Below are 72089 nucleotides of genomic sequence, written 5' to 3'. Positions count from 1 at the left end.
TTAGTCTTTGACTAATATGTATTGATATCGTTCAAAATGCATCGAGTGTTTGCAACGTTAGAGACAAAAATATTTATCTTGTCATATCTGTGTTAATTATCTCCTTAAACACATCAGATATGTATAAAATAATAACGGTATCTACATATATTACTCAACAGTCTATTGATTACCTCAGGGTCAAGTATGCAAGCTGCTGCACTCCACTAGGCGACCATATTTGACTCTCTAATATAAGGATTCAAGTAAACTTTTAGCGTATTTACTGGGAGATATATTCTAGGTGTGTACCCATGACCCAGGATAACATCATTTGTAACCTTGATACAAGGATTTTATTATTATAATCATAACGAAGGTGGGATTTTTTAAGAATCAATTAGAGAGGCAGATACTTAGCAAAGAATGTCAGTTTGGAGATTATATGATAATGTGGATTATCAGAGACATAATTCAGAAGGCTAAGGGGAGAGTTGTTGAGGTAATTTGGGCATTTAGAGATGATGGAACAGAACTGGGGATGACTAAAAGGGTGTTTAAAACTGAGGTGCAAAGAAAGAGAGGTAGGAGTGTTCCCAGGAAAGTTTGGAGGGAGGACATAATGGAGGGACATGAGCATCCAGCAGGCTTGTGTGACTGTGTGTGAAGTGTTTTTCATGGACTGACGTGCTCTTAGTGCAGACACTTATGAAGGAATTCAGGGAAAACCGGTTGGCCAGAATCGAGTCCTGGAGGTGGAAAATTACAGTATCTGCACTCTAAAAGGAGTGAGGATGCAGCAGTCAGAGGAGTCATCTGAATTGTGATGTCCACACTTGTGGCAAGACAGCAACTGAATGAATCATGGTCAATGAGTTGACTTCTTTTTTGGGCCACCACCATCACACATCCATCACTAAACATTCATCGTCTCAGTTAATATAATGGTTTTAAAACATAAAAAAATAATTCCATCATTCTTTTCCTTCCAAGGAAGAGCCTTCATGCTCACGAATTGCTTTTGATCCGAGGAACTGGAGCTCCCCTCCCTCACATCAAGCCAGACTAACTCCCATTCCCTCAGGCACCATACAACCCCATACATTAACACTTCTACATGTGAAAAGCAATCAAGAATTTATTTCATATCTACGGTAGCATGTATTGACATGTAAAGCATGTAACACTGATACAGTATTACAATATTACATATTGTTACAGGAAGGTTCCATGCCTGCGTGTGTGTTTTGGCGAGCGGGAAGGAACTTTGTGGTTCCGTGAAGCAACCAATAAAAATGTTGACTTTAAGGTAAGTTGAAGAACCCCAGTGAAAATAAGTCACTGACATTTTTGGGGGGTTATCTAGGTAATCTACACATATGCTGCTATGTATGATAATTTATGTAAATGTATTTATGTATACCTGTACCTGAATAAACTTAATTACTAAGGAGCAATGTGGTTCCGTGAAGTGACCAATAAAAACTGGAGGTAACTGGAAGGTAACCCTATTTTTCCTCTAAGTTCTTCACTTTAAACAAATATTTTTTATAACGCATTGATTTTCAGGAAGAATCCCGTGGCATAATGAGAGTTTACTGTATATATCGTATATAACATTTATGTTCATGGGGAAATGCTGACGCTATACAGGCCAATTTTATTACATCCTTAGGGAAGCCCTAAATACGTATGGGTCTTCAACGGGTCTTACAGTGCCTGAGGAATAGGAGGTTATCGGGATTCACCAGAGAAATTATGATAATCAAAGGGAAGAGCTAAACCTACCAGGATCATTTCATCAGAGGAAGAGTAAAGTGCAGTAAGTCCTCACTTCACGTCATCGATAGGTCCTTGGAAACTGCGACTTTAAGCGAAACGACGTATAACGGAACTAAGAGCTCTTCCAATATCCACACCTCATTGGCCAACCTCAAACCTCTTTAAAACTTCTAGTTTTGTTTCTAACCTCACACTTTTTCACTTTTTTTTTGTGGCCACAGACATCAGGGGTGCAGAGTGCACCTTTAGCACTCATTGTAACAGGGGTTAAATCAGGGAATAAATGTTTGGCAAGAGAAAATTGTAAGGAGCACCTCCCACCACCAAGCAATTCGAAAACAATAACAAATATGGCGGGTTCACTGAACGCATCGTTTATCGTCGTGCGTTTGTATTATTATCGTATACTTAACGAATTTCTATTTTACAATAATTTGTATTCATTCGATTTTTTCCTCATCAATGTTATAAGGAAACGACGTTATTCGAAGACCTGCTGTAGTGCCAATTCCCGTGAACCCAAGAAATTACTAAATTAATCTAATAAACATTCTAAGAGCTGACTTGCCTAAACTGTTATTTTAAAGTTATTTAGCATACATGGGACACAAATTAAACGTTATAATCTTAATTTACATTTCCCACAGGTGCTTCCCGAGACAGAGGTGAATGAAGTAATGGCCTGCCTTAAATCATATCAATACAATTCAGATACTGGTCCTCTGTGGTGTGCCAGGCTGGTGGCCGATACAAGCAGCGGTCAGTGTGAGCAGACCACTTCAATGGTGGACAATACAAGCACTGGTCATTCAGGCCAGGCCTCCCCACACATTCCTGATGACAACTTGGTATCCCTTCCACATTCCTATCATCTGTTCCTGGGGTTTCATCATGGTATTATTGATGGTTTTTCAGCCATTAAGATCTGTGGCTTTACTGCCACACTGCTGAATGATGTTATTACTGGAAAGCCCATTAATGATGATCAGCTTGGGGAGTTTGTATCATGTAAGGAAACCATGGAGCTGGTGCTGGCCAAAAAAGCTCTCATTAAAGGTGACCCATTATTAATGAAGAAATGGACTGATGAAGCTAACTTAAGGAAAGATAAGGAATTATTCTTTAGCAGAATATATCAAAAACCAGAAGGAACAGAGGAGAATTGTCTCGCCTTAGAGCGACAATTAGATACGACTACTACCAGGAAATTTTTAAATAAATGTCGTGCTGAGAGAGTTACAGTTCATTCTGCCTTCACTGCTCTTGCTGATGCAGCTCTAGTTGAACTCTTGGCTGAGAAAGGTGTTGTCCAGGACACTTACAACATTTATAATTATCATGCCGTCAGTACGCGACGCTACTGGAAGGGTGACGTTTCCAAGTCTCTTGGATGTCATGTATCAATTATAAGGATGTACACGGACACGCCTAGAAATATAAATGAAATATTTTGGGATTTTGCTCGCTCAGTTCACCAGGAGCTTCAGAGTAAGTTAACATCCGGCACGGCACTGGAAGAGGAAGCGTTTGATTTGTTAAAGTCAGAATTAAAAGACACTCTGAAATTTGTCGCAGACTCTCCTACATCATTTGTTTCACCTGACTACTATACCACCAACATGGGTGATGTGACCGCCCTGGTCACTGAAGAAGACAATGTTAGGGTGACCTGTATTATGAGATCTGTATCAAACCGTAATACTATGTGCACCTGCAGTCATATTTTTCACACGTTCAGAGGTCGCTTCTTACATCTTCTGGATTACAACACCAGATTTATGAGTACTGAAATAGCAGAAAATTTCTGTAATAAAATTTTCGATAATTTGTCGAAAGTTATTGAATGATTAGGGATGCAAATTATGTACCAAGGAAACACTAAACCCGCTGGGGTTACACAGCACCTGGGAAGTAGAAAGTAATCAGTTTATCTCACAAAAGAGAGAGTTGCTCCGATTTCTGGAATTGCAAATCCATCACTGCCATGTTGACAATGGTATAAAATGCTGACAAGTTGATGCTTAAGACACATGTACGGGCGTCTTTATTGTTGGAACCTGTCACCTACACAGTAGGCTTCTTCAGTCAAACAGAGGCAACAAGTGTAGTAACGAAATGATGTAATCAGTCCATCAACCTTGAAGATGAAGTATCAGAGGCAGTCAGTCTCTCAGTCTGGAGAAGAAGTTCAGCTTCATGTGTCTTAAGCATCAAGGGAAACTTCCCATGGAGTGTAAAATCATAAAATTGTATAGTATACCCTGACTACTGGAATATATTTTGTAATTCTGTTTTAAACACTAAGGACGGCTATGTTCTTATAGATTTTCACAACACAATACTGCAGGATAGAAATAAAACTACTGTTTAGCAATAATTTTATATATTTTAAGTTATTATAATCAAAACGAAGCGCTAAACCCTATATATTTTAAATACATCGTACACTGGATAATTTTAACACTTGAACGAAAAATTCTTGATAAATTGTTTGGCCAGAAAAACACTAAATTTTTTGAGTATATAATCTGTTAAGAATTAATAAAAATGTAAGTAAAAAATTAATTTTATTATTCAGAAGTTTTGTTATTTACATGTTAGAACATATGATGATACCTTAGTGGCGGGAAGCCTCAAGTTATAATGATGATACCTTAGTGGCAGGAAGCCTCAAGTTATACTGATGATACCTTAGTGGCGGGAAGCCTCAAGTTATACTGATGATACCTTAGTGGCAGGAAGCCTCAAGTTATACTGATGATACCTTAGTGGCAGGAAGCCTCAAGTTATACTGATGATACCTTAGTGGCAGGAAGCCTCAAGTTATACTGGTGATACCTTAGTGGCAGGAAGCCTCAAGTTATACTGGTGATACCTTAGTGGCAGGAAGCCTCAAGTTATACTGATGATACCTTAGTGGCGGGAAGCCTCAAGTTATACTGATGATACCTTAGTGGTAGGAAGCCTCAAGTTATACTGGTGATACCTTAGTGGCAGGAAGCCTCAAGTTATACTGGTGATACCTTAGTGGCAGGAAGCCTCAAGTTATACTGATGATACCTTAGTGGCAGGAAGCCTCAAGTTATACTGATGATACCTTAGTGGCAGGAAGCCTCAAGTTATACTGGTGATACCTTAGTGGTAGGAAGCCTCAAGTTATACTGATGATACCTTAGTGGCAGGAAGCCTCAAGTTATACTGATGATACCTTAGTGGCAGGAAGCCTCAAGTTATACTGATGATACCTTAGTGGCAGGAAGCCTCAAGTTATACTGATGATACCTTAGTGGCAGGAAGCCTCAAGTTATACTGATGATACCTTAGTGGCAGGAAGCCTCAAGTTATACTGATGATACCTTAGTGGCAGGAAGCCTCAAGTTATACTGATGATACCTTAGTGGCAGGAAGCCTCAAGTTATACTGATGATACCTTAGTGGCAGGAAGCCTCAAGTTATACTGATGATACCTTAGTGGCAGGAAGCCTCAAGTTATACTGATGATACCTTAGTGGCAGGAAGCCTCAAGTTATACTGATGATACCTTAGTGGCAGGAAGCCTCAAGTTATACTGATGATACCTTAGTGGCAGGAAGCCTCAAGTTATACTGATGATACCTTAGTGGCAGGAAGCCTCAAGTTATACTGATGATACCTTAGTGGCAGGAAGCCTCAAGTTATACTGATGATACCTTAGTGGCAGGAAGCCTCAAGTTATACTGATGATACCTTAGTGGCAGGAAGCCTCAAGTTATACTGATGATACCTTAGTGGTAGGAAGCCTCAAGTTATACTGATGATACCTTAGTTGTAGGAAGCCTCAAGTTATACTGATGATACCTTAGTGGTAGGAAGCCTCAAGTTATACTGGTGATACCTTAGTGGCAGGAAGCCTCAAGTTATACTGATGATACCTTAGTGGTAGGAAGCCTCAAGTTATAGTACCTTAGTGGCAGGAAGCCTCAAGTTATACTGGTGATACCTTAGTGGTAGGAAGCCTCAAGTTATACTGATGATACCTTAGTGGCAGGAAGCCTCAAGTTATACTGATGATACCTTAGTGGCAGGAAGCCTCAAGTTATACTGATGATACCTTAGTGGCAGGAAGCCTCAAGTTATACTGATGATACCTTAGTGGCAGGAAGCCTCAAGTTATACTGATGATACCTTAGTGGCAGGAAGCCTCAAGTTATACTGATGATACCTTAGTGGCAGGAAGCCTCAAGTTATACTGATGATACCTTAGTGGCAGGAAGCCTCAAGTTATACTGGTGATACCTTAGTGGCAGGAAGCCTCAAGTTATACTGATGATACCTTAGTGGCAGGAAGCCTCAAGTTATACTGATGATACCTTAGTGGCAGGAAGCCTCAAGTTATACTGATGATACCTTAGTGGCAGGACGCCTCAAGTTATACTGATGATGTGATGCAGTTCAGATGGGCTTGTGAGGTCTCTAGGGAGACCTAATTATATGGTCACACCTGCCTTAGCAAATGTCGGGTAGTCACGCCCACGTCTGAGGTCTTTTGTTCTTAAGGGCGTCAGACCTCGGCGTTAGGTCGTAACACGTGGTACATACACCATTGGGGAGGGGGCACTTTGACTACGATATAAGCCCAGGGAACAGCGGGGCAAAGAGGTTGTTGGTGACAGGTCCGGGGAGCGAGAGCTCTGGACAGCCGCGTGTGTAGTGGACCACGCATTGGGAATCTCGGGTCAGCTGGTCGGTGAATTAAGAGTGAGTACTCGTCCGTGTTACTGATAACATCTACCCTGAGTGGCAGGAAGCCTCAAGCCATATTGATGATATCTTAGTGGCAGGAAGCCTCAAGTTATACTGATGATACCTTAGTGGCAGGAAGCCTCAAGTTATACTGATGATACCTTAGTGGCAGGAAGCCTCAAGCCATACTGATGATATCTTAGTGGCAGGAAGCCTCAAGTTATACTGATGATACCTTAGTGGCAGGAAGCCTCAAGCCATACTGATGATACCTTAGTCACACTCCTTCACAAATTATGTTCATAGCTGCTGCTGGAATGCAGTGTTGCAGCTGGTAGCGCTGCTGCTGGAATGGAGTGTTGCAGCTGGTAGCGCTGCTGCTGGAATGCAGTGTTGCAGCTGGTAGCGCTGCTGCTGGAATGCAGTGTTGCAGCTGGTAGCGCTGCTGCTGGAATGCAGTGTTGCAGCTGGTAGCGCTGCTGCTGGAATGCAGTGTTGCAGCTGGTAGCGCTGCTGCTGGAATGCAGTGTTGCAGCTGGTAGCGCTGCTGCTGGAATGCAGTGTTGCAGCTGGTAGTGCTGCTGCTGGAATGCAGTGTTGCAGCTGGTAGCGCTGCTGCTGGAATGCAGTGTTGCAGCTGGTAGTGCTGCTGCTGGAATGCAGTGTTGCAGCTGGTAGCGCTGCTGCTGGAATGGAGTGATGGATCTCAAAGTAATTGACCTCTCAAGGGAGGTTCCTTGACGCTGGTGAGGGGCTCTTGATCTAGGAAACTGGATCTGTGTTCCAGTTCCCCGAATTAAGCCGAAATAACTTCCACCCCCCACAAAGGCGCTGTATAATCCTACGGGCTTAGCGCTTCCCCCCCTGATTATAATAATAATAACCAAAGAAACTGGAGGAAGTATCAATAAATGGGCGTCTAGCCTTTAGAATGAACTGTTCGTTATGATCTTTGACTCAAATGTTCGTGTATCTAAAGTTAACTTTCAGAAAAGAAAAAACATACACAAAATAGCATATAGAACACAAACCCGCTGATTAAAGTTAGGCCGTAAGAAAATTAAACCTGATTAAACACCGCCAGTGTGGGCTGGCCCTATCCTGCTAGTGGAAAAAAATGCCATTATTTGTGTATCTCCACGACTCGCACAGACCCCACTCGAACAATAGAGCCAGGCACCTGCCAGGGCTCACATAAGAGCAAAACAAAACCTAAACACAACCTAAGGCCTAAGCATCACCATCAAAAACACAAATCACTATACTGCTACCACCAGGGAGCCGTGTCGCCCACTCTCCCTCTAGTGACCTTAAAATGTCTACCAAAACACTGACATTATTTATACAATTATGGAGCACTTTTTTCATACTATAAACAATTTATTTTGTAGTACAACTTATCTTAGCACTATAAACACTTATAATACAAATTATTACAATAAGGCAATACCATGCTAAACAACTGTCTAAATGTTGAGGTACAGTCCTTGGGCCCATTATGTGCCTCTGTAATGTTGAGGTACAGTCCCTGGGAACATTATGTGCCTCTGTAATGTTGAGGTACAGTCCCTGGGAACATTATGTGCCTCTGTAATGTTGAGGTACAGTCCCTGGGAACATTATGTGCCTCTGTAATATTGAGGTACAGTCCCTGGGAACATTATGTGCCTCTGTAATGTTGAGGTACAGTCCCTGGGAACATTATGTGCCTCTGTAATGTTGAGGTACAGTCCCTGGACCCATTATGTGCCTCTGTAATGTTGAGGTACAGTCCCTGGGAACATTATGTGCCTCTGTAATGTTGAGGTACAGTCCCTGGGAACATTATGTGCCTCTGTAATGTTGAGGTACAGTCCCTGGACCCATTATGTGCCTCTGTAATGTTGAGGTACAGTCCCTGGGAACATTATGTGCCTCTGTAATGTTGAGGTACAGTCCCTGGACCCATTATGTGCCTCTGTAATGTTGAGGTACAGTCCCTGTACCCATTATGTGCCTCTGAAATGTTGAGGTACAGTCTCTGGGCCCATTATGTGCCTCTCTAATGTTGAGGTACAATCTTTGGACCCATTATGTGCCTCTGAAATGTTGAGGTACAGTCCCTGGACCCATTATGTGCCTCTGTAATGTTGAGGTTTAATAATAATAATAATAATAATAATAATAATAATAATAATAATGGTTATTTATACAAGTACATGTACATGGTATATGGTCCTAGCTGACATCAATGACATACTACTATACAGAAAACCGCTTGTTTTGCAAAGCATTTCGGACAAATTAGGTCAGTTTTGTCCCAGGATGCGACCCACACCAGTCCACTAACACCCAGGATGCGACCCACACCAGTCCACTAACACCCAGGTGCCCATTTTACTGATGGGTGAACATAGACAAACCAGTGTAAAGAAACAGGCCCAATGTTTCTACCCTCGCTGGGAATCGAACCAGACACTTGCCGTGTGAAGCGAGAGCTTTAGCCACCAGGGCACGGGGCACGGGTAGTTCCTGGACCCATTATGTGCCTCTGTAATCTTCTGGGTATGTGGTATATAATAAAGACGTTAAACTTAGCTTCTGGTTCTTAGGTTAGGTTAAGTAAGATTCGTCAGGAAACAGGACAAGTATTTCCTGACGTGGGTCTTAGTCATGTGATGACCCGCAGCTGGAGCTTTTGGTCATTTGACCGAGGCCTTCCGCTGGCCTACCCCCCTACCCCTTCAGGAATAACTTATAATAATTTTTAAGATCTTGTTACTGCTAGACAAAGGCTTGGCTATAAGTGTCTGGCAACACTGTTTGTACAGAGATGCCAGTGTTGTAAAATTTAAGTTGTGTGGACGGGGACAGGAGCTATACAAGGAAGAACTCTTTATCTCTGTGTCCACATCCAGCTTTTCAGAGACACCGTCATGCAAACGCTGCAAGATATGACATAAATATCGTATTGATAAGATAACAGATTAGATACGATTGATCAGGTCCTGATCCACCGCGAGGCTTGGTCACAGACCTGGCCACGGGGGCGATGATCCCTGATCCACCGCGAGGCTTGGTCACAGACCTGGCCACGGGGGCGATGATCCCTGAAACCCTGTCCAGGTATACTCTCCAGGTATACTCTCCAGGTATACTCTCCAGGTATACTCTCCATATATACTCTCCAGGTATACTCTCCTGATATACTCTCCAGATATACTCTCCAGGTATACTCTCCAGGTATACTCTCCAGGTATACTCTCCAGATATACTCTCCAGGTATACTCTCCTGATATACTCTCCAGATATACTCTCCAGGTATACTCTCCAGGTATACTCTCCAGATATACTCTCCAGGTATACTCTCCTGATATACTCTCCAGATATACTCTCCAGATATACTCTCCAGGTATACTCTCCTGATATACTCTCCAGATATACTCTCCAGATATACTCTCCAGGTATACTCTCCAGGTATACTCTCCAGATATACTCTCCAGGTATACTCTCCTGATATACTCTCCAGGTATACTCTCCTGGTATACTCTCCAGGTATACTCTCCAGGTATACTCTCCAGGTATACTCTCCAGATATACTCTCCAGGTATACTCTCCAGGTATACTCTCCAGATATACTCTCCAGGTATACTCTCCTGGTATACTCTCCAGGTATACTCTCCAGGTATACTCTCCAGGTATACTCTCCTGGTATACTCTCCAGGTATACTCTCCTGGTATACTCTCCAGGTATACTCTCCTGGTATACTCTCCAGGTATACTCTCCTGGTATACTCTCCAGATATACTCTCCAGGTATACTCTCCAGATATACTCTCCAGGTATACTCTCCTGGTATACTCTCCAGATATACTCTCCAGGTATACTCTCCTGGTATACTCTCCAGGTATACTCTCCAGGTATACTCTCCAGATATACTCTCCAGGTATACTCTCCAGATATACTCTCCAGATATACTCTCCAGGTATACTCTCCAGATATACTCTCCAGATATACTCTCCAGGTATACTCTCCAGGTATACTCTCCAGATATACTCTCCAGATATACTCTCCAGGTATACTCTCCTGGTATACTCTCCAGGTATACTCTCCAGGTATACTCTCCTGGTATACTCTCCAGGTATACTCTCCTGGTATACTCTCCAGGTATACTCTCCAGGTATACTCTCCAGGTATACTCTCCTGGTATACTCTCCAGGTATACTCTCCTGGTATACTCTCCAGATATACTCTCCAGGTATACTCTCCTGGTATACTCTCCAGGTATACTCTCCAGGTATACTCTCCTGGTATACTCTCCAGGTATACTCTCCTGGTATACTCTCCAGGTATACTCTCCTGGTATACTCTCCAGGTATACTCTCCAGGTATACTCTCCAGGTATACTCTCCTGAGACTGTCAACATTTTCTGTCGACTAGATGAATGAATCGTCTTTGAAAGTGTAGCCTAATAATGGCTATTACTGTTTTAGTGGTATTGGAACACTTAAATAGTGTTGTCGAGGTCTGAGTGAGGCTCACACCTCGACAACACTATTATCCTCAAAGACTTGTTAAGTTACACCATGAATTAAGGAGAGATCCTGGACTTCACCTTACGAAACAGACAAACCAAATGCGATAATAATTATGGACAAGGTGGATTATAGTGGAAAAATGAACATGATGTTACAAGACTGGGGTTCTTACGTGCCTCTTAAGTGGCACAAATAACTCCTTTCTTGATGGCAGGTTCAGTGATTCCCGTTCGTTTTTCTCTCCTTTCTTGCCTGAATTCCCACACACTTACTGCAGACTCGCTCGTTCTTCCTTGAACTCTTTTATGTATCCCGTCACTAATATATCACTGTGTACAATGTTAATGATGGCACAATTCAGTTTATTATAATTCATGTGTGGCGTTAAACCCATGTGAGTCATTCAGGGCAAGATGTGGTGGAGGCTTGATCCTTCGTCTGCTGAGCGCCAGATAAGAACGCTTTCTATCTGCAATCACATAGATGTCGGGCACAATTCAGAGCCACTCAAACAGTAGTGACTGGGGAGTCTGCCAACCCAGCCAGGTTACCTGAGGTAACATCATCTTGGCTGAAGTAACCGGCTTCCACAGGACTACCTGGGGTTGGACTGGACAATAAGCACAGCAGTGGGGGCCCCAGAACTGCTACACTCTGAATTGCCAGTTCGCTGGACGAGACAAATATGGAATAAAATATAACGTACTTATATAAACGTTACTTACAAACCCTAACTGATATATTTCTAAATATATATATAGTTTAGTTAAAACCCAAAAAAGTGAAGAATAAAAATCACATCCTCCCATTAAATTTTATTAAAGAATATAAACCATTATAAACCTTGGAAAACATTCAGCGGACCAACATTCACTCATAATTAACATAACATCCAGGAGATCATTGATTATGGTACAAACATAACTCGGGACCGCCATGATCAAAATAATTATCTGCTATTAAGGTCACTATATATGTTCTTTATTAGCTAAAACTGACCGATTCAAAGTCAAAACTGACGTTCATGGTCAGAATTTTATATTTCAGAATGTATTTTTCTCCAGGCATCGTTTATTTCAAAACAGAGAACAAATGCTCATTTACAATTATTTCTCTCGTAATAATAAGGTCAGGATTTTATTTTTGTGATGTGTCGAGCAGCAGCATATTGGTGACCTGTGTGTGTGTGTGTGTGTGTGTGTGTGTGTGTGTGTGTTAGTTACCATTTTGTCCTAGGCACATGTCGATTAGACACTAGGCCTGTTCTATATGCGTGCATGTGTGTGTGTGTGTGTGTGTGTGTGTGTGTGTGTGTGTGTAGTGTGGCGCAGACAACAAGCAATAACAATGCTATATACACTATATAATACTCGTCTGTTGCTCAGTGTTGTCTAGTCTAAGATACGTTTTAAGTGTCGGGATGTAAGAGATCTTTCAAAGTGCCAAGGTTCTGATAGTGGCCAAGGATGGGCACAGGGTGAGACAACCTTCCACCCTGTGTAAAGCTTTATCAACTCACGACTCAATAAAGCTCTACACAACAAAAGCTCTCCCAACAGAAGGTTTGTTCTCCAACATGCCCTCTACTCTGCTTGTGTTTACAAAAAATTAGAAATATTAGAGGAGTGGGCAAGGTGTGTCAGCAGTGCCTGGTGTTAATGACAGTTAAGGGCTCTTGATTCGAGGAATTGAAGCTCCCTTCCTCATCCTCAGATCAAACCTAATTAGCCCCCATAGATTAATAATTTTATTTTATTTTGGTACGAGAGCTGTCAAAATAATTTGCAGAACAGCTGGAGATTATCTCCCACAACAGCTGGAAAATACACAGAATTAATGTGGCAGTTCATCGGACGGAGGATCGAACCTTCAGTACTTCTGCTGCTAAATGATCCATGCTGGTTTAGCGCTTCTCATCGTATTGGAGGGAAGAGGGGGAGGGGTCTTGTTGCTGGTGAGTATTGGAGGGATCCCGGTCAGGTTGGGTCCCGGTACTGGTGAAAATTGTTCCAGCAGTGGTGGAACACCATCCAGAAGTGGTGAATACGTTCCAGCAGTGGTGGAACATGTTCCAGCACTAACAAAACACGTTCCAGCACTGGTGGAAGAATTTCCATCACTGGTGGAAGATTTTCCAGCACTGGTGGAAGACGTTCCAGCACTGGTGGAAGGTGTTCAGTTCTGTGGCAGCTTGTCAAACATGTACTCTCCCAGGCCTGGTCCAACCCTCTCCAAGTTGGTGATGTATTGACTGATAGTGAAGATCTTCTCCACCTGGCAGTAAACAAAAACTATATAAGAAAACTGAAACACACACACACACACACACACACACACACACACACATACACACACACACACACACACATACACACACTGGTTACAGAAAACAGGATGATCTTTGGAGAACAGAGAAATCGTCAGGAGTTTTTGGCAAGGAAGTTTAAGGAACAAGTGCTAAGGAAAGCAGCGTACAAAGAAGCCAGACACAGCTGAGAGAGCTTCACTAAGACCTGAGGCAGCTGAGAGAGCTTCATTAAGACCTGAGGCAGATGAGAGAGCTTCATTCAGACCTGAAGCAACTGAGAGAGCTTCACTAAGACCTGAGGCAGCTGAGAGAGCTTCATTAAGACCTGAGGCAGCTGAGAGAGCGTCATTCAGACCTGAAGCAACTGAGAGAGCTTCACTAAGACCTGAGGCAGCTGAGAGAGCTTCATTAAGACCTGAGGCAACTGAGAGAGCTTCACTAAGACCTGAGGCAACTGAGAGAGCTTCACTAAGACCTGAGGCAACTGAGAGAGCTTCACTCAGACCTGAGGCAACTGAGAGAGCTTCACTCAGACCTGAGGCAACTGAGAGAGCTTCACTCAGACCTGAAGCAACTGAGAGAGCTTCACTCAGACCTGAAGCAACTGAGAGAGCTTCACTCAGACCTGAAGCAACTGAGAGAGCTTCACTCAGACCTGAGGCAATTGAGAGAGGCTTCACTCAGATCTGAAGCAACGAGTGCAAACTCTCAGTGTTCAGTGGCAGCACCTCTGACAGACTATACATTTCGCTGAAATTGGAAGCTTTAATATGCTTACTGAAGCTCTACCCTGAGTGTAATGCTCTCCCAATTGAAGCTTTTCCCACACATTGCTTATCTAATATCCTAAAGGCCGAGATAAGAAAGATTCGCAAGTTGTGACAGCTTATCGCCAAGAACACCGTCAGGAGGGGATGACCTGTGTCCAAGGCAGTGATATGCAGTGAGTTTACTAGAAATGAGGACGTAGCAGAGGGCCTGGTGGACTGCCGAAGTGGACGGGGAGGGTGGGTGAGTGAGTAGGTTGGTGGGGTAGGAGGTATTTCGAGGGTGGAGAAGAGTGGGCAAGGCGTGAGGTGGATTTACCTGAGGGTGGATGAAGGTGGTCTGGACGTAAGTAGCGGCGTGGATGTCGTCATGTTGCAGAGAGACCATGTATAACTCCAGCAGCGCCTGTGGCAGAAACAGCCTGTTAAAACCACCACCAGCACCAGCTCCACCATCACCAACACCACTAGCACCTCCACCACAGCACTACAGCTCCGAGAGTGTCAATAATACCAATTTTAAGTCGTCAATAAAGTATATCTTTACAAACAGACGATGCTAAGTGGAATGAGCTTCAAGGACTAAGAAAAATGATTATTAAAATTTACTATAAGAAGACGGGAGACCATGAACGAAAGGTTACTCACGTCATCACAAACAAGTAATCACCCATAGCAACTAGATAATTACAAGTATGAAATAATTAAACAGTGGAAATAGGTAATTTACAAAGACCCACACACACACATTAGGTACCCCTGTAATCCTTTTGACTACCGCCCACAGGATGGGGATGGGGTGCATAATGAAGATATTAAACTAACTAAGAGATCCCTTGAGGCAGTGATATATGCAACACTCTCTGTAAACTGAACACATGACGTACACCCCCCCCCACACACACAAACAAACAAACAAACAGTAGGAGACCAAGACAAGAATATAAAGACATCAGCAAAGCAGTTACTGAGAACACAACAGAGGCAGCAATAACAAACCACAGAACCAAAAACAATTTACTGACTTACTAATTTACGACCAACGATATCTCTAATGGTTGTAATTATAGCCATAATTTTTAAAGGGGTTTAGGGGTAAGCCAGTGGAAAGCCTCGGTCAGATGACCGAAAGCTCCAGCTGCGGGTCACATGACTAAGACCCACGTCAGGAAACACTTGTCCTATTTCCTGACAAACCTTACCTAACCTAACCTAACATGGAGGGCCATGAAGGTGAAGGTGATGGAACACTTTTCCAAGGGGATGAACCTGCGAGACTGAATCTAGTATTCACCTTAAGTGCAACCAACACAGTGAAACAGAATATAAAAGGCATCTGGATGCTAACAATAATAATGGGCCGAGTTTCAAATACTGAGTAGAAGTAAACAAAGAGAGAAGAACAGCAGATAGGCAACAAGAGAAAGAAGATTTCAGAAAAGGAGACTAATCACAGTGAGAAGAGGAACTGGAAGGGAAAGTGAAATAGAAGGAAATGGATAACGTAGTCAGCAAGTGACGGGAGACTGAAAACTCTACACACAGAAGAGGCAATGGTAAGAAGCCATGATCTAGCCTAAGAAGCAGAGAGGGAAAACTAACACATACCAAGAACATGGAAAAAATGTAGAAGGCAAAGGACAGAAAAATATCTCGTTTATACACATAGGAGAGAGAAAAGCTTAGGACGACGTTTCGGTCAGACTTGGGTCATTCACAAAGTCACACTTGCGAATGGTCCATGTCTGACCGAAACGTCGTCCTAAACTTTTCTATGTGCGGGTTTTTTGTGTGTTGTTCCATTCGTGGTGTCGTGTGTTATTGATCATTCAATAACTGGCTTGTCCACCACACTCACCCGGTGTACCCACCACACTCACCCGGTGTACCCACCACACTCACCCGGTGTACCCACCACACTCACCCGGTGTACCCACCACACTCACCCGGTGTACCCACCACACTCACCCGGTGTACCCACCACACTCACCCGGTGTACCCACCACACTCACCCGGTGTACCCACCACACTCACCCGGTGTACCCACCACACTCACCCGGTGTACCCACCACACTCACCCAGTGTACCTACCACACTCACCCGGTGTACCCACCACACTCACCCGGTGTACCCACCACACTCACCCGGTGTACCCACCACACTCACCCGGTGTACCCACCACACTCACCCGGTGTACCCACCACACTCACCCAGTGTACCCACCACACTCACCCAGTGTACCCACCACACTCACCCGGTGTACCTACCACACTCACCCGGTGTACCCACCACACTCACCCGGTGTACCCACCACACTCACCCGGTGTACCCACCACACTCACCCGGTGTACCCACCACACACACCCGGTGTACCCACCACACTCACCCGGTGTACCCACCACACTCACCCGGTGTACCCACCACACTCACCCGGTGTACCCACCACACACACCCGGTGTACCCACCACACTCACCCGGTGTACCCACCACACACACCTGGTGTACCCACCACACTCACCTGGTGTACCCACCACACACACCCGGTGTACCCACCACACTCACCCGGTGTACCCACCACACTCACCCGGTGTACCCACCACACACACCTGGTGTACCCACCACACTCACCCGGTGTACCCACCACACACACCTGGTGTACCCACCACACTCACCCGGTGTACCCACCACACACACCTGGTGTACCCACCACACTCACCTGGTGTACCCACCACACTCACCCGGTGTACCCACCACACTCACCCGGTGTACCCACCACACTCACCCGGTGTACCCACCACACTCACCCGGTGTACCCACCACACTCACCCGGTGTACCCACCACACACACCTGGTGTACCCACCACACTCACCCAGTGTACCTACCACACTCACCCGGTGTACCCACCACACTCACCCGGTGTACCCACCACACTCACCCGGTGTACCCACCACACTCACCCGGTGTACCCACCACACTCACCCGGTGTACCCACCACACTCACCCGGTGTACCCACCACACTCACCCGGTGTACCCACCACACTCACCCGGTGTACCCACCACACTCACCCGGTGTACCCACCACACTCACCCGGTGTACCCACCACACTCACCCGGTGTACCCACCACACTCACCCGGTGTACCCACCACACTCACCCGGTGTACCCACCACACACACCTGGTGTACCCACCACACACACCTGGTGTACCTACCACACACACCTGGTGTACCCACCACACTCACCCGGTGTACCCACCACACTCACCCGGTGTACCCACCACACTCACCCAGTGTACCTACCACACACACCTGGTGTACCCACCACACTCACCCAGTGTACCTACCACACACACCTGGTGTACCCACCACACACACCTGGTGTACCCACCACACACACACCTGGTGTACCCACCACACTCACCCAGTGTACCCACCACACCCGGTGTACCCACCACACACACCTGGTGTACCCACCGCACTCACCCGGTGTACCCACCACACTCACCCGGCGTACCCACCACACACACCTGGTGTACCCACCACACTCACTCGGTGTACCCACCATGCACACCTGGTGTACCCACCAAACTCACCCGGTGTACCCAGCACACTCACCCGGTGTACCCACCACACTCACCTGGTGTACCCACCACACTCACCCAGTGTACCCACCACACTCACCCAGTGTACCCACCACACTCACTCGGTGTACCCACCACACACACCTGGTGTACCCACCACACTCACCCGGTGTACCCACCACACTCACCCGGTGTACCCACAACACTCACTCGGTGTACCCACCACACTTACTCGGTGTACCCACCACACACACCTGGTGTACCCACCACACTCACCCGGTGTACCCACCACACTCACCCAGTGTACCCACCACACTCACTCGGTGTACCCACCACACACACACCTGGTGTACCCACCACACTCACCCGGTGTACCCACCACACTCACCCGGTGTACCCACACTCACCCAGTGTACCCACCACACTCGGTGTACCTACCACACACACCTGGTGTACCCACCACACTCACCGTGTGTACCCACCACACTCACCCGGTGTACCCACCACACACACCTGGTGTACCCATCACACTCACCCGGTGTACCCACCACACTCAACCGGTGTACCCACCACACACACCTGGTGTACTTACCGCGCTCACCCGGTGTACCCACCACACTCACCTGGTGTACCCACCACACTCACCTGGTGTACCCACCACACTCACCTGGTGTACCCACCACACTCACCTGGTGTACCCACCACACTCACCCTGTGTACCCACCACACACACCTAGTGTACCCACCACACTCACCCAGTGTACCCACCACACCCACCCGGTGTACCCACCACACTCACCTGGTGTACCCACCACATTCACCCGGCGTACCCATCCGACTCACCTGGTTAATACTCTTCTCCAGCTCAAGTGCGTGTTCCATAGCCTCGACACCAGTTCCCCACTCAGCTCTACTGGGCGCCGTCACCTGCATCAAGTTGACACTGCCGCCCCTCAGGTTCTGATAGTTCATTAGCGTCTCTGAGTGTCCTCTCTGCACCTTTGCCATCTCTCTGAAGAACTTCTCAAAGCCGGGCAAAGCCACGTCGCACCGCCCGAAGTGCTGTGCCTTTGGGATGGAAAGGTGGCTGGTTGAGACGTGTTATGGTCAGGTAGGATGTGATTGTACAGTGTGTGTGTACATCACTCACTCACTTACACACACACACACACACACACACACACACACACACACACACACACACACACACACACACACACACACACACACACATTGTATTTACCTGGACTGTAAGAAGGCGTTTGACACAGTTCCACACAAGAGATTAGTGCAAAAACTGGAGGACCAAGCAGGGATAACAGGGAAGGCACTACAATGGATCAGGGAATACTTGTCAGGAAGACAGCAGCGAGTCATGGTACGTGGCGAGGTGTCAGAGTGGGCACCTGTGACCAGCGGGGTCCCGCAGGGGTCAGTCCTAGGACCAGTGCTATTTCTGGTATTTGTGAACGACATGACGGAAGGAATAGACTTCGAAGTGTCCCTGTTTGCAGATGATGTGAAGCTGATGAGAAGAATTCATTCGATCGAAAACCAGGCAGAACTGCAAAGGGATCTGGACAGCCTGCAGACCTGGTCCAGCAATTGGCATCTGGAGTTCAACCCCACCAAGTGCAAAGTCATGAAGATTAGGGAAGGGCAAAGAAGATCGCAGACGGAGTACAGTCTAGGGGGCCAGAGACTACAATCCTCGCTCAAGGAAAAAGATCTTGGGGTGAGTATAACACCAGGCACATCTCCTGAAGCGCACATCAACCAAATAACTGCTGCAGCATATGGGCGCCTAGCAAACCTCAGGACAGCATTCCGACATCTTAATAAGGAATCGTTCAGGACCCTGTACACCTTGTACGTTAGGCCCATATTGGAGTATGCGGCACCAGTTTGGAACCCACGCTTAGCCAAGCACGTAAAGAAACTAGAGAAAGTGCAAAGGTTTGCAACAAGACTAGTCCCAGAGCTAAGAGGTATGTCCTACGAGGAGAGGTTAAGGGAAATCAACCTGACGACACTGGAGGACAGGAGAGATAGGGGGGACATGATAACGACATACAAAATACTAAGAGGAATTGACAAGGTGGACAAACACAGGATGTTCCAGAGATGGGACACAGCAACAAGGGGACTCAGTTGGAAGTTGAAGACATAGATGAATCACAGGGATGTTAGGAAGTATTTCTTCAGCCACAGAGTAGTCAGTAAGTGGAATAGTTTGGGAAGCGATGTAGTGGAGGCAGAATCCATACATAGCTTTAAGCAGAGGTATGATAAAGCTCACGGCTCGGGGAGAGTGACCTAGTAGCGATCAGTGAAGAGGCGGGGCCAGGAGCTCGGACTCGACCCCCGCAACCTCAACTAGGTGAGTACAACTAGGTGAGTACACACACACACACACACAGTGGAGATTCACTCACAGGTTTCTAAGAAGTATATATAAATAGCGTCCACCCAGGTCCTCCACACTGCCTGTATATTCTTCCATCCACACTGCCTGTCCACTCCTTTATCCACACTGCCTATCCACTCCTTTATCCACACTGCCTGTCCACTCCTTTATCCACACTGCCTGTCCACTCCTTTATCCACACTGCCTGTCCACTCCTTTATCCACACTGCCTATCCACTCCTTTATCCACACTGCCTGTCCACTCCTTTATCCACACTGCCTGTCCACTCCTTTATCCACACTGCCTGTCCACTCCTTTATCCACACTGCCTGTCCACTCCTTTATCCACACTGCCTGTCCACTCCTTTATCCACACTGCCTGTCCACTCCTTTATCCACACTGCCTGTCCACTCCTTTATCCACACTGCCTGCCCACCCCTCCATCCATACTGCCCTCCCACCCCTCCATCCACACTGCCTGCCCACCCCTCCATCCACACTGCCTGTCCACACCTACATCCACACTGCCTGACCACCCCTCCATCCACACTGCCTGGCCACCCCTCCATCCACACTGCCTGCCCACCCCTCCATCCACACTGCCTGCCCACCCCTCCATCTACACTGCCTGTCCACCCCTCCATCTACACTGCCTGTCCACCCCTCCATCTACACTGCCTGTCCACCCCTCCATCTACACTGCCTGCCCACCCCTCCATCCACACTGCCTGTCCACCCCTCCATCTACACTGCCTGTCCACCCCTCCATCCACACTGCCTGCCCACCCCTCCATCCACACTGCCTGCCCACCCCTCCATCCACACTGCCTGCCCACCCCTCCATCCACACTGCCTGTCCACCCCTCCATCTACACTGCCTGCCCACCCCTCCATCCACACTGCCTGTCCACCCCTCCATCTACACTGCCTGTCCACCCCTCCATCCACACTGCCTGCCCACACCTAAATCCACACTGCCTGTCCACACCTAAATCCACACTGCCTGTCCACCCCTCCATCCACACTGCCTGCCCACCCCTGCATCCACACTGCCTGCCCACCCCTCCATCCACACTGCCTGTCCACCCCTCCATCCACACTGCCTGTCCACCCCTCCATCCACACTGCCTGCCCACTCCTTTATCCACACTGCCTGTCCACTCCTTTATCCACACTGCCTGTCCACTCCTTTATCCACACTGCCTGTCCACTCCTTTATCCACACTGCCTGTCCACTCCTTTATCCACACTGCCTGTCCACTCCTTCATCCACACTGCCTATCCACTCCTTTATCCACACTGCCTGTCCACTCCTTCATCCACACTGCCTGTCCACTCCTTTATCCACACTGCCTATCCACTCCTTCATCCACACTGCCTGTCCACTCCTTTATCCACACTGCCTGTCCACCCCTCCATCCACACTGCCTGCCCACCCCTCCATCCACACTGCCTGTCCACCCCTCCATCCACACTGCCTGTCCACCCCTCCATCCACACTGCCTGTCCACCCCTCCATCCACACTGCCTGCCCACCCCTCCATCCACACTGCCTGCCCACCCCTGCATCCACACTGCCTGCCCACCCCTCCATCCACACTGCCTGTCCACCCCTCCATCCACACTGCCTGTCCACCCCTCCATCTACACTGCCTGTCCACCCCTCCATCTACACTGCCTGTCCACCCCTCCATCTACACTGCCTGTCCAGCCCTCCATCCACACTGCCTGTCCATCTCTCCATCCACACTGCCTGTCCACCCCTCCATCCACACTGCCTGCCCACCCCTCCATCCACACTGCCTGTCCACCCCTCCATCCACACTGCCTGTCCACCTCTCCATCCACACTGCCTGTCCACCCCTCCATCCACACTGCCTGTCCACCCCTCCATCCACACTGCCTGTCCACCCCTCCATCCACACTGCCTGTCCATCCCTCCATCCACACTGCCTGTCCACCCCTCCATCCACACTGCCTGTCCACCCCTCCATCCACACTGCCTGTCCATCCCTCCATCCACACTGCCTGTCCACTCCTTTATCCACACTGCCTGTCCACTCCTTTATCCACACTGCCTGTCCACTCCTTTATCCACACTGCCTGTCCACTCCTTTATCCACACTGCCTGTCCACTCCTTCATCCACACTGCCTATCCACTCCTTTATCCACACTGCCTGTCCACTCCTTCATCCACACTGCCTATCCACTCCTTTATCCACACTGCCTGTCCACTCCTTCATCCACACTGCCTGTCCACTCCTTTATCCACACTGCCTGTCCACCCCTCCATCCATACTGCCTGCCCACCCCTCCATCCACACTGCCTGTCCACCCCTCCATCCACACTGCCTGTCCACCCCTCCATCCACACTGCCTGTCCACCCCTCCATCCACACTGCCTGTCCACCCCTCCATCCACACTGCCTGCCCACCCCTCCATCCACACTGCCTGCCCACCCCTACATCCACACTGCCTGCCCACCCCTCCATCCACACTGCCTGCCCACCCCTCCATCCACACTGCCTGCCCACCCCTCCATCCACACTGCCTGCCCACCCCTCCATCCACACTGCCTGCCCACCCCTCCATCCACACTGCCTGCCCACCCCTCCATCCACACTGCCTGTCCACCCCTCCATCCACACTGCCTGCCCACCCCTCCATCCACACTGCCTGTCCACCCCTCCATCCACACTGCCTGCCCACCCCTCCATCCACACTGCCTGCCCACCCCTCCATCCACACTGCCTGTCCACCCCTCCATCCACACTGCCTGCCCACCCCTGCACCTTCAATAACACAAGCACTCTTCCTCAACCTTCAATATTAAAACATCAGAAAGATTTCCTTTGAAATAACTTCGTGATCCATACTTACGATACCTTACAAAAATTGACGACAACTTTACACACGAGGTGGACGAGAAAGTTAGGTAAAGTCTCTCAGGAAACAAGGCAAGTGTTTCCTGGCGTGGCTTTACACACGAGGTGGACGAGAAAGTTAGGTAAAGTCTCTCAGGAAACAAGGCAAGTGTTTCCTGGCGTGGCTTTACACACGAGGTGGACGAGAAAGTTAGGTAAAGTCTCTCAGGAAACAAGGCAAGTGTTTCCTGGCGTGGCTTTACACACGAGGTGGACGAGAAAGTTAGGTAAAATCTCTCAGGAAACAAGGCAAGTGTTTCCTGACGTGGGTCTCAGATGCGTCAGTACTCCGCACCAAACCCAGACAGAATACGTAAGTTCGGAGATTTCTTTTAGCAACGATTCTAGTGCACTGATTCGTGGTCTTAAAAATTTGGGTCACAGCGTAGGTCAGATTAATTACCTAGGAAGACAGACCATGATGTTGGCTAGGGTAATCACCTAGTAAGACAGACCATAGTGTAAGCTAGAGTAATCACCTAGCAAAACAGACCATAGTGTAGGCTAGAGTAATCACCCAGGAAGACAGACCATAGTGTAGGCTAGAGTAATCACCCAGGAAGACAGATCATAGTATAGGCTAGAGTAATCACCCAGGAAGACAGACCATAGTGTAGGCTAAAGTAATCACCCAGGAAGACAGACCATAGTGTAGGCTAGAGTAATCACCCAGGAAGACAGACCATAGTGTAGGCTAGAGTAATCACCCAGGAAGACAGACCATAGTGTAGGCTAGAGTAATCACCCAGGAAGACAGACCATAGTGTAGGATAGAGTAATCACCCAGGAAGACAGACCATAGTGTAGGTTAGAGTAATCACCCAGGAAGACAGACCACATTGTAGGCTAGAGTAATCACCCAGGAAGACAGACCATAGTGCAGGCTAGAGTAATCACCCAGGAAGACAGACCATAGTGCAGGCTAGAGTAATCACCCAGGAATACAGACCATAGTGCAGGCTAGAGTAATCACCCAGGAAGACAGACCATAGTGTAGGCTAGAGTATGACAGACCATAGTGTAAGCTAGAGTAATCACCCAGGAAGACAGACCATAGTGTAGGCTAGAGTAATCACCCAGGAAGACAGACCATAGTGTAGGCTAGAGTAATCACCCAGGAAGACAGATCATAGTATAGGCTAGAGTAATCACCCAGGAAGACAGACCATAGTGTAAGTTAGAGTAATCACCCAGGAAGACAGACCATAGTGTAGGCTAGAGTAATCACCCAGGAAGACAGACCATAGTGTAGGCTAGAGTAATCACCCAGGAAGACAGACCATAGTGTAAGCTAGAGTAATCACCCAGGAAGACAGGCCATAGTGTAAGTTAGAGTAAGACAGACCATAGTGTAAGCTAGAGTAATCACCCAGGAAGACAGACCATAGTGTAAGCTAGAGTAATCACCCAGGAAGACAGACCATAGTGTAGGCTAGAGTAATCACCCAGGAAGACAGACCATAGTGTAAGTTAGAGTAATCACCCAAGAAGACAGACCATAGTGTAAGTTAGAGTAATCACCCAAGAAGACAGACCATAGTGTAAGTTAGAGTAATCACCTAGGAAGACAGACCATAGTGTAGGCTAGAGTAATCACCCAGGAAGACAGACCATAGTGTAAGTTAGAGTAATCACCCAGGAAAACAGACCATAGTGTAAGCTAGAGTAATCACCCAAGAAGACAGACCATAGTGTAAGTTAGAGTAATCACCTAGGAAGACAGACCATAGTGTAAGCTAGAGTAATCACCCAGGAAGACAGACCATAGTGTAAGTTAGAGTAATGACCCAGGAAGACAGACCATAGTGTAGGCTAGAGTAATCACCCAAGAAGACAGACCATAGTGTAAGTTAGAGTAATCACCCAGGAAAACAGACCATAGTGTAAGTTAGAGTAATCACCCAGGAAAACAGACCATAGTGTAAGCTAGAGTAATCACCCAAGAAGACAGACCATAGTGTAAGTTAGAGTAATCACCCAGGAAAACAGACCATAGTGTAAGTTAGAGTAATCACCCAGGAAGACAGACCATAGTGTAAGTTAGAGTAATGACCCAGGAAGACAGACCATAGTGTAGGCTAGAGTAATCACCCAGGAAGACAGACCATAATGTAGGCTAGAGTAATCACCCAGGAAGACAGACCATAGTGTAGGCTAGAGTAATCACCCAGGAAGACAGACCATAGTGTAAGTTAGAGTAATCACCCAGGAAGACAGACCATAGTGTAGGCTAGAGTAATCACCCAGGAAGACAGACCATAATGTAGGCTAGAGTAATCACCCAGGAAGACAGACCATAGTGTAAGTTAGAGTAATGACCCAGGAAGACAGACCATAGTGTAGGCTAGAGTAATCACCCAGGAAGACAGACCATAGTGTAGGCTAGAGTAATCACCCAGGAAGACAGACCATAGTGTAGGCTAGAGTAATCACCCAGGAAGACAGACCATAGTGTAGGCTAGAGTAATCACCCAGGAAGACAGACCATAGTGTAGGCTAGAGTAATCACCCAGGAAGACAGACCATAGTATAGGCTAGAGTAATCACCCAGGAAGACAGACCATAGTGTAGGCTAGAGTAATCACCCAGGAAGACAGACCATAGTGTAGGCTAGAGTAATCACCCAGGAAGACAGACGATAGTGTAGGCTAGAGTAATCACCCAGGAAGACAGACCATAGTGTAGGCTAGAGTAATCACCCAGGAAGACAGACCATAGTGTAGGCTAGAGTAATCACCCAGGAAGACAGACCATAGTGTAGGCTAGAGTAATCACCCAGGAAGACAGACCATAGTGTAGGCTAGAGTAATCACCCAGGAAGACAGTCCATAGTGTAGGCTAGAGTAATCACCCAGGAAGACAGACCATAGTGTAGGCTAGAGTAATCACCCAGGAAGACAGACCATAGTGTAAGCTAGAGTAATCACCCAGGAAGACAGACCATAGTGTAGGCTAGAGTAATCACCCAGGAAGACAGACCATAGTGTAGGCTAGAATAATCACCCAGGAAGACAGACCATAGTGTAGGCTAGAGTAATCACCCAGGAAGACAGACCATAGTGTAGGCTAGAGTAATCACCCAGGAAGACAGACCATAGTGTAGGATAGAGTAATCACCCAGGAAGACAGACCATAGTGTAGGCTAGAGTAATCACCCAGGAAGACAGACCATAGTGTAAGCTAGAGTAATCACCCAGGAAGACAGACCATAGTGTAAGCTAGAGTAATCACCCAGGAAGACAGACCATAGTGTAGGCTAGAGTAATCACCCAGGAAGACAGACCATAGTGTAAGCTAGAGTAATCACCCAGGAAGACAGACCATAGTGTAGGCTAGAGTAATCACTCAGGAAGACAGACCATAGTGTAGGCTAGAGTAATCACCCAGGAAGACAGACCATAGTGTAGGCTAGAGTAATCACCCAGGAAGACAGACCATAGTGTAGGCTAGAGTAATCACCCAGGAAGACAGACCATAGTGTAGGCTAGAGTAATCACCCAGGAAGACAGACCATAGTGTAGGCTAGAGTAATCACCCAGGAAGACAGACCATAGTGTAGGCTAGAGTAATCACCCAGGAAGACAGACCATAGTGTAGGCTAGAGTAATCACCCAGGAAGACAGACCATAGTGTAGGCTAGAGTAATCACCCAGGAAGACAGACCATAGTGTAGGCTAGAGTAATCACCCAGGAAGACAGACCATAGTGTAGGCTAGAGTAATCACCCAGGAAGACAGACCATAGTGTAGGCTAGAGTAATCACCCAGGAAGACAGACCATAGTGTAGGCTAGAGTAATCACCCAGGAAGACAGACCATAGTGTAGGCTAGAGTAATCACCCAGGAAGACAGACCATAGTGTAGGCTAGAGTAATCACCTAGGAAGACAGACCATAGTGTAAGTTAGAGTAATCACCCAGGAAGACAGACCATAGTGTAGGTTAGATTAATCACCCAGGAAGACAGACCATAGTGTAAGTTAGAGTAATCACCCAGGAAGACAGACCATAGTGTAGGCTAGAGTAATCACCCTGGAAGACAGACCATAGTGTAAGTTAGAGTAATCACCCAGGAAGACAGACCATAGTGTAGGCTAGAGTAATCACCCAGGAAGACAGACCATAGTGTAAGTTAGAGTAATGACCCAGGAAGACAGACCATAGTGTAAGTTAGAGTAATGACCCAGGAAGACAGACCATAGTGTAGGCTAGAGTAATCACCCAGGAAGACAGACCATAGTGTAAGTTAGAGTAATCACCCAGGAAGACAGACCATAGTGTAAGTTAGAGTAATCACCCAGGAAGACAGACCATAGTGTAGGCTAGAGTAATCACCCAGGAAGACAGACCATAGTGTAGGCTAGAGTAATCACCCAGGAAGACAGACCATAGTGTAGGCTAGAGTAATCACCCAGGAAGACAGACCATAGTGTAGGCTGTAATCACCCAGGAAGACAGACCTAGGCTAGTAATCACCCAGGAAGACAGACCATAGTGTAGTAGAGTAGGAAGGACCTAGAGTAATCACCCAGGAAGACAGACCATAGTGTAGGCTAGAGTAATCACCCAGGAAGACAGACCATAGTGTAGGCTAGAGTAATCACCCAGGAAGACAGACCATAGTGTAGGCTAGAGTAATCACCCAGGAAGACAGACCATAGTGTAGGCTAGAGTAATCACCCAGGAAGACAGACCATAGTGTAAGTTAGAGTAATCACCCAGGAAGACAGACCATAGTGTAAGTTAGAGTAATCACCCAGGAAGACAGACCATAGTGTAAGTTAGAGTAATCACCCAGGAAGACAGACCATAGTGTAGGCTAGAGTAATCATCCAGGAAGACAGACCATAGTATAGGCTAGAGTAATCACCCAGGAAGGCAGACCATAATGTAGGTTAGATTAATCACCTACAAAACGGTCTCCTTCAGATTACTCATCAAAATGCGACTTCCTTAATTTAATGCCTGGTTGGTTGATTGAGTTTAAAATCTATCTACTATACGATGCTCATTAAGGCTGCATATCGTCTCTTCACTGATCATGAATATTCCAGGTCCCAGCATATTCCCAGCTTATATATGCTGAGGGATACATACTTCTCAGTGTATATACTCTGCGTTTAACGTCAGATTTTTCGTTAGTCTATTTTCCAGTTCATCTGTTTATGTCAGCTGGTTTATGTCAGCTGGTTTATGTCAGTTGGTTTATGTCAACTAGTTTATGTCAGCTGATTTATGTAGCTGGTTTATGTCAGCTGGTTTATGTCAGCTAGTTTATGTCACCTGATTTATGTAGTTGGTTTATGTCAGTTGGTTTATGTCAGCTGGTTTATGTCAGCTGGTTTATGTCAGTTGGTTTATGTCAACTAGTTTATGTCAGCTGATTTATGTAGTTGGTTTATGTCAGTTGGTTTATGTCAGCTGGTTTATGTCAACTAGTTTATGTCAGCTGGTTTATGTCAACTAGTTTATGTCACCTGATTTATGTAGTTGGTTTATGTCAGTTGGTTTATGTCAGCTGGTTTATGTCAGTTGGTTTATGTCAACTAGTTTATGTCACCTGATTTATGTAGTTGGTTTATGTCAGTTGGTTTATGTCAGCTGGCTTATGTCAACTAGTTTATGTCAGCTGGTTTATGTAGCTGGTTTATGTCAGCTGGTTTATGTAGCTGGTTTATGTCAGCTGGTTTATATCAACTAGTTTATGTCACCTGATTTATGTAGTTAGTTTATGTCAGCTGGTTTTTGTCAGCTGGTTTATGTCAGCTGGTTTATGTCAACTAGTTTATGTCAGCTGGTTTATGTAGCTGGTTTATGTCAGCTGGTTTATGTCAGCTAGTTTATGTCACCTGATTTATGTAGTTGGTTTATGTCAGCTGGTTTATGTCAGCTGGTTTATGTCAACTAGTTTATGTCAGCTGGTTTATGTCAACTAGTTTATGTCACCTGATTTATGTAGTTGGTTTATGTCAGCTGGTTTATGTCAACTAGTTTATGTCAGCTGGTTTATGTCAGCTGGTTTATGTCAGCTGGTTTATGTCAACTAGTTTATGTCAACTAGTTTATGTCAGCTGGTTTATGTCAGCTGGTTAATGTCAGCTGGTTTATGTCAGCTAGTTTATGTTAACTAGTTTATGTCAGCTCATTTATGTAGCTGGTTTATGTCAGCTGGTTTATGTCAACTAGTTTATGTCAGCTGGTTTATGTCAGCTGGTTTAGGTCAACTAGTTTATGTCACCTGATTTATGTAGTTGGTTTATGTCAGCTGGTTTATGTCAACTAGTTTATGTCAGCTGGTTTATGTCAGCTGGTTTATGTCAACTAGTTTATGTCACCTGATTTATGTAGTTGGTTTATGTCAGCTGGTTTATGTCAGCTAGTTTATGTCAGCTGGTTTATGTCAGCTGGTTTATGTCAGCTGGTTTATGTCAACTAGTTTATGTCAGCTGGTTTATGTAAGCTGGTGTGTGTACTCACCTAGTTGTACTCACCTAGTTGAGGTTGCAGGGGTCGAGTCCAAGCTCCTGGCCCCGCCTCTTCACTGGTCGCTACTAGGTCACTCTCCCTGAACCATGAGCTTTATCGTACCTCTGCTTAAAGCTATGTATGGATCCTGACTCCACTACATCGCTTCCCAAACTATTCCACTTCCTGACTACTCTGTGGGTGAAGAAATACTTCCTGGTTTATGTCAGCTGGTTTATGTCAACTAGTTTATGTCAACTAGTTTATGTCAGCTGGTTTATGTCAGCTGGTTAATGTCAGCTGGTTTATGTCAGCTAGTTTATGTTAACTAGTTTATGTCAGCTCATTTATGTAGCTGGTTTATGTCAGCTGGTTTATGTCAACTAGTTTATGTCAGCTGGTTTATGTCAGCTGGTTTAGGTCAACTAGTTTATGTCACCTGATTTATGTAGTTGGTTTATGTCAGCTGGTTTATGTCAACTAGTTTATGTCAGCTGGTTTATGTCAGCTGGTTTATGTCAACTAGTTTATGTCATCTGATTTATGTAGTTGGTTTATGTCAGCTGGTTTATGTCAGCTAGTTTATGTCAGCTGGTTTATATCAGCTGGTTTATGTCAGCTGGTTTATGTCAACTAGTTTATGTCAGCTGGTTTATGTAAGCTGGTGTGTGTACTCACCTAGTTGTACTCACCTAGTTGAGGTTGCAGGGGTCGAGTCCAAGCTCCTGGCCCCGCCTCTTCACTGGTCGCTACTAGGTCACTCTCCATGAACCGTGAGCTTTATCATACCTCTGCTTAAAGCTATGTATGGATCCTGACTCCACTACATCGCTTCCCAAACTATTCCACTTCCTGACTACTCTGTGGCTGAAGAAATACTTCCTAACATCCCTTTGTGTGTGTGTGTGTGTGTGTTGCCACACAGAGTGGTAGTTCTCTCCCTCACGGTGTTTTTATAGTCGGTGGGGAGGGGGGGGGGTTGAACGTGAGGACAGGGAGAGAGCCTTCTACTTCTCCAGGCTGTCTTGATCTGTTGAAGGTGAAGCAACAAAGCCTAGACAGTAATGCACTCCGTGTTAGTCCATAAGTTATGATGTACACCATGTGTTCTGTGCTGTGTCTCTGTGTGCAACTCTGGTGTGTTGGGTTGCTCTCTCTCTCTCTCTCTCTCTCTCTCTCTCTCTCTCTCTCTCTCTGTCTGTCTGTCTGTCTGTCTGTCTCTCTCTCTCTCTGTCTCTCTCTCTCTCTGTCTGTCTGTCTGTCTGTCTCTCTCTCTCTCTGTCTCTCTCTCTCTCTCTCTGTCTGTCTGTCTGTCTCTCTCTCTCTCTCTCTCTCTCTCTCTCTCTCTCTCTCTCTCTCTGTTTCCATCATGAGGAATTTCTTTCACTTCTCTCATATTCTCACCTCTATGTGTTAATGTTATTCATGTCACTAAGAGGTTCAAAGTTCAACAAGGAACGATGAACATGTTGATGTGAACGACACATTCCAGGAGTCTCTTCATAATTATAGGGGAATGTTGGGTATGTCTTATTTAGGGTTGTAATTATAGCCCAGTGCTGGGTATGTGCTAGTTAGGGCTGCTGATAATTGTGGGTAGGAATATTGACCACGACCTTAACCTTGACTCACTCCTCTCTTTCTCCCTCGTCCCTGACATCTACCGAGCCAGGGAGACATCCTCAGGGCACTCACTGACTTAAGGGGCAGCCCCGATGCATAAGAACATAAGAAAGGAGGAACACTGCAGCCTATTGGACCATACTTGGCAAATCCAAACCCACTACAACAAAATATTCGCGCAACTCATTCAGTGTTTCCCAAGGAACAAGCTTTAATAACCTTATTAACTCAAGTACAAGTCCCACTCAAATCGAACTCCTCTCATTCATGTATCTGTCTAACCTATATTTGAAGCAACCCAAGGTTTTAGCTTCAGTAACCCTACTAGGGATACTGTTCCACTCATATATTACTCTACTCCCAAATCAATACTTTCCAATTTCCTTCAACCTTTCCAGGGAACTGGGGAGATACCTCTTCCCTTTCAAGGATCAAATCTGGTTACTTCCATCTAAGGCATATGTGATTTGGGTTAGTTACTGAGGAGTGGACCTGGGAGCCACCATCTCAGCGAGGCAATCTTCCAGGAAGTTGTGTCGGTTACGGAGACTATCAGCTCTGAGTAGAAGAGAGGTATTCTCTGTATGCTGTGTCTAGACAGTATGGTATATACTGTGGTAAGAGATACCGATAGATTGGCTTAGAAAGACACGTGATCCAACATTAAGATATATTAGAAAACGTTTCGGTCCTGGGACCTTGATTAAGGTCCCAGGACCGAAACCGACACAGCTTCCTAGAATATTGAAAATGGTATGAAATAAATAGAAACGAGAAGAGCTGAACTCTTCTCCAGGCTGAGGGACTGACCGCCTCAAATACCCTTTCTCCAAGGTTGATGGACTGATTACATATATCTCTATTTCACTACTACACCTTCGTATTTGACTGAAGAAGCCTACTGTGTAGGCGAAACGGTTCATCAATAAAGTTACCCACCTGAAGTACACGTGTCATAATCTTCAAATTCCTAGAAGACTGCCTTGCTGAGATGATCGTTCTCAAGTCCACGTATGATTTTGTCAGCAGCAAGAATAATAACACGCCAGCGACACCCACAACGTCATCCACACCGCATCCGCAACACCCACTACACCATTACAACATCCATCTCTTCTTAGCATCACCACAAACAACATAATAATCAGCTCTGAATGTTCAAAGAAACACTAGTGTTCACTGGATGTATCAGCAACATTTCTTAAGAATGTAAACTCAGACTCTGACGTGTACTCTCTTCTCCAGAGTTTCCGAGAAGGTTCACGTTTTGTGGTGTCCAGTATTGTTGATATTACAGTGTTTCTTCAGCGAACCCATGATTATCAACGGATCTTCTTGCCTACACAACATTTATGACACACTCAAGTCATATTCGTCTCATTCTCACGTCAGTAATACATATGTCTCTACCACGCTCACACGAACACAGCGTTCTGCAGGCGGAACACCACGAGCATAGCTCTATTTCTGTTAAGTACAAAAAAGCCGCAGCTACTTCCACTACCAGCATTACCACTACCATTACTTTTTTTTTCTTTCTCTCTTCGTCCCGTCCCTGACTCCCTCGCCTATATATACTGACTCTCTCACTCTTTTGTGTTAGCGTGACCTTGTAAATGGAACAAGTCAGATCGAAACGTTGTCGTAAGCTCCTCTCTCACATGTGCAAGTTATCTGTGTGTTCATTTCAGTACATACAAATAGGTAATTGCAGATAAGTTATTACCTCTCTCTCTCACACTTACCATGCTGCTGTAGACGTAGTCAGCATGCATGAAGAGGTTGATCTGTCTATTCATGCCAGCTTCCGTCCTGTCGTGGTAGTTGTGCCTGCAGCGAGGGTGAGGTATGATGCTACTGTAGTCGTGATGGTTCTCGTCATCGTCAGCAGTGGGCATGTCGTTGCGGAACCTGTAGTGGCTGCAGGGAGAACACCTCGAGTTACAAGCTGACTTAAATATATTGAGGTTGGACTAGTGTAGATGATGGAGAGGGGCTGGGGACGTGTGAGTGTGTGTCCAGCAACATTGGGATCAACTCTCGCTGTTACTTGATTTTGCGTGATAGGTACATGGTGGGTACAAAGGCTAGCGGTGCATCGGTGACATCTAAATCTGACATATTAGTTGCTGCTGTGGGTACTCACCTGAGTGTGGGGGTGAGTATGCAAATGAGTGTTGCTGTGGGTACTCACCTGTAAGAGAAGATATAACAGCATTCGTTATATCCATCACTATCTCTACCAGCATATTTCCTCAGACTTACACGGGACAAGACTTTGGAATCTCTGGTGCCTTTGTTCATCGTACTGATATATTAAAGTAAGATTCCTAAGACATTACAAAGTCATTCGTAGTTCCTTTCTATTTTGGGAGAGAGGACAAGAGTGTGTAAGAAAGGAATTGAGTGCCCTTAGTGTAATAACTGAGTACTAAGAGTGACTTGAGAGAGAAGGATTGGAACAAGTTAGATTTAAGATCCTCTGGTACACGGAACAAGTGTTTGAAAAATGACAGAGACATATAGATTGCTACCTTTGTTCACCTAACAATCAGTAGGTACCTGTGTAAAGAATTAGACATACGTGCAACACCTGGGTATCTTTACTTGTAGACGTTTCGCCATCCAGTGGCTTTATCAGTACAATACCAAGACACTGTGTGAAGTATATAGAACTGTATACAAAAGCTGAAGTAATGAGTCCTTCAGCCTTGGAGTTGGTGAAGAACATTATAGTCTTGAAGAATCTAATGCGGAGCTTCAGATTCCGGGTGGAAGGATGGGATGGAATAGGCTGAAGTTGGATAACAGCTCCTGGCCTGTAAAAGTGATCCATGTAAATTATCGTTCTTTTCGTAAGAGGAACATTAGAGTGAACATTCTCCAGATCATACATTTGGTGTCTTCGTTCGAGGCTGTTGGTTAATTTCCCTGAGGGTGTTTGCATACATGAATATAAGAGACGGTAGGAGTGGTGTAGCATGGTGTCTGGTGGTAGTGGTGGTGGTTAGCATGGTGTCTGGTGGTAGTGGTGGTGGTTAGCATGGTGTCTGGTGGTAGTGGTGGTGGTTAGCATGGTGTCTGCTGCTGCTGTGGTACTGCTGGTGGTAGTGGTGAAAGCAAATCTTGATGTCTACTGTGGTAACACCATCTCTGGAGGCTGCTTCACTGCTGCTGTGTACACTCCAGCAGTCTTAATGATTCCACCCATTACTCAGTATGTTGCCTAGTAATCATTCTCCCAATGTTTGTGTGTATCTGTGTGTGTGTGCGGACAACAACACAGGTTGTCTACACAAGTGTGATAGAGACTGTTGTCTACTGCCACACTGTGAGATTTCAAAAGCTCATCCTTCAGTCTGGTCAGAGTATGACCAGACATAAATGCACCGCCTCTCTCATGTCAGACCAAGGTAAGTATGCTTTACGAATGCAAATGAAGGAAGTTATATATCCTTGTCGGATATATATATATATATATATATATATATATATATATATATATATATATATATATATATATATATATATATATATACATATATATATATATATATATATATATATATATATATATATATATATATATATATATACATATATATATATAGGTAGTAGGTTGGTAGACAGCAACCACCCAGGGAAGTACTACCGTCCTGCCAGATGACTGTGAAACAAAAACCTGTAACTGTTTTGCATGATGGTAGGATTGCTGGTTTCTTTTTCTGTCTCATAAACACGCTAGATAACAGGGATATCTTGCTACTCCTACTTACACTTTGGTCACACTTCACAGACACGCACATGCATATATATATATACATACATCTAGGTTTTTCTCCCTTTTTCTAAATAGCTCTTGTCCTTTTTATTTCTTCTATTGTCCATGGGGAAGTGGAAAAGAATCTTTCCTCCATAAGCCATGCGTGTCGTATGAGGCGACTAAAATGCCGGGAGCAATGGGCTAGTAACCCCTTCTCCTGTATACATTTACTAAAAAAGAGAAGAAGAAAAACTTTATAAAACTGGGTTGCTTAAATGTGCGTGGATGTAGTGCGGATGACAAGAAACAGATGATTGCTGATGTTATGAATGAAAAGAAGTTGGATGTCCTGGCTCTAAGCGAAACAAAGCTGAAGGGGGTAGGAGAGTTTCAGTGGGGGGAAATAAATGGGATTAAATCTGGAGTATCTGAGAGAGTTAGAGCAAAGGAAGGGGTAGCAGTAATGTTAAATGATCAGTTATGGAAGGAGAAAAGAGAATATGAATGTGTAAATTCAAGAATTATGTGGATTAAAGTAAAGGTTGGATGCGAGAAGTGGGTCATAATAAGCGTGTATGCACCTGGAGAAGAGAGGAATGCAGAGGAGAGAGAGAGATTTTGGGAGATGTTAAGTGAATGTATAGGAGCCTTTGAACCAAGTGAGAGAGTAATTGTGGTAGGGGACCTGAATGCTAAAGTAGGAGAAACTTTTAGAGAGGGTGTGGTAGGTAAGTTTGGGGTGCCAGGTGTAAATGATAATGGGAGCCCTTTGATTGAACTTTGTGTAGAAAGGGGTTTAGTTATAGGTAATACATATTTTAAGAAAAAGAGGATAAATAAGTATACAAGATATGATGTAGGGCGAAATGACAGTAGTTTGTTGGATTATGTATTGGTAGATAAAAGACTGCTGAGTAGACTTCAGGATGTACATGTTTATAGAGGGGCCACAGATATATCAGATCACTTTCTAGTTGTAGCTACACTGAGAGTAAAAGGTAGATGGGATACAAGGAGAATAGAAGCATCAGGGAAGAGAGAGGTGAAGGTTTATAAACTAAAAGAGGAGGCAGTTAGGGTAAGATATAAACAGCTATTGGAGGATAGATGGGCAAATGAGAGCATAGGCAATGGGGTCGAAGAGGTATGGGGTAGGATTAAAAATGTAGTGTTAGAGTGTTCAGCAGAAGTTTGTGGTTACAGGAAAGTGGGTGCAGGAAGGAAGAGGAGCGATTGGTGGAATGATGATGTAAAGAGAGTAGTAAGGGAGAAAAAGTTAGCATATGAGAAGTTTTTACAAAGTAGAAGTGATGCAAGGAGGGAAGAGTATATGGAGAAAAAGAGAGAGGTTAAGAGAGTGGTGAAGCAATGTAAAAAGAGAGCAAATGAGAGAGTGGGTGAGATGTTATCAACAAATTTTGTTGAAAATAAGAAAAAGTTTTGGAGTGAGATTAACAAGTTAAGAAAGCCTAGAGAACAAATGGATTTGTCAGTTAAAAATAGGAGAGGAGAGTTATTAAATGGAGAGTTAGAGGTATTGGGAAGATGGAAGGAATATTTTGAGGAATTGTTAAATGTTGATGAAGATAGGGAAGCTGTGATTTCGTGTATAGGGCAAGGAGGAATAACATCTTGTAGGAGTGAGGAAGAGCCAGTTGTGAGTGTGGGGGAAGTTCGTGAGGCAGTAGGCAAAATGAAAGGGGGTAAGGCAGCCGGGATTGATGGGATAAAGATAGAAATGTTAAAAGCAGGTGGGGATATAGTTTTGGAGTGGTTGATGCAATTATTTAATAAATGTATGGAAGAGGGTAAGGTACCTAGGGATTGGCAGAGAGCATGCATAGTTCCTTTATATAAAGGCAAAGGGGATAAAAGAGAGTGCAAAAATTATAGGGGGATAAGTCTGTTGAGTGTACCTGGTAAAGTGTATGGTAGAGTTATAATTGAAAGAATTAAGAGTAAGACGGAGAATAGGATAGCAGATGAACAAGGAGGCTTTAGGAAAGGTAGGGGGTGTGTGGACCAGGTGTTTACAGTGAAACATATAAGTGAACAGTATTTAGATAAGGCTAAAGAGGTCTTTGTGGCATTTATGGATTTGGAAAAGGCGTATGACAGGGTGGCTAGGGGGGCAATGTGGCAGATGTTGCAAGTGTATGGTGTAGGAGGTAGGTTACTGAAAGCAGTGAAGAGTTTTTACGAGGATAGTGAGGCTCAAGTTAGAGTATGTAGGAAAGAGGGAAATTTTTTCCCAGTAAAAGTAGGCCTTAGACAAGGATGTGTGATGTCACAGTGGTTGTTTAATATATTTATAGATGGGGTTGTAAGAGAAGTAAATGCGAGGGTCTTGGCAAGAGGCGTGGAGTTAAAAGATAAAGAATCACACACAAAGTGGGAGTTGTCACAGCTGCTCTTTGCTGATGACACTGTGCTCTTGGGAGATTCTGAAGAGAAGTTGCAGAGATTGGTGGATGAATTTGGTAGGGTGTGCAAAAGAAGAAAATTAAAGGTGAATACAGGAAAGAGTAAGGTTATGAGGATAACAAAAAGATTAGGTGATGAAAGATTGAATATCAGATTGGAGGGAGAGAGTATGGAGGAGGTGAACGTATTCAGATATTTGGGAGTGGACGTGTCAGCGGATGGGTCTATGAAAGATGAGGTGAATCATAGAATTGATGAGGGAAAAAGAGTGAGTGGTGCACTTAGGAGTCTGTGGAGACAAAGAACTTTGTCCTTGGAGGCAAAGAGGGGAATGTATGAGAGTATAGTTTTACCAACGCTCTTATATGGGTGTGAAGCGTGGGTGATGAATGTTGCAGCGAGGAGAAGGCTGGAGGCAGTGGAGATGTCATGTCTGAGGGCAATGTGTGGTGTGAATATAATGCAGAGAATTCGTAGTTTGGAAGTTAGGAGGAGGTGCGGGATTACCAAAACTGTTGTCCAGAGGGCTGAGGAAGGGTTGTTGAGGTGGTTCGGACATGTAGAGAGAATGGAGCGAAACAGAATGACTTCAAGAGTGTATCAGTCTGTAGTGGAAGGAAGGCGGGGTAGGGGTCGGCCTAGGAAAGGTTGGAGGGAGGGGGTAAAGGAGGTTTTGTGTGCGAGGGGCTTGGACTTCCAGGAGGCATGCATGAGCGTGTTTGATAGGAGTGAATGGAGACAAATGGTTTTTAATACTTGACGTGCTGTTGGAGTGTGAGCAAAGTAACATTTATGAAGGGATTCAGGGAAACCGGCAGGCCGGACTTGAGTCCTGGAGATGGGAAGTACAGTGCCTGCACTCTGAAGGAGGGGTGTTAATGTTGCAGTTTAAAAACTGTAGTTTAAAGCACCCTTCTGGCAAGACAGTGATGGAGTGAATGATGGTGAAAGTTTTTCTTTTTCGGGCCACCCTGCCTTGGTGGGAATCGGCCAGTGTGATAATAAAAAATATATATATATATATATATATATATATATATATATATATATATATATATATATATATATATATATATATATATATATATATATATTGATGATGGGCCCAGAGCCTCGCATCAACTCGTGAAGACTCCATAAACACCGTCTTAGGATCAATCTTTTCAAGACTGATGGATTGATGACATCGACTCCAGGTTGAGGGACTGATTAGCTCAAAATCCTCATCCTCCTCATCCTCCATCTTTTTCTGCATTGGACTGAAGAAACCACTTGCTGGCGAAACGTTTCCACAATAAATATACCCCAAGTGTTGCACAAATGTCTAATTCCTCATCCTGTCGGTTCTCTGAACCATTTATCTTCACTGTCTCGGGAGAACCAGTTGACGAAATGACCAACGTACTCTGTAAGACTTTTAGCGTCCGTCTTCATATTTTGCTCTGCTTCTAAATGTAGATTTTTAAAATTTCATCCTGTGAAGGGACGTGGTAGTGTGTTGTGTCTAGTTCAGAATTGACCCCCGGCACCCGGCACCCGGCTGCTGGCACCACATTCTTCTCTGTGCCACAGTAACAGGCTGAATGCTAGAAGGCTGACGGTGACCTCTTACCACTTTCGTAATGACTCCGTGTCCCTCTACAACGCTACGAAAATCCTGGACACGTAGCTTGAACAAATGACTTACGACCTGCATTACGTCACCCTACATGGCACTGCTCGGAACCGCTTCAGTTTCCCCCGAGGATGCACACAGTGCCTGGGTTTTTTTTTCTCTCATGGCGTAGCTTCAGTATTGGCAGCAGCCACTACGTTGTGGGTGACGGAGATCATGTGGGGAACTGAACCTGTTGATCCAGTTCCTCGTATCAAGTCTGAGTGCCTTCCATTCCCCCCATCTCGGCGCTGTGTGACCTCCTATGAGTTATAATCTCCTCCATGAATATAATAATAATAATAATAATAATAATAATAATAATAATAATAATAATAATAATAATAATTTAATATAATATTAATATAATAATAATAATAATAATAATAATTTAATATAATATTAATATAATAATAATAATAATAATAATAATAATAATAATAATAATAATAATAATAATAATCGACACCATGCCCAGCCCCTCTAGGGTAGGGTAGGTGCCTGAGCCAGAGCTTGTAGCTCACAAGACTGTCATTCCTATTAGGCCCCTTGGGGCGGGGATGACAGACCAGAGAAGCCTAGCTTGTGGCTAGGCCTGGGGACAGTTGGTCTCAAAGATGAGGGGGTACTTGTACCTCTTCTCATGGGAGACTAGGTCTCAGACACTCCCTAGACAGGGAGCCAAGGCCGGGCCACCACTGGGAAAAGGCCCGGGCCGGGAGAATATTAATAATAATAATATTAATAATAATAATAATTATAATAAGAGAATAAACAGGGCCCCCAAGACAGTAGAATCATCTTACACACGGGTTGGAGAGATAATGTCTCTCACACGGGGTAGAGTCGTGGGGAGATACTCATTTAGATTCCTGTGTCACTGTTCATTTCTTACAGACCAGAGCAAGCATCATGCCTCCTCCTCCTCCCCCGCTGAGTGCATGATTTACGCACCATCAGCAGTCCCCACAAAGTGTCATAACTCTGGCAATTAGTCCCCGTGTGAATGCATTAATCTAGACACTCACAGTCATAAATCTGCCGTACCCACCCACCCGCTCTACATCTATTGCAGTGTTGGTAGTCCAGCCTCCGAAATGGTAATTTATGTTTGTTGTACATACATGTTAGACTTCGTGTGATTCTGTCAATGAAAGGAATCATCTCGCATGGTGACAGTGATTGGAAAAAGGAAAGGTTTTTGGAAATTGAGGTGTGTGTGTGTGTGTGTGTGTGTGGTGTTCTGTCGAGGCTGGTACTGTGTTTGCGTGTGTTTGCGTGTGCGGACTCACGTTGATACAGATGTACTCACTCTTTCTTGGAGGTGGCGAGGCACGGGACTAGCAGGACGAGGAAGAGAAGTGGTAGGAAGTTGGTCATGGTGGTGGTGAGGTTACTGGTGAAGGTGGCGGTGCTGGAGGTGACGGCACTGGGTGCTTGTGGTGGTGGTGGTGTTAAAAGGTAGTGGTTGCTGCTAGTTGTGGTGGTGGGTGGTATTGGGAGTAGTGCCGGAGCTAGAGATCAACACTCATCACAATATTCCTTCCTGTACCTCCCCAGTCTTCTCAGTACTCACGCCTCGGTACGACCTCCAGTCTACTACAATATCTTCGAGCCTTAAACACCTTCCCTCTGGACCTGTCCCTCAATACTTGAGCCTCGAGTGTCAGGTACAGACAATGAAAAGCCTGTCGGATTAACTCCTGAGCCTGACCGCTGCCTGAGAGACGTGTATCCTGACAGACGATATCTCGAGTGGGATGAGAAGGGTGACTGCCGGGAGAAGATACTGTGGGGCAACCAAAAACCAGAGCTACGCAAGCAGTGTGCAGACAACCAGCAACCACCTCATTATATACCCTCTCACACCCTCCTGGCAGCTGTAGGATAACTGCTTGCTTAGTTGAAGTTTAAAGCCTATCTACTACACGAGGGTCACTAAGGCTGCTTGTCACCTGCGCAACACAAGTCAAGAATACTGTAATCTCTAAAACCAGAAATGAAAGAGATTCTCAAGGTGTATATACACAAGAATATGTGAATAAGTGGTCTACAAATCCGACAAGTTGATAAATTGGGCAACATTTGGGGTATGTTTATTCTGGAAACGTTTCACCAGCCAGTGGCTTCTTCAGTCCAATACAGAGAAAGATGGAAGATGAGAAGGAGGAATTTAAGGTACTCAGTCCCTCAGTCTTGTCAAGATTGACGGACTAAACACATCGACTCCAGGTTCAGGGACTAACTACCTCAAACTCCTTATCTTTCAACTTTCTCTGCAGTGGACTGAAGAAACCACTGACTGGCGAAACGTTTCCAGAAAGAAAAGATTCCCAGATGTTGCATAAATGTCTCACACAGGGATACACACACCTCTCAGTGTGTATCCATGAATAGGATCTTCCTGTTCCATCCTATCCTTCTGCCAGTGGCAGGATAGGCGGACCTACATCTTGAGTCCCTGAAGCTTGAACTGTTATGGGGTCCATGAAGCTTGAACTGTTATGGGGTCCATGAAGCTTGAACTGTTATGGGGACCCGAAGCTTGAATTGTTATGGGTTCCTGAAGCTTGAACTGTTATGGGTCCCTGAAGCTTGAACTGTTATGGGGTCCTGAAGCTTGAACTGTTATGGGTCCCTGAAGCTTGAACTGTTATGGGGTCCATGAAGCTTGAACTGTTATGGAGACCCTGAAGCTTGAACTGTTAAGGGGACCCTGAAGCTTGAACTGTTATGGGGACCCTGAAGCTTGAATTGTTATGGGGACCCTGAAGCTTGAACTGTTATGGGGTCCATGAAGCTTGAACTGTTATGGGGTCCATGAAGCTTGAACTGTTATGGGGACCCGAAGCTTGAATTGTTATGGGTTCCTGAAGCTTGAACTGTTATGGGTCCCTGAAGCTTGAACTGTTATGGGGTTCCTGAAGCTTGAACTGTTATGGGTCCCTGAAGCTTGAACTGTTATGGGTTCTTGAAGCTTGAACTGTTATGAGGAACCTGAAGCTTGAATTGTTATGGGTCCCTGAAGCTTGAACTGTTAACCCTGGGGTTACCCTGAAGCTTGAACTGTTATGGGTCCCTGAAGCTTGAACTGTTATGGGTCCCTGAAGCTTGAACTGTTATGGGTCCCTGAAGCTTGAACTGTTATGGGTCCTTGTAGCTTGAACTGTTATGGGTCCCTGAAGTTTGAACTGTTATGGGTCCCTAAAGCTTGAACTGTTATGGGTCCCTGAAGCTTAAACTGTTATCGGTCCCTGAAGCTTGAACTGTTATGGGTTCCTGAAGCTTGAACTGCTATGAGCGCCCTGAAGCTTGAACTGTATGGGTCCCTGAAGCTTGAACTGTTATGAGCGCCCTGAATCTTGAGCTGATATGGGTCCCTGAAGCTTGAACTGTTATGGGGTTCCTGAAGCTTGAACTGTTATGGGTCCCTGAAGCTTGAACTGTTATGGGTCCCTGAAGCTTCAGCTGCTATGGGTCCCTGAAGCTTGAACTGTTATGGGTTCCTGAAGCTTGAACTGTTATGAGCGCCCTGAAGCTTGAACTGTTATGGGTCCCTGAAGTTTGAACTGTTATGGGTCCCTGAAGCTTGAACTGTTATGGGTCCCTGAAGCTTAAACTGTTATGGGTCCCTGAAGCTTGAACTGTTATGGGTTCCTGAAGCTTGTACTGTTATGAGCGCCCTGAAGCTTGAACTGTATGAGTCCCTGAAGCTTGAACTGTTATGAGCGCCCTGAAGCTTGAGCTGTTATGGGTCCCTGAAGCTTGAACTGTTATGGGTTCCTGAAGCTTGAACTGTTATGAGCGCCCTGAAGCTTGAACTGTTATGGGTCCCTGAAGCTTGAACTGTTATGCGGTTATTGAAGCTTGAACTGTTATGGGTTCCTGAAGTTTGAACTGTTATGGGGTCCCTGAAGCTTGAACTGTTATGGGTCCCTGAAGCTTGAACTGTTATGGGGGCCCTGAAGCTTGAACTGTTATGGGTCCCTGAAGCTTGAGCTGTTATGGGTCCCTGAAGCTTGAACTGTTATGAGCGCCCTGAAGCTTGAACTGTTATGGGTCCCTGAAGCTTGAACTGTTATGGGGTCCCTGAAGCTTGAACTGTTATGGGTCCCTGAAGCTTGAACTGTTATGGGGACCCTGAAGCTTGAACTGTTATGGGGACCCTGAAGCTTGAATTGTTATGGGTCCCTGAAGCTTGAACTGTTATGGGTCCCTGAAGCTTGAACTGTTATGGGGTCCCTGAAACTTGAACTGTTATGGGTCCCTGAAGCTTGAACTGTTATGGGGGCCCTGAAGCTTGAACTGTTATGGGTCCCTGAAGCTTGAGCTGTTATGGGTCCCTGAAGCTTGAACTGTTATGGGTCAGTGTCATTGATGTCAGTGTTACTGATGTCAGTTGCACTGATGCCGGTGGCATTGATGTCGGTGTTACTGATGTCAGTGTCACTGATGTCAGTGATTGGTGGCTACGTCAGTAGGTTCTCGGGAAGTCTCAGCAGGGACACTAACGAAGATATTCCTCGCCAGGGGTATCCTGCGACCTGCTAGTTGAGATATCCTTGTGGCCGGTAGCCAGGATATCCCAGGTATCGACGGGATATCCTGGGATTGCGGTGTGTAAGACTGGTGTCTCGTAGCTGAGTTGGTGACGCACTCAGCTCACACACTGAGGCCCATGGTTCGATCCCCGGAGCGGCTGGGAACATTAGGACATATTTCCATAAGACACCTCTTGTCCATGTTCACCCATCAGTAAAATAGGTACCTGGGTGTTAGTCGACTGGTGAGGGTCGCATCCCGGGAACAAAATTAACCTAAGTTACCCAAATGCTCAGCATAAACGGGCTTTCTGTATAGTAAGCCATTAATGTCAGCTATGGTCTGTATAAGTTGTATTATGTACTCGTAGAAATAGAGATTATTATTATTATTATTATTATTATTATTATTATTATTATTATTATTATTATTATTATTATTATTGCAAGGAGGATGTGTGGAGTGGCTGGGAGTTGAGGATAGACGTTACTTAAGTTGAAAAGGTAATAACAACAAGTGGTGCGCATCCTGCACGACTCTTGACGTACCGCTGGTCCAGAGGTGCAAGATTCTCATAACCTGTAATGTACGACCCCTGAGAGTCACCATACGTGTCGTATACATGTGATAAACAGCATCTCTACCAGAGTAATGGTCTGGTCTCGTGTTTTGAAATTGGTCTTGGTGCCTCGAGACTGGACTCGTTGTCTTGAAACTGGTCTCAATGGCTCGAGGTTGGTCTCATTTGATTAGAGGCTAAACAGTTTCAGTGGATCGAAGGACCTGGGGAGACATGACAACGATGTATGAGATACTAAGAGGACAAGGACAGGGACGGATAGTGACACAGTGACTAAGAACAGTCCGTAGTCCAATACTAGGCGAGGTAATGACTGAACTAGACCCTGAAGTAATCAGCTCTAATCTATCCTTCCCTGCCTTCTGGCAGAACGAACGACTTGGGGAAAACATAAGTCACTTTCCCGTTATCTTCTGACAATTTCTCGTTTCAGCTGCAGTTCTGAAGAGGACTGGATGATTGCTGATCGGTGCTGGTGGTGTGTTCTTCTTCAGAAAAAAAAATGGCCGAAGATCTACTGACTTCGGGGTCGTAGCTACATGAAGACTCGGTGGAGCTTCTGGTCCTCCGAGCGAGAGTCTTCGCTTGCCACACTTGTGTTTACCACAAAGGTAAACCACACAGCCGTCTAATAGGATATATTTTGATGTGATTGTGAAAGATACGGCTTGTGTTGGCTGCCGACCTTGTGGGATTAGCAGCTGAGTTCTGGCTATTAATTCTGGCTAAGTGGAGAAGCTTGAGATTATTTAGGTGAGTGACAGGAGAGCCACTGACACCTCGCAGGTGCTGAAGACTCCGCTGAAGTGACACATCCTTCAAAGAAAGGTGGAGGCTGGAGGTAAGTAGTGTTGAGTGGGGGTTCTTCCTTATACACAACACCGAGAAGGGATGAACAGCGCCTCACTCACCCTACTTACAGTTTCCTTTTCAAGACACCTGACAGATCCTCCAAGTAATTCCTGCTGACCAAGCATTCTGGAGATATCTGGGAGACTGCTAAATTGTTATCGATTATTCTGAGATATACTCCCCAGGAGATATCTACGTTACTCATGCTGTGAAGATAGACGTAAAGTGGTGTTCGGGTCACGGCAGGTCGAGGATGTATACTCTAGGAGTGTGCAGATCTCTGCTGCCAAAAACAATGTCGCTGTTATTAAGGTGGAGTGTGAGGTGCGTCGAGGGTCAGCCAGTGGCTTCATCAGTCCACTGCAGAGAAAGGTGGGAGATGAGGAGGAGTTTGATGTAGTCAGTCCCTCAGCCTGGAGTCGTTCAGTTAATAATATTATCAGGCCAGTGTTCACCAATGTGTGGGTGCACTCACCTACATGAGACTGCAGGGGTTGAGTGGTTGCACTCACCTACATGTGACTGCAGGGGTTGAGTACAGTGTTTACCACTAAATTTCCGCTATCAAGTGATTACCATTATCAGTTGAAGCAGAGAAATACACCTCAAGACGTAAATGACAGGGAAAAAATAAGGAATGTCCTCTACATTTCGGCCTATATATGAGTCCCTCTTCAGCAGACTGAATAACCAGAAATACATATTTAATATTTCTGGTTAATTTCGTTTGCATCTTCATTATCATTGACCAAAGGTCACTTTCACTGCTAATACTGAGTCACTTTCACTGCTAATACTGAGTCACTTTCACTGCTAATACTGAGTCACTTTCACTGCTAATACTGAGTCACTTTCACTGCTAATACTGAGTCACTTTCACTGCTAATACTGAGTCACTTTCACTGCTAATACTGAGTCACTTTCACTGCTAATACTGAGTCACTTTCACTGCTAATACTGAGTCACTTTCACTGCTAATACTGAGTCACTTTCACTGCTAATACTGAGTCACTTTCACTGCTAATACTGAGTCACTTTCACTGCTAATACTGAGTCACTTTCACTGCTAATACTGAGTCACTTTCACTGCTAATACTGAGGCACTTTCACTGCTAATACTGAGTCACTTTCACTGCTAATACTGAGTCACTTTCACTGCTAATACTGAGTCACTTTCACTGCTAATACTGAGTCACCTTCATTGCTAATACTGAGTCATCTTCACTGCTAATACTGAGTCATCTTCACTGCTAATACTGAGTCACCTTCACTGCCAATACTGAGTCACCTTCACTATTAATACATGAGTCACCTTCACTGCCAATACTGAGTCACCTTCACTACTAATACCTGAGTCACTTTCACTGCTAATATTGAGTCACCTTCACTGCTAATACTGAGTCACCTTCACTGCCAATACTGAGTCACCTTCACTACTAATACCTGAGTCACCTTCACTGCAATACTGAGTCACCTTCACTGCTAATACCTGAGTCACTTTCACTGCTAATACTGAGTCACCTTCACTGCTAATACTGAGTCACCTTCACTGCTAATACTGAGTCACCTTCACTGCTAATACTGAGTCACCTTCACTGCTAATATCGGAGAGACCTGAGTCACGTTCACTGCTAATACTGAGTCACCTTCACTGCTAATACTGAGTCACCTTCACTGCTAATACTGAGTCGCCTTCACTGCTAATACTGAGTCACCTTCACTGCTAATACTGAGTCACCTTCACTGCTAATACTGAGTCACATTCACTTCTAATGCCGAGTCACCTTCACTGCTAATACTGAGTCACCTTCACTGTTAATACTGAATCACCTTCACCGCTAATACATGAGTCATCTTCACTGCTAATACCTGAGTCACCTTCACTGCTAATACTGAGTCACCTTCACTCTTAATACTGAGTCACCTTCACTGCTAATACTGAGTCACCTTCACTGCTAATACTGAGTCACCTTCACTCTTAATAATACTGAGTCACCTTCACTGCTGACACAACACAAGTATAAACCAGGGTGAAATACAACACAGCTATAAACCAAGGATATATACACCTACAGATGTATATATCTCACTGTATATACACCTAGAGATGTATATCTCTCACTGTATATACACCGAGAGATGTATATCTCTCACTGTATATACACCGAGAGAGGCATATCTCTCACTGTATATACACCGAGAGATGTATATCTCTCACTGTATATACACCTAGCGATGTATATCTCTCACTGTATATACACCGAGAGAGGTATATCTCTCACTGTATATACACCGAGAGATGTATATCTCTCACTGTATATACACCGAGAGATGTATATCTCTCACTGTATATACACCGAGAGAGGCATATCTCTCACTGTATATACACCTAGAGAGGTATATCTCTCACTGTATATACACCGAGAGATGTATATCTCTCACTGTATATACACCGAGAGATGTATATCTCTCACTGTATATACACCGAGAGATGTATATCTCTCATTGTATATACACCGAGAGATGTATATCTCTCACTGTATATACACCGAGAGATGTATATCTCTCACTGTATATACACCGAGAGATGTATATCTCTCACTGTATATACACCGAGAGATGTATATCTCTCATTGTATATACACCGAGAGATGTATATCTCTCACTGTATATACACCGAGAGATGTATATCTCTCATTGTATATACACCGAGAGATGTATATCTCTCACTGTATATACACCGAGAGATGTATATCTCTCACTGTATATACACCGAGAGATGTATATCTCACTGTATATACACCGAGAGATGTATATCTCTCACTGTATATACACCGAGAGATGTATATCTCTCATTGTATATACACCGAGAGATGTATATCTCTCATTGTATATACACCGAGAGATGTATATCTCTCACTGTATATACACCGAGAGATGTATATCTCTCACTGTATATACACCGAGAGATGTATATCTCTCATTGTATATACACCGAGAGATGTATATCTCTCACTGTATATACACCGAGAGATGTATATCTCTCACTGTATATAGACCTAGCGATGTATATCTCTCACTGTATATACACCGAGAGATGTATATCTCTCATTGTATATACACCGAGAGATGTATATCTCTCACTGTATATACACCGAGAGATGTATATCTCTCACTGTATATACACCGAGAGATGTATATCTCACTGTATATACACCGAGAGATGTATATCTCTCACTGTATATACACCGAGAGATGTATATCTCACTGTATATACACCGAGAGATGTATATCTCTCACTGTATATACACCGAGAGATGTATATCTCTCACTGTATATAGACCTAGCGATGTATATCTCTCACTGTATATACACCGAGAGATGTATATCTCTCATTGTATATACACCGAGAGATGTATATCTCTCACTGTATATACACCGAGAGATGTATATCTCTCATTGTATATACACCGAGAGATGTATATCTCTCACTGTATATACACCGAGAGATGTATATCTCTCATTGTATATACACCGAGAGATGTATATCTCTCACTGTATATACACCGAGAGATGTATATCTCTCATTGTATATACACCGAGAGATGTATATCTCTCACTGTATATACACCGAGAGATGTATATCTCTCATTGTATATACACCGAGAGATGTATATCTCTCACTGTATATACACCGAGAGATGTATATCTCTCACTGTATATACACCGAGAGATGTATATCTCACTGTATATACACCGAGAGATGTATATCTCTCACTGTATATACACCGAGAGATGTATATCTCTCATTGTATATACACCGAGAGATGTATATCTCTCACTGTATATACACCGAGAGATGTATATCTCTCACTGTATATAGACCTAGCGATGTATATCTCTCATTGTATATACACCGAGAGATGTATATCTCTCATTGTATATACACCGAGAGATGTATATCTCTCACTGTATATACACCTAGAGAGGTATATCTCTCACTGTATATACACCGAGAGAGGTATATCTCTCACTGTATCTACACCGAGAGAGGTATATCTCTCACTGTATCTACACCGAGAGAGGTATATCTCTCACTGTATCTACACCGAGAGAGGTATATCTCTCACTGTATATACACCGAGAGATGTATATCTCTCACTGTATATACACCGAGAGAGGTATATCTCTCAGAGTAACACAGAATCCTCTCCTACAAGGTAACACAATATCCCTGGCTCTGGGTTAAGAAATATTAACCCGCGTTAATGTACCGTCACTGGTTAACATGAAGGCCAGTTAACCTAACTGTTGTGTGTTGACACTGTGATGACTGTCAAGCAGGATGACAGTGTTGCTGTCAGTATGGTTTACTAGATAAGATAAGATAAGATAAGATTTCGTTCGGATTTTTAACCCCGGAGGGTTAGCCACCCAGGATAAGGCAAGAAAGTCAGTGCGTCATCGAGGACTGTCTAACTTATTTCCATTGGGGTCCTTAATCTTGTCCCCCAGGATGCCACCCACACCAGTCGACTAACACCCAGGTACCTATTTGCTGCTAGGTGAACAGGACAACAGGTGTAAGGAAACGTGTCGAAATGTTTGGTGTACTAGAGATGACAGTGTTGCTGTCAGTATGGTGTACTAGAGATGACAGTGTTGCTGTCAGTATGGTGTACTAGAGATGACAGTGTTGCTGTCAGTATGGTGTACTAGAGATGACAGTGTTGCTGTCAGTATGGTGTACTAGAGATGACAGTGTTGCTGTCAGTATGGTGTACTAGAGATGACAGTGTTGCTGTCAGTATGGTGTACTAGAGATGACAGTGTTGTTGTCAGTATGGTGTACTAGAGATGACAGTGTTGCTGTCAGTATGGTGTACTAGAGATGACAGTGTTGCTGTCAGTATGGTGTACTAGAGATGACAGTGTTGCTGTCAGTATGGTGTACTAGAGATGACAGTGTTGCTGTCAGTATGGTGTACTAGAGATGACAGTGTTGCTGTCAGTATGGTGTACTAGAGATGACAGTATTGCTGTCAGTATGGTGTACTGGATATGACAGTATTGCTGTCAGTATGGTGTACTGGATATGACAGTATTGCTGTCAGTATGGTGGACTAGATATGACAGTGTTGCTGTCAGTATGGTGGACTAGATATGACAGTGTTGCTGTCAGTATGGTGTACTAGAGATGACAGTGTTGCTGTCAGTATGGTGTACTGGATATGACAGTATTGCTGTCAGTATGGTGGACTAGATATGACAGTGTTGCTGTCAGTATGGTGGACTAGATATGACAGTGTTGCTGTCAGTATGGTGGACTAGATATGACAGTGTTGCTGTCAGTATGGTGTACTAGATATGACAGTGTTGCTGTCAGTATGGTGTACTAGAGATGACAGTGTTGCTGTCAGTATGGTGTACTAGAGATGACAGCGTTGCTGTCAACATGGTGTACTGGATATGACAGTATTGCTGTCAGTATGGTGTACTGGATATGACAGTGTTGCTGTCAGTATGGTGTACTAGATATGACAGTGTTGCTGTCAGTATGGTGTACTAGAGATGACAGTGTTCCAGCATGGTGTACCAACACTGGTATTCTCTCTCTCTCTCTAAGAGAAAGTATTAATCTCAGTAACAGTGGTGTAAGTGAGGTCAGTACGTGTCTACACGTACAGTACGTGTCTTCACGTACAGAACGTATCTTCACGTACAACAAGTACGTGAAGCATGCCAAACACCCCAGTCGGTCTAATTACACCCGATGACCCTAATCCTCTCCAGTCACCTCAATCACCATATCACCCCTAATCACACCAATCACCCTAATCACCCTCAATCACTCCAATAGTCCCCAATCACCCCAATCCTCCTTAATCAACCCAAATCACCCCATTCCTTCCCATTCACTCCCAATCACCCCAATCCTCCTTAATCAACCCAAATCACCCCAATCCTCTCCAATCACACCCACACACCCCAATTACCCAATCACCCCAATCCTTATGCCAGGAGGATAATACAGCTGGTGGTAGGGATCTTGATCCAGGGAACTGGAGCTTCCTCTTCCTCAGAGCTGAACCGTCTCTCCCACTACCCCAGGTCACCTGGGACCCTCCAGGGTTTAGCGCTTCTCTTTGAATTTAATGGAACATAATAATGTTAATGATGAAATGATAATAATAATAATGACAACAACAAAAATAATAATAATAATAATAATAATAATAATAATAATAATAATAATAATAATAATAATAATAATAATAATAATAATAACAATAATAATAATAATAATAATAATAATAATAATAATAACAATAATAATAATAATAATAATAATAATAATAATAATAATAATAATAATAATAATAATAATAATAATAATAATAATAACAATAATAATAATAATAATAATAATAATAATAATAATAATAATAATAATAATAATAATAATAATAATAATAATAACAATAATAATAATAATAATAATAATAATAATAATAATAATAATAATAATAATAATAATAATAATAATAATAATAATAATAATAATAATAATAATAACAATAATAATAATAATAATAATAATAATAATAATAACAATAATAATAATAATAATAATAATAATAATAATAATAATAATAATAATAATAATAATAATAATAATAATAATAATAATAATAATAATAATAATAATAATAATAATAATAATAATAATAATAATAATAATAATAATAATAATAATAATAACAATAATAATAATAATAATAATAATAATAATAATAAGATCTTACCCTGGCAGGGTTAATAATATATTTCCTCTGTTCTAAGAGCCTTGTCGACCTCACTCATCAAATATTATCTCAAGTTTGTCATCACGGGGCATGATAGTGTGTTTGTTTTATGAGCTGTGTGTTTGTTTTATGAGCTGTGTGTTTGTTTGTGTTTGTGCCGGCAACCAAAGTATCATTTATAGAGAAGGAAGTTTTTTTTGGGATATTAAGTTGTTCTCGTTTCTGGCTTAAAATTCTCAACGTAACTAGCCCATGGTTATTTGTGTGTGTGTGTGTGTGTGTGTGTGTGTGTGTGTGTGTGTGTGTGTGTTTACGGCCTGTCCAGATCCCTTAGTAGTCCTACCTGGTCCTCATCCACTTGAGTTCTCTGCATTAGCTTCATATTATCTCCCAACAGGGACACCTCTGCATCTATCGTTTCCGTCATGTCAGTCATATATAACAGAAACAACAGCAGCCCCAGGACTGACCTTGTGGAACCCCACTTGTTACAGATACCAGAAACAACAGCAGCCCCAGGACTGACCTTGTGGAACCTCACTTGTTATAGGCACCAGAAACAGCACCAGCCCCAGGACTGACCTTGTGGAACCTCACTTGTTACAGACAACAGAAACAGCACCAGCCCCAGGACTGACCTTGTGGAACCTCACTTGTTACAGACACCAGAAACAACAGCAGCCCCAGGACTGACCTTGTGGAACCTCACTTGTTACAGACACCAGAAACAGCACCAGCCCCAGGACTGACCTTGTGGAACCTCACTTGTTACAGACACCAGAAACAGCAGCAGCCCCAGGACTGGTCTTGTGGAACCTCACTTGTTACAAGCGCCAGAAACAGCAGCAGCCCCAGGACTGGCCTTGTGGAACCTCACTTGTTACAGGCGCCAGAAACAGCAGCAGCCCCAGGACTGACCTTGTGGAACCTCACTTGTTACAGACACCAGAAACAACAGCAGCCCCAGGACTGACCTTGTGGAACCTCACTTGTTACAGGCACCAGAAACAGCACCAGCCCCAGGACTGACCTTGTGGAACCTCACTTGTTACAGGCACCAGAAACAGCACCAGCCCCAGGACTGACCTTGTGGAACCTCACTTGTTACAGACACCAGAAACAACAGCAGCCCCAGGACTGACCTTGTGGAACCTCACTTGTTACAGACACCAGAAACAGCACCAGCCCCAGGACTGACCTTGTGGAACCTCACTTGTTACAGACACCAGAAACAGCACCAGCCCCAGGACTGACCTTGTGCAACCTCACTTGTTACAAGCGCCAGAAACAGCAGCAGCCCCAGGACTGGCCTTGTGGAACCTCACTTGTTACAGGCGCCAGAAACAGCAGCAGCCCCAGGACTGGCCTTGTGGAACCTCACTTGTTACAGGCACCACAAACAGCAGCAGCCCCAGGACTGGCCTTGTGAAACCTCACTTGTTACAGGCGCCCACTCTGACACCTCGTCACGTACCATCATTCGTTGTTTTCTCCCTGTCAAGTATTCTCTGATCTATTGTAGTGCCTTGCCTGCCATTCTTGCTTGCTCCTCTAGCTTCTGCACTTATCTCGTGTGCAGAATTGTGTCGAAAGCCTTCTTAGTCTACCCACCATTCTCTCTGGTCGTACTTCCGTCATCGTGTCATAAAACTCCAGTAGGTTTGTGACACAGGATTTCACCTCCCTGAAACCGTGCTGGTTACCGTGTATTTATAAGCTCATTCCTCTCTAGGTACATCACCACTCTTCTGATAATCTTCTCCATGACTTTGCATACTATACATGTCAGTGACACTGATCTGTAGTTTAATGCTGTCTGTCTGTCTGTCTCCTTTCTTAAAGACTGGAACTATATTTCCTGGCTTCCACACCTCAGGCAGTTGTCCTGTTTCAATAGATGTGTTGAAGATTGTTGTTAGTGGCACACACCACACACAGCGCCTCTCCTCCCTCTCTCAAGACCCATAGAGAGATGTTGTCCGGTCCCACCGCCTTTGAGGTATCTAGCTCACTTGTGTGTGTGTGTGTGTGTGTGTGTGTGTGCTCGCCTATTTGTACTCACCTATTTGTGGTTGCAGGAGTCGAGTCATAGCTCCTGGCCCCACCTCTTCAATGATTGCTACTAGGTCCTCTCTCTCCCTGCTCTATGAGCTTTATCAAACCTTGTCTTAAAACTATGTATGGTGTCAGTGTGTGTGTGTGTGTGTGTGGTGTGTGTGTGTGTGTGTGTGTGTGTGTGTGTGTGTGTGTGTGTGTGTGTGTGTGTGTGTGTGTGTGGTGTGTGTGTATGTGTTTAAGGTCTTTAAGCATGATCGTAACCACCTGCAGTGATTAGTCAGGTCATTGGCGTACACAAACCAGGTCAGTGCCAGGCATCCTAGCTTTTAATTGCCCCGATCAGTCGGGCACGCAGGGTTTTAATAATGGTTGAGAATGGCGTTGACAAGTTAAGAATGTCCCTCACTGTGTGGAAAGTCAACGACATCCAATTCTCACTTGTGGTTCTGCTGGTGTCATACAAGGTGCTGCTGGAGCCATCGGTGTTTCAAGGTCCTTGGAAGTACCTGTTTTTCCCTGACGTCCTCAGTTCTTCAGGGTTGACGGTCCTGATCCTTCCAGTGGTTAGTTTACCACTGTGTGGTCATGCTGAGGATTGTTGTGTAGCGGTAGTCATGGTGGAGTGTAGCAGCTGGTTGTGTGGTGGTAGATATGGTGGAGTGTAACAGCTGGTTGTGTGGTGGTAGATATGGTGGAGTGTAACAGCTGGTTGTGTGGTGGTAGATATGGTGGAGTGTAGCAGCTGGTTGTGTGGTGGTAGATATGGTGGAGTGTAGCAGCTGGTTGTGTGGTGGTAGATATGGTGGAGTGTAACAGCTGGTTGTGTGGTGGTAGATATGGTGGAGTGTAACAGCTGGTTGTGTGGTGGTAGATATGGTGGAGTGTAACAGCTGGTTGTGTGGTGGTAGATATGGTGGAGTGTAGCAGCTGGTTGTGTGGTGGTAGATATGGTGGAGTGTAACAGCTGGTTGTGTGGTGGTAGATATGGTGGAGTGTAACAGCTGGTTGTGTGGTGGTAGATATGGTAGAGTGTAGCATATAGTTTTTACATAGGATTAAATAGTCTTCACATAGCCTCAAATGGTCCTCATATAGGATCAGATAGTCCTTATATAGTATCAGATAATCCTAACAGGATCAGATATTCCTTACATAGGATCAGATAGTCCTTACACAGAAACAGATAGTCCTTACATAGGATCAGATAGTCCTTATTTAGTATCAGATAATCCGAACATAGGATCAGATACTCCTTACATAGCATCAGATAGTCCTTACACAGGATCAGATAGTCATCTTCATCTCGCTTTGAGACGTCATCTGGACCTCACTGTGAGACGTCATCTGGGCCTCGCTGTGAGACGTCAGTTTCACCTCCCTGTGAGACGTCATCTGGACCTCACTGTGAGACGTCATCTGGGCCTCGCTGTGAGACGTCAACTTCACCTCCCTGTGAGACGTCATCTGGACCTCACTGTGAGACGTCATCTGGACCTCGCTGTGAGACGTCATCTGGACCTCACTGTGAGACGTCATCTGGACCTCACTGTGAGACGTCATCTGGACCTCACTGTGAGACGTCATCTGGACCTCACTGTGAGACGTCATCTGGACCTCACTGTGAGACGTCATCTGGACCTCGCTGTGAGACGTCATCTGGACCTCACTGTGAGACGTCATCTGGACCTCACTGTGAGACGTCATCTGGTCCTCACTGTGAGACGTCATCTGGACCTCACTGTGAGACATCATCTGGACCTCACTGTGAGACGTCATCTGGACCTCACTGTGAGACGTCAACTTCACCTCGCTGTGAGACGTCATCTGGACCTCACTGTGAGACGTCAACTTCACCTCACAGTGAGACGTCATCTGGACCTCACTGTGAGACGTCAACTTCACCTCGCTGTGAGACGTCATCTGGACCTCACTGTGAGACGTCATCTGGACCTCACCGTGAGACGTCATCTGGACCTCACCGTGAGACGTCATCTGGACCTCACTGTGAGACGTCATCTGGGCCTCACTGTGAGACGTCATCTGGACCTCACTGTGAGACGTCAACTTCACCTCGCTGTGAGACGTCATCTGGACCTCACTGTGAGACGTCATCTGGACCTCACCGTGAGACGTCATCTGGACGTCACTGTGAGACGTTATCTGGACCTCACTGTGAGACGTCATCCGGACCTCACTGTGAGACGTCATCTGGACCTCACTGTGAGACGTCAACTTCACCTCGCTGTGAGACGTCATCTGGACCTCACTGTGAGACGTCAACTTCACCTCGCTGTGAGACGTCATCTGGACCTCACTGTGAGACGTCATCTGGACCTCACTGTGAGACGTCATCTGGATCGTGGGTGCTTACTGAGAATTTAACTAAAGACTTGTTCAGTAGTGGGACTGTTGGGCCAGACAGGAAGTGCCTCTCCACGGGGGTGTGTAGTGCCTCCCCAGTGGGACTCCTGTATCCCCAGTGGACCAGCAGTGCTCTCTAGAACACCGCCCACACTGCAGTATATGGCACTGCTTGTTGGTGTCACTGCTGCCAAGGGGAGTTTAAGTCCTCTTGCTCCTTCTCTACATTAGGGGGGTCGAACCATGGGCTCTCCCTCGTCCACTTATTTCCTTTCATCCCAGCCCGGTGTGAATCTTTGCACTGCTTCCAGGAATTTTAACATAAGCGTCGTCTCCTCTAGTTCCTTTTTCGCCCACCAGTAGCCATATTTAGCGCACTTAGGAAATTTAACACACTAGCGTAATCCTCTCACTCCATACCCACCTTCTGGAGTTCGATGCCCCAGTCCTTACGTTCTTCAATTCTTTCTTCCACTCCCATTGTCCTCTGGTACACGGAAGTTGTAACTCGTGACCACTGACACTCACTGGGCTCCTATTACGATAATAATAATAATAACAATAATAATAATAATAACAATAATAATAATAATAATAACAATAATATTAATAATAATAATGATAATAATAATAATAACAATAATAATAATAATAATAATAATAATAATAATAATAATAATAATAACAATAATAATAATAATAATAATAATAATAATAATAACAATAATAATAATAATAATAATAATAATAATAATAATAATAATAATAATAATAATAACAATAATAATAATAATAACAATAATAATAATAATAATAATAATAATAATAATAACAATAATAATAATAATAATAATAATAATAATAATAATAACAATAATAATAATAATAATAATAATAATAATAATAATAATAATAATAATAATAACAATAATAATAATAATAATAATAATAATAATAATAATAATAATAATAATAATAATAATAATAATAATAATAATAATAACAATAATAATAATAATAATAATAATAATAATAATAATAATAATAATAATAATAATAATAATAATAATAATAATATTATTATTATTATTATTATTATTATTATTATTATTATTATTATTATTATTATTATTATTATTATTACCAATAATAATAATATTATTAATGATAATAATAATCATTATATTAATTTCTTTCTACAGGTACAGACCATAGCTGACATCAATGACATACTACTATATAGAAAGTCCCTTGTTATGCAGATTATTTCGGGAAAATTAGGGCAGTTTTGTCCCCAGGATGCGACCCACACCAGTCTACTAACACCCAGGTACCTATTTTACTGCTAGGTGAACATGGACAGCAGGTGCCTTAAGGAAATACGTCCTAATATTTCCACCCGTACCGGGGATCGAACCATGGACCTCAGTGCGTGAGCTGAGTGCGCTACCATCCCAGCTACGGGACACCTATAGTTGATTCTCTCTGTGTTATATTTATTCAGGGTGAAAATCACATCAAGTCTCGCCGGCTCTTCTCTTCTCACTCTCGTTGGTTCCTCAGGGTGTTGACACTGAAATTTCTTCATTATTGTCTCCATTCGTTTCAGTCTTCGCGTTTCTGATCCATCATGGTGTGGGGAGGTAAGGTTCCAGTTCTTCTGTTGTTTAGTGGTGGATGATATATCACTGTTACCTCTCTCTCTCTCTCTCTCTCTCTCTCTCTCTCTCTCTCTCTCTCTCTCTCTCTCTCTCTCTCTCTCTCTCTCTCTCTCTCTCTCTCTCTGGGCATTACAGTCCCCGTTGCATTGTCCTAGAGATCTCCTGTGTTCAAATTTCCTTGTTCCTCAAATGTTCAGTGGTGTCTGACCCTAAAGCGTTATTCCTCTTACTTTCAAACTGATACCCCTCTGGGAATATTATATTTATTATCACTACTGAAGATTGTGTCTCCATGAGAGCTATGATGTACGGGTATTCTTCTCCTACTGTGTCTTTGAAGATTTTTTGGTGATTTCGTCTTCAGCTGAATATTACACTCTGTGTCATCCCTCACACCTCTGAATCACACAACAGACTGATAGGAACTATCAGCAATGCTTTCATACAATATCCTCGTTCTTAACAAAATCTGGTGAACACAGCATCCTTCACCATCCATTAGAGGTCTGTGATCACCCAGACTGTTGGTGAACACACCAGCATCCAGAAAGAGGCCTACACAGTAACACAGAAGCAAACAAGGTGAGTGGAGGTCCAAGGTTAGGATATGCCTAAACAACTGCGTAATTGTTTACACCAAACAAGGCATCAGTGTTTATCCCAGAATGTTAAGAGGGAGGCAGCAGGCAGGAATGAGCTGCTTGAGGCTCGTTAAATGAAGCAATTTACTTTTGTGATGGACACACCGCCATTACTGTCCCAAATACGTGGAGTCCAAGGTGAGGAAGACCTGAAACCATGTACCTGGAGACACACACACTCACACACACACACACACACACACACACACACACACACACACACACACACACACACACACACACACACACACACACACACACACACACACACACACGCCTACAAGACCCACTGACCTAGAAATATCAGAGATAATTGTAGGAACCAGCAAGATTCCTGGAAAAAGTGAGTCTACACTCTGACCTTAATGATTTACAGGGGGTACGGTGGGGTACAGACCCCACCAGGTGGGGTACAGGGGCCACGGTGGGGTACAGACCTCACTAGGTGGGATACAGGGGGTACGGTGGGGTACAGACCCCACCAGGTGGGATACAGGGGGTACGGTGGGGTACAGGCCTCACTAGGTGGGGTACAGGTGGCACGGTGCCCTGTGGCATGATGTGATATTGATGACGTCTGTGGCATGATGTGATATTGATGACGTCTGTGGCATGATGTGATATTGATGACGTCTGTGGCATGATGTGATATTGATGACGTCTGTGGCATGATGTGATATTGATGACGTCTGTGGCATGATGTGATATTGATCACGCGTGTAGCATGCAGGAGGTGGGATGCTGGGGGAGGGGGATGTGGTGTGGACAGCAACACACATTGCATGGGCCGCAGGCCACGTTCCTCCTTGCAACTCTTGCAGTTAACGATGTCTGGCTTGTTTTAACCCACCAATTGTTCGCAATGAGGTCATGACGTCAGTGCATACCGTAGCGCGACTAACGAAGGAAGAGCGATGTCAGCCGACACCAGCTGCTGCTGACTGCCTTGCCATCACTGCCACCACCACCGCCATCACCGCCATCACCGCCATCACCACCATCACCGCCATCACAACCACCACCACCGTCGCCTCCAACGCCAACCAAAGCAAGTTACTTCACATCTTACTTACTGATAATTAAGTCCTCGGAGACTTTCCCAGTTCATCTTTGTCGTTGTCTTGTCTCTTATACCGTCTTAGTCTTCGTCGACTTCTTAGTCTTCTTCTTCGACTTCTTAGTCTTCTTCTTCGACTTCTTGGTCTTCTTCGATTTCTAAGTCTTCTTCTTCGACTTCTTGGTCTTCTTCGCCTTCTTGGTCTTCTTCGCCTTCTTGGTCTTCGATTTCTAGGTCTTCTTCTTCGACTTCTTGGTCTTCTTCGACTTCTTGGTCTTCTTCAACTTCTTAGTCTTCTTCAACTTCTTGGTCTTCTTCAACTTCTTAGTCTTCTTCGACTTCTTGATCTTCGACTTCTTGGTCTTCATCGACTTCTTGATCTTCGACTTCTTGATCTTCTTCAACTTCTTAGTCTTCTTCAACTTCTTGGTCTTCTTCAACTTCTTAGTCTTCTTCGACTTCTTAGTCTTCTTCAACTTCTTAGTCTTCTTCGACTTCTTAGTCTTCTTCAACTTCTTAGTCTTCTTCAACTTCTTAGTCTTCTTCAACTTCTTGGTCTTCTTCGACTTCTTAGTCTTCTTCAACTTCTTAGTCTTCTTCAACTTCTTGGTCTTCTTCAACTTCTTGGTCTTCTTCAACTTCTTAGTCTTCTTCAACTTCTTAGTCTTCTTCGACTTTTTGGTCTTCTTCAACTTCTTGGTCTTCTTCGACTTCTTGGTCTTCTTCAACTTCTTAGTCTTCTTCAACTTCTTAGTCTTCTTCGACTTTTTGGTCTTCTTCAACTTCTTGGTCTTCTTCGACTTTTTGGTCTTCTTCAACTTCTTAGTCTTCTTCAGCTTCTTGGTCTTCTTCAACTTCTTGGTCTTCTTCGACTTTTTGGTCTTCTTCAACTTCTTAGTCTTCTTCAACTTCTTAGTCTTCTTCAACTTCTTGGTCTTCTTCGACTTCTTAGTCTTCTTCAACTTCTTAGTCTTCTTTGACTTCTTAGTCTTCTTCAACTTCTTAGTCTTCTTCAACTTCTTAGTCTTCTTCAACTTCTTGGTCTTCTTCGACTTCTTAGTCTTCTTCAACTTCTTAGTCTTCTTCGACTTCTTAGTCTTCTTCAACTTCTTAGTCTTCTTCAACTTCTTAGTCTTCTTCAACTTCTTGGTCTTCTTCAACTTCTTAGTCTTCCTCGACTTCTTGGTCTTCTTCAACTTCTTAGTCTTCTTCAACTTCTTGGTCTTCTTCGAATTTTTAGTCTTCTTCGACTTCTTAGTCTTCTTCAACTTCTTAGTCTTCTTCAACTTCTTAGTCTTCTTCAACTTCTTGGTCTTCTTCGACTTCTTAGTCTTCTTCAACTTCTTAGTCTTCTTCAACTTCTTAGTCTTCTTCAACTTCTTAGTCTTCTTCAACTTCTTAGTCTTCTTCAACTTCTTGGTCTTCTTCAACTTCTTAGTCTTCCTCGACTTTTTGGTCTTCTTCAACTTCTTAGTCTTCTTCAACTTCTTAGTCTTCTTCGACTTCTTGGTCTTCTTCAACTTCTTAGTCTTCTTCAACTTCTTGGTCTTCTTCAACTTCTTAGTCTTCTTCGACTTTTTGGTCTTCTTCAACTTCTTGGTCTTCTTCAACTTCTTAGTCTTCGACTTCTTGGTCTTCTTCGAATTTTTAGTCTTCTTCAACTTCTTAGTCTTCTTCAACTTCTTAGTCTTCTTCAACTTCTTAGTCTTCTTCAACTTCTTAGTCTTCTTCAACTTCTTAGTCTTCTTCAACTTCTTAGTCTTCTTCGACTTCTTGGTCTTCTTCAACTTCTTAGTCTTCTTCGACTTTTTGGTCTTCTTCAACTTCTTGGTCTTCTTCGACTTCTTAGTCTTCTTCAACTTCTTGGTCTTCTTCAACTTCTTGGTCTTCGACTTCTTGGTCTTCTTCAACTTCTTAGTCTTCTTCAACTTCTTGGTCTTCTTCAACTTCTTAGTCTTCTTCGACTTCTTAGTCTTCTTCGGCTTCTTGGTCTTCTTCGGCTTCTTGGTCTTCTTCGGCTTCTTGGTCTTCTTCGGCTTCTTGGTCTTCTTCGGCTTCTTGGTCTTCTTCGGTTTCTTGGTCTTCTTCGGTTTCTTGGTCTTCTTCGGCTTCTTGGTCTTCTTCGGCTTCTTGGTCTTCTTCGGCTTCTTGGTCTTCTTCAGCTTCTTGGTCTTCTTCAACTTCTTAGTCTTCTTCGACTTTTTGGTCTTCTTCAACTTCTTAGTCTTCTTCAACTTCTTAGTCTTCTTCGACTTTTTGGTCTTCTTCAACTTCTTAGTCTTCTTCAACTTCTTAGTCTTCTTCGACTTCTTGGTCTTCTTCAACTTCTTAGTCTTCTTCGACTTTTTGGTCTTCTTCAACTTCTTAGTCTTCTTCAACTTCTTAGTCTTCTTCGACTTCTTGGTCTTCTTCAACTTCTTAGTCTTCTTCAACTTCTTGGTCTTCTTCGAATTTTTAGTCTTCTTCGACTTCTTAGTCTTCTTCAACTTCTTAGTCTTCTTCGACTTCTTGGTCTTCTTCGACTTCTTGGTCTTCTTCAACTTCTTAGCCTTCTTCGACTTCTTGGTCTTCTTCGATTTCTAAGCCTTCTTCTTCGACTTCTTGGTCTTCTTCGACTTCTTGATCTTCGACTTCTTGGTCTTCATCGACTTCTTGATCTTCGACTTCTTGATCTTCTTCAACTTCTTAGTCTTCTTCAACTTCTTAGTCTTCTTCGACTTCTTGATCTTCGACTTCTTGGTCTTCATCGACTTCTTGATCTTCTTCAACTTCTTAGTCTTCTTCAACTTCTTGGTCTTCTTCAACTTCTTAGTCTTCTTCGACTTCTTAGTCTTCTTCAACTTCTTAGTCTTCTTCGACTTCTTAGTCTTCTTCAACTTCTTAGTCTTCTTCAGCTTCTTAGTCTTCTTCAACTTCTTGGTCTTCTTCGACTTCTTAGTCTTCTTCAACTTCTTAGTCTTCTTCAACTTCTTGGTCTTCTTCAACTTCTTAGTCTTCTTCAACTTCTTGGTCTTCTTCAACTTCTTAGTCTTCTTCAACTTCTTAGTCTTCTTCGACTTTTTGGTCTTCTTCAACTTCTTGGTCTTCTTCGACTTCTTGGTCTTCTTCAACTTCTTAGTCTTCTTCAACTTCTTAGTCTTCTTCGACTTTTTGGTCTTCTTCAACTTCTTGGTCTTCTTCGACTTTTTGGTCTTCTTCAACTTCTTAGTCTTCTTCAGCTTCTTGGTCTTCTTCAACTTCTTGGTCTTCTTCGACTTTTTGGTCTTCTTCAACTTCTTAGTCTTCTTCAACTTCTTAGTCTTCATCAACTTCTTGGTCTTCTTCGACTTCTTAGTCTTCTTCAACTTCTTAGTCTTCTTCGACTTCTTAGTCTTCTTCAACTTCTTAGTCTTCTTCGACTTCTTGGTCTTCTTCGACTTCTTAGTCTTCTTCAACTTCTTAGTCTTCTTCAACTTCTTAGTCTTCTTCAACTTCTTGGTCTTCTTCAACTTCTTAGTCTTCTTCGACTTTTTGGTCTTCTTCAACTTCTTAGTCTTCTTCAACTTCTTAGTCTTCTTCGACTTCTTGGTCTTCTTCAACTTCTTAGTCTTCTTCAACTTCTTGGTCTTCTTCGAATTTTTAGTCTTCTTCGACTTCTTAGTCTTCTTCAACTTCTTAGTCTTCTTCGACTTTTTGGTCTTCTTCAACTTCTTGGTCTTCTTCAACTTCTTAGTCTTCGACTTCTTGGTCTTCTTCGAATTTTTAGTCTTCTTCAACTTCTTAGTCTTCTTCAACTTCTTAGTCTTCTTCAACTTCTTAGTCTTCTTCAACTTCTTAGTCTTCTTCAACTTCTTAGTCTTCTTCAACTTCTTAGTCTTCTTCGACTTCTTGGTCTTCTTCAACTTCTTAGTCTTCTTCGACTTTTTGGTCTTCTTCAACTTCTTGGTCTTCTTCGACTTCTTAGTCTTCTTCAACTTCTTGGTCTTCTTCAACTTCTTGGTCTTCTTCGACTTCTTGGTCTTCTTCAACTTCTTAGTCTTCTTCAACTTCTTGGTCTTCTTCAACTTCTTAGTCTTCTTCGACTTCTTAGTCTTCTTCGGCTTCTTGGTCTTCTTCGGCTTCTTGGTCTTCTTCGGCTTCTTGGTCTTCTTCGGCTTCTTGGTCTTCTTCGGCTTCTTGGTCTTCTTCGGTTTCTTGGTCTTCTTCGGTTTCTTGGTCTTCTTCGGCTTCTTGGTCTTCTTCGGCTTCTTGGTCTTCTTCGGCTTCTTGGTCTTCTTCAGCTTCTTGGTCTTCTTCAACTTCTTGGTCTTCTTCGGCTTCTTGGTCTTCTTCGGCTTCTTGGTCTTCTTCGGCTTCTTGGTCTTCTTCGGCTACTAGTCCCCATATAAGCCTACCTCTCTTGCTTGTCCACTTGAGCGCTCTTATAAGAATATCACTCTTTTACCTCCTTTCCTCCCTCTTGCGTGCTGTCATTGTAATGTCTTTCCAGGGATCCCTGACTACGTTTGTGTTTTCCTGAGGTACCAGTAATGTGTGGTTATAGAGCGCTCATATGCTGCCAGACGCTGTACTGTGTGTAAGTCAGGTGGTACAGACGTCTGTGTGGTCTACTAGACGCTGTGTTGTGTGTATGTCAGGTAGTACAGATCTCTGTGTAGTCTACCAGACGCTGTGTTGTGTGTAAGTCAGGTGGTACAGACCTCTATGTAGTCTACCAGACGCTGTGTTGTAAATCAGGTAGTACAGACGTCTGTTTAACCAACCAGACGCTGTGTTGTGTGTAAATCAGGTGGCACAGGCCTCTTGTAGTCTACCAGACGCTGTGTTGTGTGTAAGTCAGGTGGTACAGACCTCTATGTAGTTTACCAGACGCTGTGTTGTGTGTAAGTCAGGTGGTACAGATCTCTGTGTAGTCTACCAGACGCTGTGTTGTGTGTAAGTCAGGTGGTACAAACCTCTATGTAGTCTACCAGACGCTGTGTTGTGTGTAAGTCAGGTGGTACAGACCTCTGTGTAGTCTACCAGACGCTGTGTTGTGTGTAAGTCAGGTGGTACAGACCTCTATGTAGTCTACCAGACGCTGTGTTGTGTGTAAGTCAGGTGGTACAGACCTCTATGTAGTCTACCAGAGGCTGTGTTGTGTGTAAGTCAGGTGGTACAGACCTCTATGTAGTCTACCATACGCTGTGTTGTAAGTCAGGTGGTACAGACCTCTGTGTAGACTACCAGACGATGTGTTGTGTGTAAGTCAGGTGATACAGACCTCTGTGTAGTCTACCAGACGCTGTGTTGTGTGTAAGTCAGGTGGTACAGACCTCTGTGTAGTGTACCAGACGCTGTGTTGTGTGTAAGTCAGGTGGTACAGACCTCTGTGTAGTCTACCAGACGCTGTGTTGTGTGTAATTCAGGTGGTACAGACCTCTATGTAGTCTATCAGACGCTGTGTTGTTGGTGTATGTGATTCAGAAGCACATATGTGATCGGTGGGCATTATTTGCAAACACACACACATATGCGCCACATCTGGGTATTGTTTTATCTGAAGACGTTTCGCCCAGTCATTGGCTTTTTTCGATTCAAAACTGAGGCGAAAAACGAAGACTACAGACGGTGAAGCGATGTTTACCCAGGTGTTGCTTCCCAGGTGTTGCTACCCAGGTATTGCTACCCAAGTGTTGCTACCCAGGTGTTGCTACGCAGGTGTTGTTACTCAGCTGTTGCACATGTCTTATTGCTCATCCTGTCGTATTGTATACACTTATTTTGATTTGATAATGGTAAGAAAAGTGAGTGTTGTGTATTGACTGAGTGCTGAGAGATCCATTCCATTAATTTCTTGCCCTCCAGACACGAGTCTACATTGCTGACATGTTAAATTATTGGATGAGATGGGGTTGGCTACTGTTCTGTCGTGAGTGTTGAAGAGAATGAGAGAGAGAGAGATAAAGAGAGAAGCAGACACGACAGGTATCTTTGAAGATGGAGAAGCCAAGTCACTCAGTGTTTGCCTGGCTACTGCTGAATGATGCCTTAGGCTCTGCAAATATACCATGGTTGCTACCACTGTTATTGCTCGCTAACCCAGGTGTTGGTGAGACAAGCCATCTGTGTTGTCTTGACTTCTTGCGCAAGTAACATTCGCGTGTCTGTTTACAAGGCTTACAAACTGTCTTAAATTTGAATATCTGTAAGTGGTGAATCTTTAAGTGGTGAAGCTGTGAGGGGTGAACCTGAAACCAGCACCTGAAGGGAGTAAGAAGCTTGGTGACCTACTTTACTACTACCAAAGCCCTTGAAGCAGGGAGATGGTGGACCTAGTAACGACCAGCGAAGCGGCGGGGGGCAAGGAGCTACGAATTGATCCCTGCAACCACGAAGAGGTAAGTATAGCTCCATTGAAAGACTAGGAGCTATTGACTGCAACCCCAGCTCTTTCCAAAGCCCGGCAGCCTTATCAGAACTGTACTAGCGTCTCCTAACTTGCGGCGGCACACAACGCCCAGGCACCTAATTTACCGCAACGTGATCAGGGGCAGCAGGGGTAAGCAGATACGCCCGGGGATCACACACTCTGAACTTCAGATACCTGATGAAGGGGGTGAGTGACCAGTCCCATGACAGAAGAGGAGAAGTAGGTGACCTGTTTGTTGTTTCTTTCTAGGCGTGACACAACCTTCTATAATGGGAAAATGTGAGGCAGTGTCAGCTTGCTCAAGTTAAAGCTACACCGGCAGGTTATTAGGTAGCTGAGGCCGGCGTCAGGAAACACTTGTCCTGTTCCCTGACTAACCATACCTAACCTGTTTGAAAACTAAGTGTATTCTTGGGTAGTTTTGAAAATTTGGTTGGGTAAATGTTTTGTTAGTGGGATGGATTGTAAAGGACCTGCCTAGTATGGGCCAACAGGCCTGTTGCAGTGTTCCTCCTTTCTTATGTTCATATGTTCTTATATTAGACTTCTCCCTCTCCCTCTCTCTCCTTCTCTCACTCACTTGTGACTTTACAATGGTCTTGCTTTAAATTATCGTATGTTTATCTACAAATATGTAGGTTATATGTGTACTGGCCAGAGTGTTTTTGCTTTAGGTTAGCGACCCACAACTTTCAGGGATGAGGCGAGGCAGTGGCCTGCTTTTAATCATGTTATGCAATAAAATATAGAAGAGGCAGGACATACACTATTTGCTAGCTTATCATAAGACATGACCAGCGGGTCTAGACCATCATTAAGACATGGCCAGTGGGTCTAGCGTAACACGTGCTTATATTGTGTCAAGGCAGACCACATCGAGGACTCCAGTGTGCTCCTACTGAAGGAAGATGGACTCACTCCCTAGAGTTAAGGCTCAGGAAGACTGGTACAACATGACCGGGCCGCAGGAGTGGGGAAAAATTACTCCAGCCACATTTGGCAGAATAAATCGCAGGTACCAACATGCTGCAGTTCTGTTTTTCTTTTTAAATGGGAAACTATAATTTTTTGGTCGTCTTGGGGGTTCGAAAGTCTACTATACGAAGATTTCATAGATCCATCTGAAATCTCTTCATATTTTTACTGGTGTAAGACATTCAGGCTTCCTTCAGAGCCTTCCTCCTTTGATTTAATCGGTCCTGTAAGACACTGGTGCTTCCTTCCAAGTCTTCCTTCCCGCGATCAAGCAGTCAGACGGTCCACAGAGCAGGACAGGTAACAAGCGACACTCATGCCTTACACTGGTCGCCCAGCGGAGAGTCGAAGTCTAACCTCGAAGTTGTCGAGTGGTCTCCCACAGAAAGAGAGTTCGACCTTGTGCTTCAGTAGAGAAGCGGCGTCTAACGTGACACAATACCTCGGGGTCACTGTTTAGCGTGACAATAACTGCATTTATGTAAAAGAAAGATACACAAATACAACGACTGGAGAGAACAGTGCCAGAAGGCAGAGGGGTGTGTGCCTGGCACCAGGAAGGCGACGTAACAACCACTTCTCTCTCTCTCTCTCTCTCTCTCTCTGAGTGCCACCACATCATAGCTTAATTGACCACATCATAGGCGTGAATATACTTGACGTACCCGCTTCTGCTGCGCAAAAATATATATAATGTACCAAATATATACCTTAACACACGCGCGAGCGCTACGCAGCAATGGATATAACAGCATTCCACAGCCTCCATACGGGTCGAGCGCTCCTCCCTTCAACAAAATTACTAGTGCCGCTACTAAGGAAGAACTTTTCACTAGCATCATGAGACCACGTGGTGTTAGACCACGTGGTGTTAGACCACGTGGTGTTAGACCGCGTGGTGTTAGACCACGTGGTGTTAGACCACGGGGTGTTAGACCACGTGGTGTCAGACCACGTGGTGTTAGACCACGTGGTGTTAGACCACGTGGTGTTAGACCACGTGGTGTTAGACCACGGGGTGTTAGACCACGTGGTGTTAGACCACGTAGTGTTAGACCACGTGGTGTTAGACCACGGGGTGTTAGACCACGTGGTGTTAGACCGCGTGGTGTTAGACGACGTGGTGTTAGACCGCGTGGTGTTAGACCACGTGGTGTTAGACCACGTGGTGTTAGACCACGTGGTGTTAGACCACGTGGTGTTAGACCGCGTGGTGTTAGACCACGTGGTGTTAGACCACGTGGTGTTAGACCGCGTGGTGTTAGACCACGGGGTGTTAGACCACGTGGTGTTAGACAACGGGGTGTTAGACCACGTGGTGTCAGACCACGTGGTGTTAGACCACGTGGTGTTAGACCACGTGGTGTCAGACCACGTGGTGTTAGACCACGTGGTGTTAGACCACGGGGTGTCAGACCACGTGGTGTTAGACCACGTGGTGTTAGACCACGGGGTGTCAGACCACGTGGTGTTAGACTACGGGGTGTTAGACCACGGGGTGTTAGACCACGGGGTGTTAGACCACGTGGTGTTATACCACGGGGTGTTAGACCTCGGGGTGTTAGACCACGGGGTGTTATACCAAGGGGTGTTAGACCACGGGGTGTTAGATCACGGGGTGTTAGAACCACGTGGTATTAGACCACAGGGTGTTAGACCACGGGGAGCTAGACCACAGGATGTTAGACCATAAGGTGTTAGACCACGGGGTGTTAGACCACAGGGTGTTAGACCACGGGGTGTTAGACAACAGGGTGTTAGACCACGGGGTGTTGTTAGAACCACGTGGTGTTAGACCACAGGGTGTTGTTAGAACCACGGGGTGTTAGACCACGGAGTGTTAGACCACGGGGTGTTAGACCACGGGGTGTTAGACCACGTGGTGTTAGACCAAGTGGTGTTAGACCACGGGGTGTTAGACCACGGGGTGTTAGACCACGTGGTGTTAGACCACGGGGTGTTGTTAGAACCACGTGGTGTTAGACCACAGGGTGTTGTTAGAACCACGGGGTGTTAGACCACGGAGTGTTAGACCACGGGGTGTTAGACCACGGGGTGTTAGACCACGTGGTGTTAGACCACGTGGTGTTAGACCACGGGGTGTTAGACCACGGGGTGTTAGACCACGTGGTGTTAGACCACCGGGTGTTAGACCACGGGGTGTTAAACCACGTGGTGCTAGACCATGGGGTGTTAGACCACTGGGTGTTAGACCACGTGGTGTTAGACCACGGGATGTTAGACCACGGGATGTTAGACCACGGGGTGTTAAACCACGTGGTGCTAGACCATGGGGTGTTAGACCACTGGGTGTTAGGCCACGTGGTGTTAGACCACGGGGTGTTAGACCACGGGGTGTTAGACCACGTGGTGTTAGACCACGTGGTGTTAGACCACGGGGTGTTAGACCACGGGGTGTTAAACCACGTGGTGCTAGACCATGGGGTGTTAGACCACGGGGTGTTAGACCACGGAGTGTTAGACCACGGGGTGTTAGACCACGTGGTGTTAGACCACGGGGTGTTAGACCACGGGGTGTTAGACCACGGGGTGTTAGACCACGGGGTGTTAGACCACGTGGTGTTAGACCACGGGGTGTTATACCAAGGGATGTTAGACCACGGGGTGTTAGACCACGGGGTGTTGTTAAAACCACGTGGTATTAGACCACAGGGTGTTGTTAGAACCACGGGGTGTTAGACCACGGGGAGCTAGACCACAGGATGTTAGACCACAAGGTGTTAGACCACGGGGTGTTAGACCACAGGGTGTTAGACCACAGGGTGTTAGACCACAGGGTGTTAGACCACGGGGTGTTGTTAGAACCACGTGGTGTTAGACCACAGGGTGTTATTAGAACCACGGGGTGTTAGACTACGAGGTGTTAGATCACAGGGTGTTGTTAGAACCACGGGGTGTTAGACCACGTGGTGTTAGACCACAGGGTGTTGGACCACAGGGTGTTGTTAGAACCACGGGGCTTTAGACCACGTGGTGTTAGACCACAGGGTGTTAGACAACAGGGTGTTGTTAGAACCACGGGGTGTTAGACTACGGGGTGTTAGACCACAGGGTTCTGTTAGAACCACGGGGTGTTAGACCACGGGGTGTTGTTAGAACCACGGGGTGTTAGACCAAGGGGTGTTAGACCACGGGGTGTTAGACCACGGGGTGTTAGACCACGGAGTGTTAGACCACGGGGTGTTGTTAGACCACGGGGTGTTGTTAGACCACGGGGTGTTGTTAGACCACAGGGTGCTGTTAGACCACGGGATATTTGACCCCTCAAACCATGATGTCTGGTCCTCTCATAACCGCTACTGAAGATGAGTATGTAAACACGAGAACTCTGTCTCCGGGAATTGGAACCTGCTGATGGGGCCGAGAATGATCCGCCGAACTCAGAGCTAGAGCCATCAGTTACCATACTTCGACAGCAACACGAGACGATAGGAGGGAGGGAAAAACAGAAATGCAGCAAGGTCGTCCTCCACCAGGAGACAGTCTTGGAAAGTGGGTCTGGAAAGACATCAAGAATCCAGTTGTTTTTGGATTTTTAAGAGGTTTTTTAACTTGTCAGCGTCTCGACGGACCTGTTGATGCTTCGGTGAGAATTGATGGCGAATTGAAACAATAGTTAACACCATCAATGTTTATCAGTGTTCGTAATCTCACGAGAGACTTCAGCACAGGTTTCACCGACCTGGAAACATACCGAGAGACGCATCTCCCGGTACTAGAGCAGAACTTGGAAACCAGCGGGTGATGCTAGGCCACTCAGAATTACACTGCGTGGATAAGAATTTGTGGTTAATGAAGGTATCCACTGCACTCAGTGTCGTATACACCCCGTCAGCCGTCACACACAGTGTCTGGCACTACGACAGCAACACCAGTGTCGTACACACCCCATCAGCAGTCACACACAGTGTCAGGCACAACGACAGCAACGTCAGTGTCGTATACACCCCGTCAGCCGTCACACACAGTGTCAGGCACTACGACAGCAACGTCAGTGTCGTATACACCCCGTCAGCCGTCACACACAGTGTCAGGCACTACGACAGCAACGTCAGTGTCGTATAAACCAGATGGGAAAACAGGAAATAAGCAGCTGTAACGTAAATCACAATGAAACCATCCGCCTCACGAATGACATACACCTACCATGGATGGCTGGAGCAGGCTGTGCTATTTAATACAACAGGTCATGACAGGCTGTGCTATTTAATACAACAGGTCATGACAGGCTGTGCTATTTAATACAACAGGTCATGACAGGCTGTGCTATTTACAACAGGTCATGACAGGCTGTGCTATTTAATACAACAGGTCATGACAGGCTGTGCTATTTACAACAGGTCATGACAGGCTGTGCTGTTTAATACAACAGGTCATGACAGAGTGTGCTATTTAATACAACAGGCCATGACAGGCTGTGCTATTTACAACAGGTCATGACAGGCTGTGCTGTTTAATACAACAGGTCATGACAGACTGTGCTATTTAATACAACAGGCCATGACAGGCTGTGCTATTTACAACAGGTCATGACAGGCTGTGCTATTAATACAACAATTCACGACAGGCTGTGCTATTTACAACAGGTCATGACAGGCTGTGCTATTAATACAACAATTCACGACAGGCTGTGCTATTTACAACAGGTCATGACAGGCTGTGCTATTAATACAACAATTCACGACAGGCTGTGCTATTTACAACAGGTCATGGCAGAATACGCTATTTAATACAACAGGTCATGGCAAGCTGTGCTATATAAAACAGGTCCTGGCAGGATGTGCTATTTAATTCAGCTGATGTATGTTTTTCTGTTATCACTGCGACTATCTTACTTACTTCCCGACGTTGAGCAAGATTTATGCCAGTAATATTTTGATCAGTTCCCCAGTATTTTTATGCCGAGTCTCTTATTATGTTCAATTATTGTGTCACTGATGCTGGATGCACCAGGCTGCTTCCTTCATACCAGGCTGTTCCTTCATACCAGGCTGCTTCCTTCATACCAGGCTGTTCCTTCATACCAGGCTGCTTCCTTCATACCAGGCTGCTTCCTTCATACCAGGCTGCTTCCTTCATACCAGGCTGCTTCCTTCATACCAGGCTGCTTCCTTCATACCAGGCTGCTTCCTTCATACCAGGCTGCTTCCTTCATACCAGGCTGCTTCCTTCATACCAGGCTGCTTCCTTCATACCAGGCTGCTTCCTTCATACCAGGCTGCCTC

General features: G+C 44.7%; 2 protein-coding genes across 3 annotated transcripts in view; one reads left to right on the top strand and one right to left on the bottom strand.

Annotated features, from left to right (window-relative positions):
* LOC138853956 (uncharacterized) overlaps positions 1 to 4309 on the top strand; it is a 12699-nt gene extending 8390 nt beyond the window's left edge. The window contains exons 3-4 of the mRNA XM_070094003.1: positions 1201 to 1288; positions 2409 to 4309. Coding sequence (XP_069950104.1) covers positions 1201 to 1288; positions 2409 to 3608 — 1288 coding nt within the window. The 3' untranslated portion in view covers positions 3609 to 4309. The remainder of the gene's footprint in view (positions 1 to 1200; positions 1289 to 2408) is intronic.
* Positions 4310 to 12270: 7961 nt separating this feature from the next.
* Positions 12271 to 40730, bottom strand: LOC128697508 (soma ferritin). Of its 2 annotated transcripts, XM_053789246.2 has the most exons (5): positions 40232 to 40730; positions 32824 to 32998; positions 18501 to 18725; positions 14395 to 14481; positions 12271 to 13274 (listed from the first exon to the last, which is right to left on the bottom strand). In XM_053789246.2, exons 1-5 carry the CDS (start codon positions 40297 to 40299, stop codon positions 13176 to 13178), a joined length of 654 nt encoding a protein of 217 aa, XP_053645221.1. In that variant the 5' UTR covers positions 40300 to 40730; the 3' UTR covers positions 12271 to 13175. The 2 variants fall into 2 exon arrangements, with proteins under 2 accessions (XP_053645221.1, XP_053645222.1); XM_053789247.2 differs by lacking the exon at positions 14395 to 14481 and having other exon boundaries at positions 13034 to 13274; positions 40232 to 40441.
* Between the last annotated feature and the right edge of the window lie 31359 nt (positions 40731 to 72089).

Source organism: Cherax quadricarinatus, chromosome 44, assembly GCF_038502225.1.
Source record: "Cherax quadricarinatus isolate ZL_2023a chromosome 44, ASM3850222v1, whole genome shotgun sequence".
In the NCBI taxonomy this organism is placed as follows: domain Eukaryota; kingdom Metazoa; phylum Arthropoda; class Malacostraca; order Decapoda; family Parastacidae; genus Cherax; species Cherax quadricarinatus.
Note: the sequence above shows the minus strand (reverse complement) of the source record. Positions and strands in the feature narration are given on the sequence as shown.

What these genes read in the sequence shown, in the direction of transcription:
- LOC128697508 (XM_053789246.2), bottom strand. Translation starts at nt 40,299, where the DNA reads ATGACCAACTTCCTACCACTTCTCTTCCTCGTCCTGCTAGTCCCGTGC. An exon ending in CTCGCCACCTCCAAGAAAGA is followed by an intron (nt 32,999 to 40,231) that starts GTGAGTACATCT and finishes TTCTCCCTGCAG; the next exon opens with CCACTACAGGTTCCGCAACG. An exon ending in ACTACGTCTACAGCAGCATG is followed by an intron (nt 18,726 to 32,823) that starts GTAAGTGTGAGA and finishes TCCATCCCAAAG; the next exon opens with GCACAGCACTTCGGGCGGTG.